This window comes from Thunnus thynnus, chromosome 24 (genome assembly GCF_963924715.1).
Source record: "Thunnus thynnus chromosome 24, fThuThy2.1, whole genome shotgun sequence".
Lineage (NCBI taxonomy): Eukaryota > Metazoa > Chordata > Actinopteri > Scombriformes > Scombridae > Thunnus > Thunnus thynnus.
In genome coordinates, this window is record NC_089540.1 from 1,458,494 (window position 1) to 1,530,582 (window position 72,089).

Here is a 72,089-nt window from a genome sequence, read left to right on the forward strand (position 1 = left end):
CAACATGTCTGGAGGGCATCTTAAAGGGATTGAAGGAGGGATGAAATTGAAATAGAGGGATGAAAAAGGTTACACATCGAGCAAACCACATCTTCTTACCATATCAGAGTTTGACCCCACAGACTGTTAATATCTGAATTGTGATGATAAACCCAAATAATGTTTATATATGGATCCCAGAGTAATAACTAGGCAGCAAAAACACAAGCTTTGCATATTCCATCCCCAGTTTAATTGTAGCAGCGTCTCCGCAGCAGTTACACTCCAGAGGGAGATGTGAAAACTAACTAACTGTGTTTCTGGCTGTGATTTTTCCACTCCACTATTTATATACAGACACACTGTTTCAGTCAGACAGCAAAGTGTCGCTCCGGGCTAGCTTCATAGCAATCTCCCGCTACGTCTTTCACACTGTCATCTTTTTGTTGTTGCAATGATTTGTGGGATTGGGAGGCATCATCAGGCTTCCTGTTCTGTCTCCTCTGCACTCCAGATCCTGCAGGAACAAAATAAAAATACTCAACTTCATCGTCTCACAACAGTGCCTTGTCAGAGATGTTATATTTACATGAAACATAAAAATACAAATGTTTCATCAGGAAAATGTGCTTCAAGAAAAACACAGGGTTCTTGCTCCTACTTAGTGTTCCGACAGTCAGACAGTCAGTCAGAGAGCAATTCCCTAAACTACGCAATTTGGCACAAGCACACTCAACGGGATTCAAAGCCTCCGATTCACTCTCACCATCCCCCAATTAGAACTGAAATCCATAGACTCATTAGATTGTCCAGGTTACAAGGTTCGCTCATTCCCCTGACATCTCTTTCACACTAACAAGACAAACTCCGTTAACATGGAGCTTCCAATTATTCAGAGAAATGTGGCGGTGCTGGAAACAATGCAGTGAACAGCCTTTTGTCAGTAATTTGCAGCAACCCATCTGTGTGACACACTCTGGACAATGGAGATGTGAGACACTATATTTTTACGTAATAAAAACAGCAGCATATATATAGTATGTTCTGAGAACATCTTTGGCTTAAATGAGTGAGGGCGTTCAGAAGTTGTGGATATACAGTTCAATGGGCCCCCCACTGATTTCATGCATAAAGATCTGCTTACTTGTCATGGTTAGTACTGCTCAAACTGTGAAAACAGATGTATAATGTTTTGCTCTGGAGGAGCTTTGTCAAGTCTGAGGCAATAACCTTGATGATGTCATAGTGATTTCATCAGAGTTATATCACTTTTGGCCTCACACTACAAATTTATAACAGAAAGGCAGTGTGTTACACACTGGTGGTGTGGTTTGAAAGATGTCAGGAGTTTTGGAGCTTGACTTATACTTGGGGCTAACATTACACACACGCACACACACACACACACATACACACATACACACACACACACACACACACACACACACACACACACACACACACACACATATATCTTATCCAGGGGCATTGCAATCACATGGTCAGAGCCCCAAACACACAGGATCTTTTTTTTTTTTTTACAGTCATTTATTTCTTGTGAAGCCCCCTAACTTTTGAGATGTAATTCTAAGTCACTGGAGCACATCATAGTGAAAAAAGAAATAACATACAATGCTGGATATGTGCTGTAAAAATATTTAAGTAAAAAGTCAAGTGATCACTGAGGAAAACACACATAAAATGCTAAAAAATACATGATTGCTTATACAAACATTTGATACACACACACACACACACACACACACACACACACACACACACACACACACATATATATATATATATATGTTAAACAGGGCTGTTGCAAAGTTGTTTCAATTTGATTGAAGGGCAGTGTTATTATCCAAATTATCCATATTATCCAACTTACTAACTACTGGGAGAGCGTTGGCGTTGGTGTTTCTTTTTCCTTTTTAAGAAGTTTTTATAATATATAATATATATTCTTCATTATTTTGTTAGAGTGTTTTGCATTAGGCATTTAATAAACTTTTCAACCCTTTTTTAAAAATATAAATGGCAAAGGACGTCGGTGTGGACTTCATTTCCCAGTAGCCTTTGCTTCTGAGGACGATTATAAAGTATCCCTGAACAGACTGAAGCTCCGTTTCAGTTAAAATATTGGATTCACGGTTAATTTTATTGTAACAGTTTTGTAAAGCGTGTGTAAAAAGTTCGATTGAACATTACCAGAGAGTTAGACGATTATCTTTAAGCCAGGACTTTATGCCAGTGTTACTTTTTATTTGTTCCGCTTCCGGTTTATTCGACGCGGAACTAAACTCATGAGTCAAACATGCCTGTGTCAAGCAGCTCCTACAAACCTGTGAGCCATGTCATCTTCGACATGGATGGATTATTATTAGGTCTTGAACCGTACTTTGTGTTTATATGTAGTCGTTTTATTATACACATGTGCACCTACGCTAAAGCTATGTCAATAGAGAAACTCATTCACTTCGAGTCAGTGCTCGTGCACGGTGAAGGGTTGCATGCCAAACTCCGTAGAAAAAAGATGAAGTTTGATTTCTTTACATATGGATGAAATGACTTAGCATATCCAACATGATTTAACACTGTCTATTAAACATTATAATCTACGGATAGATTCGGCGTGTATCTGATAAATCAGTCTGTGCTACAAACATTAAAAACTATGTATTGCTTACCTTGATGGACGTTGATCTGAAGTTAACTTACTCTATTAATGTTTAATGTTGAGACTGGTTACGGCAGTGACCCACTGCTAAAAGTTGCGATTTTACTCACAGTTTGAAATTCCTTAGTGATTATGTATACATGCCGAATTGCCGATATGTTTCCACTGAGCATTTTAAAAGTTGATTAAGCCAGGTTTAACGGTTTTGTGTCTACTGCTAATCCCGGTTTCTAAAAATTACCTTATTTCTTTATGATGTTTGGCCTGATGCCACCTCGTTTTACAAGAGAAAGTGGCACTTCAGGGATATAACTAAATGAACGTTTAACCTTAATAGTTTAATTTCCAAACGTCAGTTTAGTTGAGGTGTTAAAGAATCATGACTAATTGAATGAAGCACTTGTAATATTTACTGCTACTTTTTAAGTTGACAGCCAACTATTTGAGTCTCCTCTGTTCATTTGCAGGCTACAATGACTTAATTAATTGAAAGCTATTCATTTTCTGTCTGTATTTCCTCATTTCAGACACAGAGCGACTGTACACTGTGTCCTTCCAGGAAATATGTGACCGGTTTGGAAAGCAGTACACATGGGATGTGAAGTCAACAGTGATGGGTAAAAAGGCTTTGGATGCTGCCCAAATTATCCGGGACACTCTGGAGCTTCCCATGACAGCAGAGGAACTCCTCGCTGAAAGCAGACAAATACAAGAAAGGATATTTCCCTCTGCTAAACTCATGCCAGGTATGCTTCATTTACCACGTTCACCAGTGCCATATTTAAGGACTAACACAAAAGAATACAGAAATATGAAACAGTAAAATTGAACTGATTTGTTGTCAGCTATGAGTGGCCCATCAATAGCTTTTGTGTGGGCCGCTGTCCTCTTTATTCTACATGTAGGAGTGTGCTGTTTCTGCCATTTTTTGTGTGTGCACAGGACATTTGTGTACGCCATCTGCAACATTTTTATTCTGATATCTGCAGCTAACAATTATTCTCTGATTAATGAATAGATTATTCTGTAATAGGTCCAAAATGATGAGCAATAAACGTGTCTCTACTGTGACGGATAGATATTGATAACTAAAGTTTTAGTTTTATGCACATGTTCATTTCTGAGTGTTTTCTTTACATAACCTCATGGTCAGTCTACTGATCATACTGTCAGTGTCTGTCATGTCTGTAAGTTCTCATGTTTGAAATAGATTCAGAAAGGAAAACGCATCTTATAAATGTCCATTGGTGTTGTATAAGTATGGTGATTCAGCAGGCGCAGCAGTCATTTATTTCATACATTGATGCCCATGATGTCATGTCATCATTGAATTATAATGGAGAGCATCTGAGCAAAGACAAGAAAACCTTGACAACCTTGTCAGGGTTGACTTAGCAGAACCATTACGTTGATGTTCATTATTTTGTCGGCTCCTTCCTAATAGTGCGTAGAAGCAGTTGTTCGGTCGGTGTGTGCTGTTGTACATTAACAGTGCACATTTGTCAGGCAAACAGAAAAACTTGAGTATTTAGGCTGCCTGGATCTTGTTCAAACCTTCCTGGCTGCACACTATAGGACAATGTACAACATGTCATAGGAAACCATCTGGAAAGCTTTTCATAATGAAATTAATTCATTAAATTAAATTAATAATGAAAAAACAATATTGCAGTTTGACTGGTACAAAGAAAGATGAAAAAGAAAAAATCTTACAATAATACAAGTATGCTCTTCGTCAGCCACATGTTGAGGCGGGGTGCTCAGTCACAGTCCTGGATGTTTTGGTGCCACAGACAATCTCTACTTTAATCTGTCAGTTGTTTTCTTGATTAATCGATTAGTTGTTTGGTCCATAAAATGGTGTAAATTGTCAATCACTGGTGACATCCTCAAATGTCTTGTTTAGTCCACAACTTACTGTCATAAAGGACTAAAGAAACCAGAAAATATTCACATTTGAGAAGCTAGAATCAGAGAATTTGGACGTTGTCTTCTTAAAAAATGACTCAAAATTATGTATCGATTGATTCAAATCGATTCATTTAACAGATGGCAACTAATCGATTAATTGACCAATCGTTGCAGCTTTTAGTTTTAATGGACTATATACAGTTGAATGGACTTCTTTAAAATTAGTAGTTACATTTTCCTCTAAGACTCCGTTAAGCTCAGCTATGCATGAAAAAATGTTGAGGTTGCCACTGAAAAAAGAATTGTCCAGCAAAAAAAGTTTAACCAGACTCTGCAAGCATACATTTATGGTGGATTACTTTGTAGCAGAAAATTGCTTATCGGAGGCAGTAAGCACCTGAATGCTGGCACAGTTCATCTTAATGATTAGTGTATTTAGTTAGTAGATGATGCTTGAAACAATACTCATTAAATATATTACATTTCCTGTGTGAAATATTGCATCTGCTCTTTTTTCCCTGAAGGATAATAAATAATTGAAGGACAATTTCATAAAGGTGTAATGGGTTTTTATGATGTTAGCAGAGGTGGTCTTTGACTCAGGCTTGCTTTCAGAGTTGAATACCAGTGGTACATTCTAACTAAACATGGCAATACTCAGAGTCGTGAGCTGTGGTTTGTTCAGAGTCTGCTTTTCACCTTACTCCTTAATTCTGTCATACTGCCTCCACTATTCATGGGTGTAAAAGCATTTAGTGGATGTGTAGCGTTCATTCCTGAGGACAGAGGATTGCAGGATGCATGGGTTAGCAGTCTTACAGTGGCTCTGCAAAGTTGCAGTTTTTGGTTGCATTTAGAGGAACCTGGAATGGAACAGCCTTAATTGCCCTTTGTGACATATTTCATGTAGAAATGTGGACTTTGCAGGATTGAGCCATTGTATCTAGATGCAGTAATAATGTTTAGTAAAGTGGTAGCATGGTCAGCACTGCCAACAGTTTGCAGAGGACAGAGAGATGGTTTCAGTGTCCATGTTCATCACCTAACAGACAAGTTAAAGGACTGTCCTCCCTGAGGGAGTTTTTATTACAGGTTTTATGGACGGTTTGTGGATGGTTATTCTTGAAACTGTAGATTAAAATCCTCCCACAACTATCAAAATAAAAAAAATACAAATAAAAACATATGAACAAGTTGTGGACTGGGAAGGAGCTCCATATAACAGGGATTTTATTGAAAGCAGTCAGGATTAGTCTCGTAAAGTGACATATTTTTCTAACATCAGATGTTGTTGTGTACCAAAGGTGTGGAGAAACTGATAAACCACCTGCAGAAACACAGTATCCCCATCGCGGTGGCGACCAGTTCAGCTGGTGTGACCTTCAGTTTGAAGACGAGCCAACACAAAGCCTTCTTCGCTGTGTTTGACCACATTGTCCTGGGAGATGATCCTGAGGTGAAGAACGGCAAACCCCAACCTGACTCCTTCCTGGTCTGCGCCAGCAGATTCAAGCCTCCAGCCTCCCCAGAGACTGTAAGTACGACTGACTACAGATGTAAGACATTTAAGGTCAGGTTACTCCACTTCCCCAGTGTTCTTTGAAGTGTAGTGGTATTTAAATCAGTGTATCTGCAGGTTTTGAAAAGTCTTTAAAAGCACTGAATTCAGTTTCCTCAAGAACAGGTAGTAGAAAGTGTTAAAAGTCTTAAATCTAATTTACAAAAGTCTTCGAGGTTTCTCTTGCCTTCTGTAGGCTGTAATGTTAAGTTGTTTTTGTAGCTCATTGTGAGCTGTCGGGAGACATTCTACACCGGTAAGGAGGGATTGTTTCGACAGTGGAGTGTGTTCAGAGGAAGCTGTTCAAACCTCTTTGAAGAGTTTCAGTCAGCATCATCAGACCTGTAGTAAACACTGTCTCTGCTGCAAGCTACAGTAGCCAGGAAGCTCTTCCACTTGCAATGGACAAGTGTCCATTTAAGCAAATACTTAAATGAATTAATCATTTTTTATCGCTTAAACTATCCATCCATTTTCTTATTCGCATTGATTTAATGAATTATATCATTAGGAATTCTTGTTAATATGCAACTGGAAAAATGTGATAATAAATAACTGTTTTTGCATCATGCTTTCACGCTATGGGCAGTATGATGGTGAAACAGGTATTGAATTGCATTCTACATGGTTTTAAAATGGTCTTAAAATGTCTTAAATTTAAAGGGGACATATTATGCTTTTTGTGATCTGTTATTTATATACTGTTATGATGTTGGATGTAAAATATGGTGAAAGTTTCAAAACCTGCTCTGAATGCTTCGTTTGCCACAGTTTTTCCTACCTTGCTGATGTCGGCTCATCACGCATGCTCATAAACAGCCGTCCTTTCCGTAGCCTTGGTTGCTAAGGTTGTTGCTAAGGTTTTTCCATGTGTTGTTTGTCTTCTTCAGTCTCATATTTTGGATCAGATTCCATCTCGAACATGTATGGATGGATTTGAGAAGCTGACATTTCAAGTAAAGAATGAGAAAAAGTAGTGAATACCTGCTACTTTAGTTTGTTTCATGATCTGTTGTCATAGCCTCCTGAGCGACCAGAAGGGCAGCTTCCTCAAGCTGCCCAATCATAACAGAGTGGCTCATCGGGAGGGGGGCCTCAATGCCACATTTCCCATAAACCCCTTCACTTCCTGTTTTGCCAGTTTCTTGGGGGTTTGTTTTGATGATGAGAGGAGAGGTTAAAGAGCCTTGCTAACTGTAAATGAGGAGTTATTTTTGTTTGTCCGACTCGGTCGCACTCAGTATTCACTCAAAATAGAGGATATCAATGGACGCGTTGCAGTTGTCTTTCATTCTCATTGCAAAGTATGGATATTAAATTTACAATGATAAATTGTTGTGGCTAAAATTTGGTTGGCTAAAATTTCTGATGTTGTTGCCTAATAAAAAACAGACAGTTGTCAGGGGCCAAAAAGTTTTGCTGGAGAGCCGAATTTGGTCCATGAGCTGCTATTTACCTACTGGAGTAGGGAATGGATGGATGTGATGAATGTAGCTCCAAAGCAGATCACTTTGTTGCACCTGGTGAACAGTTTTGTCCTAAAAACAGACAAATGACATTAGAAGCAAAATATGACATAAAGATTTTACAGATTTTATTTCCAGTACCAGCCACTCAGAATTGCTGCCCCCAGCTGGCTGCCAGCTGCTGCCAGCCGGATATATCCATTCATTCCATTCAGGTAAGCAGGTTTGGTCCCTGTCGTGGACCAGCCGGCAATTCTGGGCGACTGCATCTGTATAACACTCCAAAACTGAACATACAATTAAATACACAACAATACAATACAAATGATTTTACCAAAGAAATCTGTAAAAATTAATTGTTGTCGGTACATTTTAATAGATAAAGATTAGAAATGGTAGTAGTGTCTTCCCAGTTCTCAAGGTGTGGGGTTTTGATTGACAAGGTTATTTCTCTCACCACCAGATACCACAGTTTTTATACTGTATCTGCTCATTATATAAGTGACTCTTTTTTTCCCCAAAAGTAGCTTAAAAATATTGATGGATGTGCTTTTTATTTAATTATTTTGGATATTTTCTTTTTTAAACTTGCACCCGTTTGCTTTATGCAATGAAAAAAATACAGTTAGAAGATCTCTGATGAACAAGCTGTCAGTCATCTGCACCTGCTGCCCAGCTTCACCACCTAAATTACAGCTCACATACAACAGCGGTCTCATTATTACTCACTGACTAACTTTTTAAACTCTTGCTCCACTCTCTGTTTTCTGTATACTCATTACCGTGCTCTCTACCAACCATACAAGTCGGTAGAGAGTACCAACCCAATCCATGGAAAACATCTGGAAAACCTGAAAAAGGTTTCCCAAAGGCTGAGACATAGCACTACAAGTCAGCAATATGTCCTATATCTAGTTGTATTTAGCTGCCTGTATGTCAGCCAATGGCTTTTTATTTGCAGCTAATGTGTTCCATTTGCAGTAATGCAGGCAGAACCTGATGTCAGCCACTCTGCACTGACAGACGCGCACTTCTACTGTGGCACTTTAATCAAAAGTGGTGAGCTTTCAGGGTTCATAGGCTGTTTAAGATATATTTTCACTGTGGAAGCCTTGCGCAGTGTTGAGTCAGTCTAAAATAGCTGCCAAATATCTCACTAAAAGAACCAAATAACAGTGTGAGTCCTGACCTACTTCCATGAAAACACTCACACTGTAGACCACATGAAACAAATGTTAGCGCTATGCTAATTTGAACAAATCTGCTGTTGATCATTCTTTGGTGCACAACTTCTTAATTGAATATGTAATTTAATGACATGCTTGTTTTTGTTAATACAATTTCATTCAGTTTCTTATTCATGTAAAATTCATGTGTTTTTAGGAATATACTGCATATGATACACATCGTCACCTATAACTCATTCATTAATTATTTGGTGAGTTATTTTTCCACTAAGACCACTAAGCTGTAGTTGGCAGAGGTAATGTTTTTGCCCCACTGATCACATGTGTATATCTAGACCATGGCTGGGTGGGAGGTGAGATTTGTATGCAGCCTGAAGGAAAGTGTTGCCTGAGAAATCAGGAGCAAAAAACACTTTTTTACCATGAAGCTTTTCATGTGAGTGTATGGTCACAATTAAAAGTGAAACCAGGCTGAAAAATGTTGACAATGCTGTGAGTATAAGCTAAATAATAAATAAAGCAAGCTTAATGTTTTGTTTGGACCCTCACATTTATTTTGCAAAGTACCATATTGACCCAAATATAAGACAAATCCCCCCCCTTTTTTTCAAGACTCATTTATGGAAAAAGATTTACAACTTGAAGCGTAGTTGTCGTCAACTGGAGTACTTTACCTGGATCACAGTCTCTCCTCTGCTCCGCTGAGTTCCATGTGTGTGTGGAGGGTGACACAGAGGAGGGGAGAGAAACACAGAGCGATCATAAATGACAGCAAAACACAGTAGAAACTACGTTTATTTATGTTTTTTTACCTAATTTATGTGCACTCGTTTCATTTCAGCTCAGTGTGAGGCTCTCCACTGCATTTTGCTGTCATTTGTGGTTACGCTGAGTTTCTCTCCTCTCTGTTTCACCGCAGGTGGGGCTGAGCGCTCCACTCACACATGGAGCTCAGCGGAGCAGAGGAAAGACAGTGAAGTAGTCGAGATGATGGCAACACTTGTTATTATACTGTTACTCAGTTGTTGGTTAACTTGGCCTACTTTTCACTTTGTTCAAGACGATCACTGTGTCTCTCCATCTTTTAGGCCCCACTGTGCTGTAGGCTAGTTTTGTGAGGGACGGTGGCTCGCCTCAGTCAGGAAGGGAGCACTCGTTTTTTGGCACCATCTGTTGTTGTGAATGTATATTGACATTTAAAAGTCTTGACATTTATAAGAATATAAGACAACCCCACTTTTTTTCATGTATTTCCAGGGAAAAAACCTCGTCTTATATTCGGAACCAATTGTAATTAAGTAGTCAAAACTAGGGCTGCACCAAACGATTATTTCTATTATCTATTAATCAGTTGATTATTTTCTTAATTAATCGATTAGTTGTTTGGTCTATAAAATATCAGAAAATGGTAAAAAATGTTGATCACTGTTTCCCAAACTCAACGTCCTCAAATGTCTTTTTCTTCCCAACCACAACCCAAAGATACTAATTTTAGGGCTAAATAAAACAGAAAATATTCACATCCTGTGTGAATGCTGACAGCTGAAATAAATCACAAAGCCAAAAATGCAGAAATCTGCAGCAATTTTTTTTTAAATCTTGTAGCGCCACCTACAGGTGGAACTGTATCAAATGCTGCAGACTTGTTGAGCATCCCCATCTGTACAACTTTGCTAAATTTGGTTAGCATTGGATATTTCATTTAAGAGATAAGGTAGTTAATAAGTAGTATAGTTGTGTGTCACTAATGGTCACAAGGTGGGGCTGTTGGTGTCATGCTTCATTGTGTTGTGCTCATTCTCATGGAGGACTTCTGTACCAAGAGTCATTTTATTGAAGACAAGAGAAATGTAGAAATATACTATAATATTACAGTAGCGCTCTCGATGGGTAGAATTGTATCAAATGTTACACATTAGTGCAGTGTGGCTGTATGTATGTGTATGTGTGGCATCATTCCTAAATCTGGTCAAATTTAGCATTGAAGAGTTATGGCCCTTGTGTTAAGTGCATCAGGCCATGCCTTCAAAATTTTGGACAAATGGTAAGTAATACCCAAAAACGAACTCATAGGTTTTAACAAGGGTCATCTAAATATGGTATGTACCAAGTTTGGTGAAGATTAGTTTAAATATTTGCCAACGGAAGCAAAAAATATGTTTACTAAAAAATTCAAAATGGCAGAAAATGTTTCTAGGCGCAAATAGGCATGGCCTATATCAGTTGAGTCGGCATCGTCCAAGGAACACACTGTGCAAATGTTGTGTTGCTATGCCTCATGGTTCATGAGTTATGTGGACAAAGCCTCACTTGAGCCTTCTGAATCTGCCTCCTCTATGGAGGACATGTCAGTCGGTTCTAGAAAGGTATAATAAATTGGCAATTGAAATTGTAGTCTGTAACGTATACTGATTTCCAAATTTACACCAGGAAGCCTAATCAGAGGGCCAGAGAAAATCAAACAGGTACAGAGTCAGTTAGTTATTCACGTGAAGGTTGCATGTTTAAAGATGCTGTATAGCTTAAAATGACAATCTCCAAGATCTCTGTTTTGTTCTCTTTGGCGGCACCGTATGGTGATAAGCGGTAATTGCAAGTGTGTTGTTCTTTTGTGCGGATAACATTAATAAATTACTCATTGGCTTTTTACTTGTGAAGCTTTTATTGCACTTACAGTAATGTAAGGGGTGTAGTTATTGTCAACTCGAGTACTTCACCTGGTTCACTGTCCTCCGCTCCGCTGTGTGTGCAGCACACACACACAAGGAGCCCTCGCTGAAATACAAGGGCGCAGTGGAGATGAGAGGATATAGCATGACTGTTTATTTATGATATTTTCCAAATTTACGTGCGCTTGTTTCATTTGAGCTCAGGGTAAGAGTCTCTTTGTCTCGTCTCCTCTGCTCTCCTCTGAGGAGCACCAAGGGGCAGGGCTCAGCACACACAGCGCAGCGCAGGAGAGACAGTTATTGTACGTGCAATAAAAGCTTTGCAATTAAAAAGCCAATAAGAATAAGCTTTGAAAAGATAAGCCGCTTCACACACAAGCGAATGAAGAATGAGTCTGTTGCGTTAGCTCTGCTGATTCGAACGCATGGCAGGAAAGTTGCCACCGACACCTGGTTTGTAATAATCAAAAGGTACAAAAAAAAAGAGAATTACCGTAATTACATTTTTTTTCCATGTTTTCATGTAAGGGTGTGGGTGTGTTTATTTGTAACCGCTGTGAGCCAATCAGAAAGTAACATTTTATTCCGGTTTTCTCACTACCACTGCTCGCTCTCTCTCTCAGCTGGCTCGGGCACGCTCTCTCTCTTTCTCTCGTCTTTTTCAAAATGAGTTGAGAAGCTGTCAGTAGCGAAACTGCAGCGAGACGCAGCAGCGAGGCAAAGGTCTGAAACAGCTGCACTGTGTTTGGAAACAGTCGATAAAATTCAGTAAATAGTGAAGCTGCCAGCTTCATTACTTCATATTCATGTAATAAACATACAAATGTCAATGGTAATCTGAATGAGAAATAAAGAAAAAGTAAAAAAATCAGTTATAATAATCATCCGCTTATAGTGATCAATTTGATCTGGACGGATGTGATCACTATAAACAGTTTCCACTGTGGTAAGGCTAGGGCTAGGTAACATTTTTGTCCACTTTTTATCTACAAACTCTTTTTTAATTTTTAATTGAATGAAGTGAGCCAAAATTCTCAAATGCATCAGTGTATAATGTTGTATTAATACAGATAGCTGTCCATGGAAAACATCCATAAAGTGTTAAATGAATGAGATGATTACTTCTATCAGGTAATATGTGATCAAAGCATGAGTATTTATTATTAGATAGGTCTCATTGCTGTAGACACAGTTCAGTCAGGACTCCAGGGCTGAGGATCAGTCTCCTGTCTTTAAGTAATACCAGTTTTATTGGAAATGGCAGCTGCAAACAGTTTCTTTCCCAACATCTATATAGTAACATCAAATGTTCATCATTCAGCAGTCATTTGCTATCACTGATTGTATAAACCTCAACCTTAGTAAAAATGATTATATATCAGCTTTTAACTGTAAAACCATGCGTATGTAAATGGATAATGTAAAAAACACGGTGCAGTCAAAAAGAAATCATTCAGAAAGTGAGCAATGATGATATTTTCCTCATACTGCATTTGGACATTTACGGCCTAATTTAACAGGGAAATTTGAGGCATCCAATAGATATATTCTTGCTAACTCCTCTCCTCTCTTCTCACTTTAAAGGCTTTTTGCTGCAAATAGGTCTGCCTGTGGCATGGCGCACCTGATTTTTTAATCTGGAGCCAGCCGCGGTTACGGCTGGCATTTTTCTTGATGAGATATGAAACTGCAGCTCAGAGGGGGAATCGACAGAGTGTTCAGTGGAATAACGAATGATGATGCGTCACTCCCTGGCTCCCACTCCGTGACAGAGGAGAGGAGCAGGAGGGGTGAGCGGCAGAGACATGAGACAGAGGGAGAGAGAGGGAGAGCGGGCAGAGGCAAAGCTAGAGGGAGGAGGGTGGAGAGGAGGAGGTAAACAGAATGAGCAGGCCTATGGTAATAACACATCCAATTGTCAGCTCTTCCTGCCCTAATCTTAACTCTGAGGGAAAAAAAAAAAACACTAGCTTGTTTTAGTCACTAAGAGGTGCAAGGAAAAGGCAGAAAGACAGATGCATGTAACACATTTTGAGTTTGCACAGACAGAACGACACTTAGTAATAAAAGGATTTTCAAGTGCTATACTCTAAAATGTACGATGCATTACAATGTCAAGAGGTCGTGATATGTAGCACAATAGGCAAGCGAAGCTCTGTAAATGGAACTGTATTCCCGAGCGTGTGCTGTTTTACACGGAACTACTCTTTGGAGACTCAAAACATGACTGCTGTTATTAGTCTTTGGAGCTGTTTCTAAATATAATACCGTGCCTAAACTCTTTGTGGTAATGGGACATGTCATCCAGAGCAGCTGTGTCACTCCTTCATGTGTTTTTACTAGTTTTTGGTCTACAGTACAGAGGAATGTGATATGTCAGGCTTTGGATACACACACAGTACTTGTAAGTAGGATTGGTTTATTGTTGGTTTGGCTCTCCACATGAGCTTTGTTGATGATGCCTAAAATATAGAAAATCGTCAGTGATATCCTTTAAGTGCAATACACACTGGCAGTGTAAGTCATTTGATGTGTATCATGATACACATCATCATACAAATAGAAGACCTCGAGGTACTGTTGGATGGATGTGTCAAACCGGGAGTATGTAAGAATTTTGATAAAATTACTTGCTTTCTGGAGATTCGATGTGCACTGATGCTGGGGAGTCAGCCCAATTTCCTGAGGAATTATGTCCATATTGGACATACTCTTCATAATTTATGTCCAATGTCAACATTCAGTACCAGTGCTGGAAGTAATGTGCCTTTAATGTATGTAATATGCAAAGTTTCAATGCAAGGTTTTACTGAAATCTGAAAAAATATGAACTTCAGGGGTTAAAAAAGTTAAAGACAACTGGTTTTCTCAAAAAAAAGTATGTATTTTATTTTGTATGGTAATACTGCATAGCATATATTCCTTATTCAATCATTGTTGACAGACAGATATCAAGGGTTATTAAAACAAAATGCAAGGCGCAAATTACATGTACGTGACTGTTGACATGATGCGTCATAGAAAGCCAGAAAACTGTAATGTTTCCTGTTTAGGAGGATTTTATGAAAATTTCCCCTGCAGCAAAGCAAATATATTACAAGATATGATTTAATGTGATACGCAAAATGCCAGGGGCAGAGCAGAGAAAGCCCCACGTCCCTCACTGTGAACAGTGAAGTTGAGTGGCCTCACAGGGGAATAATGTGGTGTCAGGCCCCCTGTCTGAGCTGACCAAAAGTGAAAGAAAAAGCACTGCTCTCTTTTCCATGGAGAGCAGAGACATTTTTCACAACTCCAGAGTAACACTGTTGAGACAGGAGATTTTACCAAAGGTGTGCTCGGCAGCCTGAATAAGATTAATGAAACATGAAAGCGAGCTAGTTCATGCTCACACCGATATGGAGGGAGAGAGAGGCAGAGAGAACTAGTTCTTCCACTGTCATTAATCATACAAGGCATTACACCTGGGGAAGGCTTCATAATCCAGATATTCAAATCAGGTACAATTAAGACATGAACTTTTCTATCTGAACATTAAATTGGCCCATTACTGCTATGACAAAGCTCACTATATTCACCCCCAACCTTCATCAAATACACACCAGCCCATAGGTTTCAAATGCAAATCAGCAAATTAAGGTTTTCATGTGAAAATATAAGATGTACTGTAGGTAAGTGGTTGAGGTCACTTTTTATATGCTTAAGTGCTCATTGATCATCCCTACATTGCACTTGCACATGCTCATGCATCCCTACATGTCTGTGTATATTCATTGGGTTGTTTAGTCTACTCAGCCATGATGATCACCAAAGGCTATGGTTTTTTGGTAGTGCTGGTCTGGATCCTAGTGGATTTCAGTCTCAGTTGTCCTTGCTTTACTAACTGAGGCCTTGGCATTCCTTATCTGCTATGATCCCCACAGGAGGATGAGATAGAAAAAGAGCTGGCAAAGTGTCCTCTACATTTGCTCCTCCATGGTGGTAGTTTTTTGGTGGTACTGGTGTAGATACGAGTACCGCTCAGTATCTGTGGTCCTCATTGGTTGCACTTGAGCCTTGGGGTCGCTCCTACCCGCCTCTCAGCATCTGTGGTCCTGCCGGACACAGATCATGGCAGAGACCCTGCAGGAGTATGAGGAAACGAGCCAAAAGATCCACCAAAGTGTTCTCTACATTCTCCACTTCAAGGTGGTGGTTCTTGATGGCACTGATCTAGATATGAGTGCCTCTTGGCATCTATGGTCCTTGCTGGACACATTGGAATCTTGGCAGTGGTCCTACTCACCTCTCTGTCATGATCCCCTCTGGAGTACAAGTGGGTATCTGAATCAGTAGTGGCTTGGAACTTCATCACTCTTGTTCAATAAGTCTGCCTTGGATGCCAACCAATATCTCCCTCTCCTGGAAGTTTCCAGGATTCTAGGCTTCACATCTAACCCATCTGATATGGCAGTCACTTTCGTTTCGAAGCCCCATTGAAGGAAAGCTCTGGTTGTGCACACTGCGTTGTTCATTGTCTGGGACTTCATCATGTTCGATAAGTCTGGCTTTCATAAGAAGCCAGACTCAACCCAACCGGTCAAAGCAGATGGCCGCCCACCAAGAGCCGGGGTCTGCTTGAGGTTTCTACCCGTTAAAGGGGTGTTTTTCCTTACCGCTGTCGCCAAGTGCTTGCTCATGGGGGAATTGTTGGGTCTCTGTAAATTAAAGAGTACGGTCTTGACCTGCTCTATGTGAAAAGTGCCTTGAGATGACTTCTGTTGTGATATGGCGCTATATAAATAAAGATTGATTGATTGAAAGAATGAAATCAGCACTTCTAAAGCCCTCAATATGCTTCAAATGAAGTGCATGTCAGATCATCTAACATTGTCTGAAACCCCTTTTCTGATGGCAGAATCAGGGGTGTGAAATCAAATCAAAACAACTTTATTGTCCACCTGTGTTGCACAAAAGTAGAAATTTGTCTTCAGCTTGCGAGATAATTAGTCAATATCACATCATTCACATTATATATTACAAAAGCATTAAGTAAAAAAAAACATTTTACCATGTACTTCTTTTTATTAGATCTTGTCTAATTAAACTGGACTGTGTACCTGATGTTTCCCATTGAACACAGATACAAAACTAGCCAGTGCAGTTCTGTCAAAATAGTGTTGAATTTGTTTCAGGTGATTATAAGGCAGTAGATTCTAAACATTAATCAGTGAACCTCAAAGAGCCACCACTAAAGGGTAATGAAAACATATATTATTACACGCTCATTTGACTATAATGTAATGAATTTAACATGCAATTATAATAACACTGTTATTCCTTCAAACAATGGGAAATGAGAGAGAGTAAGAAGAGGTTCCCACACAGACTGGATAGAGTCGGTGAATTCCCTTTCGGCCACGGGAGCTTTGGATGTGCAGATAATGATGCTGCAACAATACGGCAACTATGATTCAGAACCTGCCCCACCTCCATACTTTTATTGGCTTTCATCCCTCAGAAACCATCAGGGGTTTACAAGGATTCACATAATAAAGAATCAGCATTCTGATCCAAAGTAGGGGAAAAACACTCACTATTTCCAAGCTGCAGTGTGTGGACTTCACACTATTCATTTATCACTTTAACCATATTATTGTTCTCCAGTTCGATGCTTGATTGTGCCACATGGCCAGGGTCAGTGATAGAACAGATGCATCTGTTATGATGGAGAAGCTGTGAGTGTTATAAAGGATGCCTTGAAAGGTTTCCATAAAATAATCAAAAACAATCCCAAGAGTTTTCAAACGGTGCTCAGGCTGAGAGGCTCACTTAGTGTTTTTTTTCTACTCTAAAATATTCAAGATGGTAAGCTTTTGGAATAAACTCTAACAAAATATTATGGTTGGATGAATGGTTTAAAGTGCAGTGATGGCCGAGTTGATTTAAAACCACTTAGCCCACACTCTGCAACTCTCCTCTTATCTAGTGTTGCGTATGACTTGCTCAACTTGCATCTGGATACACTGCTCCATCCTTCCTCCCTGTTTGTATTTTCCTAGCTGGATACTTTATCACCACAGACTTCAAATGTGTGGGTTAAGCTTGCTGCAGGGTCCTCCTCAGATCACAAGCAAAGCAAAGGGAGGCAGGGCGGCTATAAGATTTGCAGACACTCATTTTGGCTCAATGGTGATTTTTTTTGATTAAGTCCATGGGCTGTCCACAGGATTTTCTTTGGGTGAGTTGCAATCTCTTTACACTGAGCATAACGGTAAGTTATCTCCTAATGAAAACGTGCTCAGTAATAGCCGCTTCTGTTGTGAATGCACTGTGTCACTCAGTAAACACGTCAGCCTGTGTTTCTTTCTCACCGGTTTCACAGAGAACTTAGTCATACAAGTCTACTCTAGACTACAAAAAACATTTAACTCTACATAATTCCAAGAGTAATTTTTATTAGAGCAAAGTCATAAACAAAAGTAATGAACTATAATAATAATGATCATTTCCACAATCCTGCACTAATATATGTCCTGATTCCATTCAAGAATACATACAAACCACCTTCAAATACGTATAATACTATTGTCTTCCACAATGTGAAAGCACAGAGGAGTATACATGGCTGTTCAATTCAAAAGAAACTCCTTATTTAACTCAGACCCTCTGCTTCTTACTACTTTAACCTGAATAACAAACCGGGGCTTGGTGCTCTGGTTGGATTCACGTGGAGAGCCGAAGCTAACGTTAGCTGAGAGGCTAGCGGAGCGTCAGCTGCAGCATGGCCGAAGGGAAGCACAGCCAACTAGCCTCTGCTAGCCTCCCAGCTAACGTTAGCCCCGCTTCTGCATGTGGATACAACCAGAGCACTGAGCTCCGGTTTGTCCAGTTAAAGTGGGAAGAAGCAGAGGGTCTGACGGGCAGCTTGAGTGAAGTGGAGCCTGTGGAGGAAGCACCGGGACCGTCAGGGTGAAACTGTGGAGGGGAGTACAGTCAGGCAGCGGAGGAGAAGGCCACAAATCGGCCTCTCATAAGCGGTAGAAATTGCCGATGCCGATATTTCATTTTAGAGCTTTTATCGGCTGATACCGATGACGTGCTGATAATATCATGCATCCCTAATTTTTTTTTAAAAAAAGGCTTTGTATAATCAGTTTTTTGCCTCAGAGGTTTATCACAATATGCTTCCACTGAAAGTTTACAGTATAAAACTCATATAATATTAAATTATTGCTCAGCCATACTGAATATAAATGTACTTTGGAATAATTGTGGTTAATTTGGATATTTCATATTATATGTACTTTTCATTCAAGGTTACAGTAGGTTCAATCATGGAAATTGGTTTAAAGTCATGGAAATGTATCGCTCAAAATGTGTATGAACTATGAATAAGGACTTTAAACATCTAATTTGTGTCTGTTTGGAAAAGCAGTTTCAATGTCGCTTAGTGCACCATGGAAGGAATACTCCAAAAAAAAAAAAAGAAAAAAAGAATTAAAGCAAGAGTTAAACATTTTGTGAAATCTGTTTATTCGCTTTCTTTCAGAGACTTAGATGAGAAAATCAATACCTCTCACTGGAACTATTTCTTGGCAAACAACTCCTGAGTGCAGTGACTCCCTGGAGCCTAGTGAGGAATAATTCTTTCTGTACAGACAGCTATACTAGAACCTGTGCTCACCCATCATATCTGGCGCTGATCTGCACTGTAGTCAAGGACAGAAGTGCTGATTGGATGGATAAACTGTTTGAAATAGTTCCAGCACACAATGTCCTCTAAAACTACAATTTTGTTTTATTTTTTCCATTTCTGTTTGTGCACAGATTAAACAGACAAGACATGTGTTCATTAGTGAGCTTCAGAGGTACTTGTAGGTGTATTTATGATCTTTGGACAGAGCAAGCCTAGCCTTTTCCCCATGCTTACACTCTTTATGCTAAGTTAAGCTAACGAAGTCCCAACCCTTTCTCATTCCCAGGGCATCAAATACCGACGCATTAATACACTACTGTGAAATATATTTTTAATCAAATTTGAGTTAAATATTTAAAGTGCACTTTTAAGATAACTGCTGTCACATACTATTCTAGTATATTTCCAGTAAGTGTAAACCACTATTAGCATGATAGTATAGTTAAAGTACACTTTCACAGACTGAAAGTATATTAATATGATGTTATTATGAAATACTAAATAGTAGGGATGTCACGAGAACAAATGCTTCAGTACCAAGTCGATGCCAAAATTCTGCTGCAATTCTTCTGGACCTGATGGAGGCAGCATATATGCCTAAAAGTGTTCCAGTCTGCCGTTGAACACCTACCTACACGGAACAACAACAGGTGGAAGATGGCGACAAGTACAGCAGCAGCGATAGCTCTGTCTCGACTTGTCGAAAAGAAAAACAGTAAGAGTCATGTATGGAAGTACTTTGCGTTCAAGGTGGATCATCAGGGATTAATAATAAATTCACAAAAAGCAGTATGCAAACAGTGGCATCGAACTTTTCAGACAAAAGGAGGAAATGCTTCCAACTTAGCAAAGTACTTCAAAGACAGATATCCAGATAGATTCAATGAATTGAAGGTGAGTGAATTTCAATTCAAAAGTGTTATCCAAAGTGTTATCCTTGTTATCCTGAAATTACCATTACTTTTGTTTGAGACAGCTGGCACTACTGTGTAGTCAATTATATTTACATACAACGTTTGCAATGGCTAAACCCTAAAGGCTACCGTGTTTATGCTAACGTAATATAACCATAGCTCCTAGAAGTAGGCTACATCATCTGTCATCTAAATATATTATATTAGCGTTTTAAGTAAATATTTCCGGACTAATGGTCTGTCACCATGACAGTAAATTCAAACTACTGCTTGCATTCTGAATATATACAAGTGTGTGTATGTGTGTGTTAGTACATATGTGTGTGCATCCTCTGCTGTTTTCTTACAGTCACTGAGCTGATAACTGAAATCTCATAGTTTTCCTTTCATAGTATCAGAGAGGAGGGTGTCCACCAGGAGAGACAAGAGCAAAGTCAGCAAACACATTCTCAGCCAACCATATCTGAAGCTTTTTTTGTAATGTTAATAGTTGTTTCTTTTTATCATTATATATAGGCCTATTTATTATTTCCATATTTTTTCATGTCTTGTCTCAATATTGTTTCTTTTAAATACTTGAAGGCTACATGCCACTGTTGTTTTTTGTAATGTTTACATGTTTTTAATAAAAGGAGTGTATGTTGAAGTACATGGGATTTATTGCTGTGTTTTTAACCGTGGTATCGAATTGGGTATCGAGAATCGTGTAATTATACTGGTATTGGTATCTACTACTAAATTTCTGGTATCATGACATCCCTACTAAATAGTATATTTTTACCACACTTGATTTAAAATTAAAGTTTAATGTACTTCTAATAAGTACTATATTAGTACTAGTACTATATTACTGCTCTAGTATATTTTCAGTAAGTGTATTAAAAACTATTAGCATAATAGTGTAGCTAGAATAAAATGTTTCAGTATTTCCAAACTGTACACTTCAACACCACTGAAACAGAGAATACTCTAGTGAAAAAAGGATTAGCTACAGCTACAGCACACTAAAGTGTACTAGACCAAACTATTGATCTATTAATAATAATTGTCATCTATTAGTAGTACAATTCATGTACATTATACGTGTGATGTAGTGGACTATATTTAAGCACATCTGCTTTCAGTTTTTGACCTTTTCTCTAATCTTTGATTTTTGGTGAAATATTGGATCATTTGAACATTTATTGAAATGAAAGCATGTGAGAAGTTTAGAGGGAAAAAATCACTATTTGGTGGAGCTGTTAACAACTCATAGACATGTGAAATGTGACCCCGACTACACACTGCTTTTTGTAAGATGTCAAAAGCCAAAAAGGTTGGAAACCACTGGTTTCATCTTTAACAATGTGTTGTATTTTAAAAGCTTGTTATAACGTATGTGTTGTTTATCCAGCCAGTCATTACAGCTTGGCCTTGAGGAGGCAAAGGCTTCAGAATCGACCTTGAACCATTTGTTTGACCTTTGAGATATGTTGCTCACACACACATATACATATACACTTCCTGTTCTTGTCCTCCATTATAAGAGTCCGTCTATCATCAACACTGGCTTTATTTCTGCTCTCCACAACAGAGATGATGAAATGTTACACATCCCTCGCTCGAGCTGCCCCGGGCTGCAGGATCATTTAGAAGATGTGGTGGGCAATCTGTCACTGTCGCTTATTCACTTGCCACTGCTCACAGGACACGAACGCACACATAATGCACATACTATTTTCCTTAGTCCTGTAGTGTGTTCATATATGTGTGTTTGACACATGCGTGGGCGCGTCGCCTTGTTAAAATTTTATAGTATGAATCAACCATGCATCTCAGCTGTAATAACAGTCATACTTTATTGCTACTGTTTCATTATATGTCTTCATTTCATACCTCTGTTGGGAACAAAAGCAGCAATGTCCTTGGGTTTCACTGAGGCCTGTAATATGTTATTGTATATTGTAAAAACACATAGACATTCTATACTTGAGTAAAGATGTTTTATTAGCAAAATGTGAACACATCATAAATGGATTCTTTCAACACATTCAACAGTAAATTAGGATTTGTAGAATGATGTACGTATATGCAGAGTTTGACATTAGAAGGCTGTTTTAACAGCCATCTGCTGAAAGTGGAAAGTTTCTCTGTGTTCACTGAAGATTTTAAGGGGCAGGGCCTATGAGCATGATTTGTGGTATCACAACTAGTTTGAAGCCAATCCTGGTCCAATATTCAGCTTACACAAGTGTGATGTGGAAACCTGAAGCCTCCAGAGCACATAAAGTGAGAATGGACTTTACAGTGCATTAGGAGACATCTTGTATCCAGCAGTTAAACTTCTGAGATGAAATATATTTACATATTTATGGATTCTGGAATTTTTAATGAGGGAAAAGGAGTCGATGCCATATTATGGATTTTAATGTGATAATTATACTTTTTTGTGGGAAAAACCATATCAGACACACATTATTGTTCCAAGCAGAGTATTTTTTATACATTTTAATACATGTTTGGAGGGGATCTTTAAGCAATTTCATTAATTGATAGTCTGCCACATTAACAATCAATAGTCAATTAATCGTTGCCAGTTCAACTGTGTATGTTTTTCCATTACAGAACCGTTTTTTAACCACTGATGTGGCCTGTGTTCACAGCAAAATCAGAGAACATTACAAATGTAAAGAACAGATTCAGTCTGACTGGTTTCATATAAAATAATATGCATACCTTCTTTACATGATTGGAGTGATGTGCATTGTTCACTGTAGCTAGTGCTAGTCCAGCTGCAGGAAACAGCTGCTCATCTGGAACAAATGGAAGCATGTGTATTTGAAGTCCTGCTTGTCCCGACTGTTAGCATCAGAGCTACAGTGGAGCTCTCTGCCGTCTGATACTCAGCTCTCAGTCTGTGTTAACTGAGCAGCTGCTCGCCGCTTTGGTTGAAGATGCTAGTTTAGCATAAGCATGAGCCTCATTTAGCTAAACTGGACAGCCGCCAGACAACAACTCCATTGTGCTGCGCACTTTTTTCTTCCTTGGACAGCAGGGAGGAGCGTTTTTTTTTACAATTTGTGTGGCCCTTACGGATGTTCAGCAAACACACCTGTAACTCTGCCTAAAGTAATGTCACAACCAGTGTTTCAGCAAATTTACAGTACATTTTCTGACAGTTAAACTGCACATCCTCTTCTTATGCATAATAGGCTAATATATTTATAATCAAGTAAACTATTAATAGCAATTAATCGATTCATCTTCCATGCTGTTGAACCTTAACCCTGGTCACACAGTGGTTCTCACACAAGCAGTCGATGTTAAAAGACATGGATTGGGATGGTGGGGCTGTATTCAGAACATCCCTAATTCATCCTCATCTCACATCACATGATCATCCTGAACAGATCTTCACAGACTCATCCTGATATTGATCTGATGAAACACCTGTCTGCTCTTTGTGTGCTCATTTGCAGTTCATTGGGTTACTCCTTGATGAACTCTGTGGTTCCAGTGTTTTAAGGTTGTGCGATGGAGCGTGTTTGACGGTTGAAGTCACACAGCAAAACAAACAGGATTGGAGATGGATAAGGGAGGTGTTGTGATCGCCGTGTGTGATGACCACGGCTCAATCATGATCATCGAATCATTGAATTGGCTTGAATAAAGCTGCTTTAGCCAGACAATTGAGCCCAACGTTGTCATTTTTGTGTTTGAAAGGTATAACAAATCTTGAACTTGACGTCAGATGTTAAATATACTGGGCATCCTAACATGTCCCAGCAGTGAGCTGGGATCAGATTTAGGTAGTTGGGGTCACTGTGGTGCACTATAATGTATACATTGTTAAATCATTTTATTCAGAACCGAAATGTTCCATATTTTCCTCAAATGTTACCTGCCAGCTGCAATTCCAATCCAATGTCATCTCCACTGGGTGTTTATGTGCTGATGTCAAAAAGATGAAAACATGGCAGCTGCATCAAACAATCCACCGCTTCTTGAACTGAATCCCAGTCCACCTTAACTGGTTAACAGACTTGACGCCAAGAGCTAAATATGGAACTACTAAATTGGCTTGCAGAGCTTACAAAGAAAAAATGATCTCAACCACAGCCAAAAGGCAAAAGTTACAACAAAGGTATCCAACTCATGTTGATAGTTGCTTGAAGGGCTCCCTTCTTTTCATTTCACAATTAGTATTAGTTTCATTGTTATTCATACACATTCATTTCCAGATAATACAACATCATTGGAGGTTACCGTACAGAGATTACTTATTAATGTTTTTTCTAGTGTGCATCTTCGCCGGGACAGATTCATTCCACAGCCAGGTTAAGTTATCAGGCTGACAGACATGAAGTTGACACATTGGCTTCACCTCAGTGTCACATGCTGACAAAGTTGCTAAGTTGAACAACAAGTAGCAATTCGGCCAGACCAGATCTTTTAGTTTCATAGGAAAAGCTTTTGTTCTAGAAGTTGTTTTTGTCAGTGCTGCAATGCTGATCCACCAGACCAGTCTCAATAGAACATTACACCATTAGTGTCTATCTGCAGCATGATTTTTAAAAATTATCAATATGAATAAATATACATTCATTTGTCATCATATTTTGAACAGCATATAAAAATCTCAATGTGGCACTTTCTCTTTCTCCATGCCTTTTATCTCTTGTTACATACACCCAAATTATACATGTATAACAAAGATTGTCAACAACATTGACATAAACAAAAATAAATAAAAGTAAAACTAATTAAATAACAGAAGCTATATTTCACCCCTTGTGAGATTAAGATATATCTTATCAGGGATATCATTACATTTCCATTTAACATGACCCAGTACTGGAAATAACGAAAGATGATGAGTAGGTGAAGATTAATTCAAAGTCCACTCTTGCTGTGTCACCTTTACATTTACATTTAAACAGGAGCAGGACTTTATACATATGGATGTGGTTCAGGAAACAATTACAATAAAACTCTATGTCCAGTAAGTCAATATTCAGCATAGTCAATTACTCGGTATCATTATAAACCACCATTAAGCCAACATAAATTATTTTCAATAAGGCCATTAACAGAGCTGTCAATTGTACTGCTGCTGAACTCAAAATTGCAAATTCAGTAAATTATTACAACTGCTCTTATATTATATTTATTCTTATTCTTATAGTCTTATATTGCTCTAATAAATGTGTGTTGATAAATGGATTAAGAAATAATGTCTAGCATACCTACTAACAATATGCAAGCAGGTCATTTCTACTCCAAATTTACACAACAGATCATAAAAAGTATTAGCAGCAGGTTAACTGGTCTCTAGTGTATGAATATAGGCCTCAGTTAGCTTAGATGAACATAACAGTCAGTAATTCACTGGTAGAAAAACTAGGAACATCAAATATTTAAAGTTTAGAGTCCATTTTGCACAGGGATGCCAGATTCATTTTAGAATTGTGGTGGCCAAAAAGGGTGTGTGTGTGTGTGTGTGTTTTAAGCAAGAGCACAGGTCCCTGGCTTGAGCTCACCCATCTGTAGCACTAAGTAGCATGTGGTGACCACCCCAAGCTTTCTCACACTTCATTCAAGAGAAGAACCCCCACCGAACAGTAGAGAGGAAACAAAGAGAAACTCTGGCAGCTTCCAGCCGAGCTGGTTGGCGAGTTCGCTGTTAGCTCACCAGCTACGAGTCACCCTGTGAGTAGTTACTTGACCTTCCTGTTGTGTAGATGAGCAAATGTCGCTTTGTGGAGTGACTGCCACTTTACAGTGCTGAAAAATGATGTGAGTTTACACAGGGACTGCTTACATAGGTTGAGCTTTCATCACTATAAAACTGTGATTGTCTGCTTTTCATTAGGAAGTTGATTCATCTCTGTACATAAAACAGCAACATCACAGCGCCATGTGACCCCTCAGTGTAAAACACCATGTCTGCTTTTTTTTTTATAAGGAGATGATCTTTCCGATTGTGACCCAGCTGAAATGTAGCAGGACACCGCTCAGTCAGGTTCCTCTCATGGGTAGCCGTTCATTGTAGAGGCATCCTTATTGAACTGCTGTCCACAGCCAGCAGCGCTGTCTGCAGCCAAACAAGGCTTGGATCCTCTCCAAATCACAGCACACAGGCATCGGCTCCTGTCATCTCGCCACAACACACTCCTCTAAAGGGTTTGACTGTGTTTGTGTGTGTGTGTGTGTGTGTGTGTGTGTGTGTGTGTGTGTGTTAGTGGGCCAATTATGTTTGAGACAATAGCAAAGGTGCGTGTGAGTATCAGTGCACACCATACACACACAGAGTTTTCAGCACTGGCTTCACCCCACCTTCCCTTTGTCTTGTTTCATTCAGCAGTGCTGACTCGGGCACACAGTGAATCCAGATTCAGTTGGCTCTGATGAATCTTGCATGTTTTTAGGTGTAAGCCTGAGGACAGGTTGTAAATCTTCCATGGCATGTTTTGAAGAGAGTGGCCAGCGACCTCCTCATAGTTCCACCCAGAGGGGAGTGAATTCAGGAGACCAGCTGGCACCCCTGGAAAGAAACTTTGATTAGTCACATTTACATACTGTACACCTTCCTACAGTTACAACTGTGTATGAGTCTACAACAATCTGTATATCTCTTCCTCCTTCATTTGAAAGAACGCTATTTATTCCATCAATTCCAGCAATGTAGTACTATATTGAAAAGTGGTATTTTTTCCGCAGTATACTGATCTACTCTGTAAGTCTCATGTTATGTGTTCTCCTTTGGGAAAAAAATTAGTATTCAAAAGGGATAATTTTATAGTTGACAATTTTTGGTTTCAACACTCTCAGTCATATCCCATGTAGAATGCAGTTGTTTCTTAATCTACATGAAAGAGAAATTATTTCCATTGATCAAATCAAACAATCTAATTGTTGAACATTGAGTCCATAGTCAGTTCCTTTAAAATGCCATTCTTGTCTTCAGATTAGCTCTTCATGTGTATGGTGTTTGACTTTTGCTATGATTGGCCATGGACTGTAACCGTGGTTGTTCATGAGTGATGTGAGTGATGCGATGAGGTTATGCCATTGGTCAGCCAGCTGTGTTGGAGTTTCCCCATTGGCCGTTGCTCTTTCAAAATGAATCAGCGTGAGATGATGGAAGCAGAGCAACTGTATTTCCTGCTCTGAGCTCTCAGCTCCGGTATCACATGCAGTTAGGTCAGCTTAACTCCTGTTTAAACAGACACATAACAGCATCTCTACCATCTCCGACTCTATCGTCAAGGGTGATCGACTCTCCAACTGACAGTGCTGTCAGCAGCTGGTAGGAGAGATGCTCCATGGTGCGTTTGGATTTTATAACTGAGCCAGTACCAGGACGCTCAATTTTACTCCAACTGTGGTAGCCAGGAGGCAGAATAAAGGTGCATAGAGGCATGAGGGAGACAGTTAAAGCACCCCAAATAACCATCACAGAACACTCAATGCAGAGTGAAAAAGGAGAGACATCTGCAGAATGAAACAGATGAAAGAGCAAGACATGAGAGGAAGTATTGTTCTTGCAACTGCATTTATAACCTTTTTTTTTTACTCAAATGTTGCTTAACCATGTCATGTGATATGCTACTTCAGTACATGTTAATTGCATGTTATTGCATGTATAGAGTTGGTTTTCACCTTTATTTTTGTTGTTTTTATTCATTGCGCAAAGCCTGAGGACAGACTTGACAATGTATTTTTTCAAGTCACTTAATTGTGTAGTCTGATCTTAAAAGTGGTTGTTTTTTGGTCTAAGTTAAGAGGCGTACCACATAACCGCAACATCCGCTGTTTGTTTTCCGACGCAGACCTCTGTTGTATACATTACCCCTTAGTCTACCCCCGTTTCCTGTCTCTGCACATTCTACTGTCAAATAAAGGGAAGAAACCTCTTTAAAAATGTACATTATTTACAGCTTCATAGTTTCCTGTTGAATTTTGTTTCAGAATTTGAGGCATATGCACATTTAAAGATAAATTAAAGTGAAGGCATACCATTGCATTATAAGACAATACATGTAGAGGATTTGAGGTTTCTTGGTGATGAAACCCCTAACCTTGTGTACAACTGGGTGAACATTTTCCACAGAAGTTACCATATTTTTTTCAGTAGTCTGGAATCTTGAAATGTTGACTGGTTCAACATTAGATTAAGTTTGGGTTTCATTTAAATGGCTCTTCAACTCATTTTCAACCTAACTTGGTTGGGCAGTTTTTGTCAGTATCCATTAATCTGCCAACTGTTTTTCCATTAATATATTTATATATAATTGATTCCTCCATAAAATATAAAAAATACCCATATTAGTTTCCCAGTTTACATCTTCAAGTGTCCTGTTTGTGTCCAAATCTAGTTGTTCTTGGAAATGTTTCCTTGTGAACATTTTGTTTTATCATTGTCAAGGAAAAAGTAAGAAATGTGCAGTGTTAGATGAAGGAAAGGCAATAGTGGGCGGTATAAGGGTGTAATAAATAGTAAAAATTCTAAGCTCTCAGTACTGCTAATGTTCGACCGTCAGTCAGTAATTTTTCCCTCTTTTTTCCCCTTTACATCAGTTAGTGTACATGCTCTGAACTGGGTTTCTGAGGATTTATGTTGGCTTGAAAGGGTAGTTAAACTCTTTTCTCCCTCTAAAATGTTGGGAGAAGTGAATTTCAGTGGATTTATCTTGTTATATTTTTATGAGGCTTTGTTGCTCTGTGGCTGTGTTTAACAAGCAGAACACCTTCTCTTTGTGTGACAGCTTTGGTTGGGAAATGCTTTTGGGCTATAGTCAGCAGTACACAGTTACTGATACTGTTGTGGTTTCCTACTGTGGCCATTCAAAATGAAGTGTGTACACATTACAGTACATAGTGACACTAACAGTTGCACATTTATCTACCTAATAGTCCAGTATGCTCTATACATGCTAGCCTAATTGATGCTTGTCATGTCTCATATCCAGATAAAAACTATATGTGATGAAATACATTTTGGTTTATGCTGTGTTCAGAAGTATTCAGGCAGACGGTAGACGGCAGATGGACAAACCTCCTGGACGGCACAGGAAAAACAAACAAACAAATGACAGGAATGGCAGGACAGCAAAACGAAACACGCATGGTGATATGTTGCTATGGTGATGTCGTATTCGTTACAAAGAATGGAATAAAATATATTAATTAAAATTATTTTGTGTCTATTATTTTATGTAATTATTCCAGTAATGAATGTAGCAATAAAATACAGCTTTCTTTTAATATTATATTAAAACTTAAAATTAATGTTAAATTCCCATAAGGTCAATCATTCATTTCCAACATGGATAGTGAAAGGCGAACTGCACTTGGTCTATCCCTTTTTTATGTTAGTTTGAAAAAGAGACCACGACAACAGAAAACAAAAGAGCATATGGGTGCATCCTATTCTGCAAGAGTGCAGAATACATGGGGAATTTCATCCAGGAGCTGAAGATGGATGAAGACAGGTTTCGGGCATACTTTCGGCTGAACCTTGCTCAGTTTAGCCACTTGCTCCATCTGATAGCTCCCTATCTCCAAAGATGGACATCAATTTCAGGACACCCATCAGTCCAGAAGAGAGGGAACCTATTCATGTAATAAAATAATCTTGCCTCTGACTGGTATTATGAAGGCTAAACCCCTACCAGGGGTGCAAAACATCTATTACCTACAAACTGACCGGACATGTTTATATAGATGTCATACTTATTTAGATAGGTCTACTTATCTGTAGTGATTATATAGTTCAGCATTGTTTTATGGAGGTTATAGGTGATCCATTGTGGGAAATAGAACTGATATAACAATGAATGTAATTTACATTTAGTTGTTTGTTTTTTTTGCTACAGACATCTAGCAACATATCCGTAGCCAACAGTTTTCGAGTTGGAGTCTACACAGTGTGTGAGCTTGTCCCAGAAGTGGCCAAGGTCATTTGCAAGGTTTTTTTGCCCACCTAAGCAAGCTTGGAAGAAGATTGCTGTGGAATTCTGGCAGAAATGTAACTTCCCCAATTGCTTGGGAGCAATGGATGGCAAGGACATGATGAGCCAAGCCGCCAAGTCCTCCTGATCGGCCTACTACAATTATAAGGGCTTCCACTCCATTGCCTTTTTGGCTGTAGTTAATGCCAAATACCTTTTTCGGATTGTGGTTGTAGGTGCATTTGGCAGGACATGTGACCGTGGAGTCCTAGCCAATTCAACATTTGGAAAGACTCTGCACAGGAGCACAGCTGACCTGCCTGAAAATGCCACTTTCCCAAGGGCAGAAGACAGTGGTGTGGTGCCAAACACCTTTGTAGGAGATGCAGTGTTTCCTCTCAGGAGGTAGCCTACATAATGCATCCTTACCTAGGCAAAGTACTCCCAAGAGAAAGGAGGATCTTCAACTACAGGCTGTTCCGTGCAAGCAGGGTAGTTGAGAATGCATTCCGCCACTTGTCACGTCAATAAAGAATGTACAGACATGTCATGAGACAGCAGCCTGTAATTGTGGAAGCACTGGTACAAACAACATGCATGCTACACAGCTACATGCACTGCGACACTGCACCATTTTCACCTCCCCGGATTGACAACTCACACAGCACAGCTTCAGACAACATGGGCTGAGTGGACAGCAATAGTAGCATGAGGGAGGCAATGAAGACCAGGGAGACCCTCACTCACTGCTGGAGAAGTATCATTCCAAGATGTTGCCCTGTAATCACCCTTCAACAGTAAACTTCATCTGTTATTAAAAAATCTATTACATTCTATGATTATTAAAACCAATTTTAAAACACTAAATTCTTGTCAATGCCTTGTCATTTAGTATATTTATGAACTTCATGCAATGGTTCTTAATACTTTAAAAAGGTCACCACTTAAGAAATCACACAGTATGTGCATATTTATTTATTTTTTTAAGTGCATAAATGCGTACATTTTTTAACTCAGCTCACAGTCTTAAGAAGTAACTGTAATTAATATCTAATATCTATAAAAGTGCATTACGCTGAACAACTGGTAAAAATGCCTCACACAATAGAGACCTTGCATGGAATTTCGAAACAAGCCACAGTGGAACAGTAATGTACTTTTCCAGTGTTTTACCCACTCTATCACTGCACAGAAAGTAGGCATTTTCTTTTGAAAGTGGTTACCAACAGTTACAGGCAGCCATACAAACATTCCGTGCTCCCAAGGCCTTTATCGGGAGCACTGCTTGCTTTGGTAACAATACCTCGTGGGTGGAGTGAGAGATGATCTACCCCCTCACTCATATGCGCACGCACACATGCACACACACAAGTAAGAGCATAAAAATGTTCCTTGTCACAACCGGGAACTGGAAAACAACAATAACTGCCAAATGTATGAACTGTAATGAAATTATGAAAAACAAATCCAATGAAGTAACTGAGCTACACAAATCTGAAAAAGGCCCTTGATGTTTGAGAGGTTGAGAGGATGTTCCTGGTCTTCATCCATTGTCACATCTTCCACAGGGGATTTCAAAGTCGTATAATTCTGATTCCAAAATTATTAGCTTCTTGTTGTCCAGATTGTCCATGTTTCTTTCTTGTATGAGGTAACTACGTAACATAGGATTGTAAATTCTGTCGCAGAGGACAATATCTTAATATTTTTGATGGCAATGTCATCTACTGTCACCATTGCCGGTATTCTCTGATGTCTTCAACTAATTTTACCGTCCTGCTCCGGTCCACTAAAATGACATCCAGTTTGCCACCTGCCGTCTGAATGAATGAATAGTATTCAGTGTAGACTTTACACCATTCCATTCTAGTGGTGGTAATCCACCTCGAGCTGTTGCCAAAAGGACAATTACTTATTACTTATTACTTATGCCAAAACACTTTAGCCATGGATTACTTGCATGGATGGACTTGGAGCAAGACATAAGGCCCAGTGTGCATCAAACTAAGTGCTTGTCAGATAGTCTAACATCAGTTTTCAGTCCTCACAACTACTTCCATCACTTTTTGTGCAACGCCATGAATACTTTCAAGAAGAGACTGTCTGAACATATACATACATTGTCCCCATTTGTGCACCTCAGCCTGTAAGGATTTTATAGACATGCAGAAGGTCTTGGAGAGAGGTTGGATCCTGGAGGAGGTTGATGGCAAGCTTTACACCTTGCTGTCCATTGTGGCCATTCAGAACAATTAGAAACTCTTTTCCTCCCGGCTTGGTTGGATGACATGTTTTACGAACTAGTTTGTTTGAAGCATAGTGAGACCAATGTTTTGCCGGCCATAAGAACACTCGGGGGTGGGAATCTCACAATTTGTTTGATTAGATTCCATTCCAATTCTTGGTGTTGCGATTTGTTTTTGCAAATCGGAACCGTTGTGTCAAACCATTCATTCATGTTCTTGGTCCACTGAACTGAAACATGAAACATAACTGACAGTTAAGCTAACTGGTCTTGAAGAAAGTAACAAGAAAAAGTGAACTGCATTAACAGCAGCCTGTATCATAGACTTTTGCAGTCAGTGTCACTTCAGATGCCACGATCATCGGGGACCCATTAATAGCACTTTTCCAGTGCAGGAACTTGAATTGAGGGCATTTTGTAATGCTGGATGTTGTTTTGGGCTACCGAACAGCTTGTGCTGGCCCCTGCAGTGCCCTGGATTCTCTATTCTCATGTTCTTAACCACTTAACTGTTCACCTACCAGCATATAAAAATTATGAGCTCGGTCCTGCTGTAGCCTAGTATGTGAAACAAGAACACTGTACCAAAGCTTCACAAGATTCTTAGGAGTTGAGGCTCGAGGGTAACGGTTGTGAAGTCCTTGTAGAACTAATGCAAATTACACACTTTCAACATCTGGCTAGAATGTGTCTCATCCAATGGATTACAGTGACTCATGAATTCTTCTTGGATGCATTTATACATTGCTTTAAAGATCCGCTCAAGTGTGCATGTGGTTTTGTAGTTTATATACATAATGTCCATGACTTACCTCAGTTTATGCACATATGAGCTCATACACTACATGGTGTCCATTCAGCCACAGATATTTTTTCTCATTGCTGTAACTTCCATCTGTAATTCACCCAAGCTATCAATCCACTGTGAGCTGCAATGCATCTGTGTCTATTTTCATCCATTTCATTACAGCGCATTGGAAGCAGATTAAAGGGTCATTTTGCTAGCTCATTGGTAATTACCAGTTTTAATTGCTCCCAATCAAGGGAATTAATGTGCGGCCCTCCGTTGTGTGCTCTCAGTGTTTCCGACGCCATTGTTCCACTTCCTCCAGTTTCAGGCTTAGTGACATCACAGACGTCAATTAGGCTTTAACGAGACTTGAGGAGACCTCTTTGTTCTACCTGAGTATTAGAGTTGAGATGAACAAAGGTCCTTGAGGCTTTCTCTGAGACTTGCTTCTGGTGGCTTGTGTAGAGTTTTAGACTCATTGTAGGGTTATTTCCTGTATTCACACTGAAGTGTTGTTTCCAAGACAAACTTAAAGCTGTATTTTACCCCAATAATTAATTCACCATCCACCACTGTGTATAAAAAATTGAAGAAATGAGGCATTTCAAATTCAGGTTAAAGGGCAATGTGTGGCATACATTAATGCTAATTAGAATTAAAGGCAGAATATTTAATTACATAGATTTAGTATTGGCATCTCAAGATGAATAAAAAGTACTTCTATCCACAGCCTTTTCTGATTTATTGTTCCTTTTGCATGCCATTATGCTGTGGAGTTACAGGAAGTGTGTGGATATTTGTTATCATTGGATTTTGTTGTTTCTGATTTTGTTAGCCTCTTAGTATTATTCATCAGCATGGTGGGTTTTTCTCAAAAAGGTTTTATGCAAATCAAACTTTTCACAATCTAGAGTTAAGGCGTCAGTATGTTTCAAACAAACCTCTTTGTATAATGTGGTGTTCAACCACTTCTAAAGGCAACACTGTTTGTACCTGTTCTGAATGACCACGTTCAAAGGTGAAATGAAAAGCTGGCTGTCATAGCCTCCTCCTGGCTGCATCACTCTGCCTTTCCAATCTCTCTCACAGAACTGTGTGTCTTTTGCATTACAGTGTAGTTTGATGCAATGAATCATACAAGTGCATAGTTTCAGACAGTCTCCCTTTGAAGGTATTCATGGTGTTGCACTCAGTTGTGCAAATGAAAAGTGACAGTAATTGCATGAAGAAGAGCTTGAGAGAAGTTCCAACCCTGTCTTCTTTCCCACCCTTACACCTCCCGGCCAATCACTGCATGAAGGGGGCGTGATTGTGGGATTGTTTATCTTGGAAAATTACAAACATTTTCATCCCCGATTTAGGAAGAAAGACAAAAACTCAGATTGTTTTTTTTGATTTTGGATTTTGGGCTCTGATAGAAAAAAGTTGACAGTCGTGATAAAAATGTGATGAAATCTTGTGATGAAATCCAAAACGGTGATCCTAGATTTCAATGTGAGACATGGCCACTGATAGTTGTGGACCAATGTCAGAAATGGAGGACCAGATTCTTACAATGTGACTGCCTCTACAAACCAACCAGCAGCATGAAATGCCATTGCTATGACCAAAGCTTGTTTTTTGCTGCATTTTCAATACATGCAAGGTGCAGACGGATGATGTGAGTTGATGACATGTCTCTGCTTGCATTTTTTTTTTCAACTTACATTGTCATACTATGATTCCAGACATTCATCAGACAATCTGACATCCCTCAAAACTGACATCATACAGTCTGCTCCAGACTGAGACCAAGATTCTGTTAGACTCATCTCACACAGTGTGACATGATAAGAACTTGTAAGATCACCGTTACTGCACAGTGTGTAGAGGTCTGAACAGACTTGGACGTAGACTATGAGTCAGACTTTATCGCCCAACATCAATCACATATGTGTGTAATACCATAAATTCTCATATAAAAGGAAGTATTCAAATGATGGCAGAGTCTGCAATAACAGCCAGAGCCGTGGCCAGCATAATCAAATAAAGTCCAGGGTAAAAAAACAAAAAAAAAACATTGAGGAGGGTGGAATAACCTGCAGCCTACTATAAAAGCTCACATGGTAAATTTAGGATAATCTACATTTCCACAGCACTAGTTCCATCACCACAACAACAGAGTCATGTTAAAGGACGGGTTCACAATTTTTTCAAGTCTGCCCTAAAACAGTAGTCAGCGGCCCAAATCAGCATTGAAACAGGTTCTTGCTGTTCATACTGACCATTAGAAGTAGGGGTGAATACAGCATTCAGAAAAGCACAAATAGCGAGTTTTTACAAACATTTATTTTGTACAAATATTTTGAAAAATTACTTGTTTTCAGGAAGAAAATAAAACGTCAAATAACAGTGCGCAGGTCAGGATTCATAGCCAAGCGAGATTACATTGCTGTCTCCATCTCTCTGCTGTGCTCCACTCTGTCTGTCTCTGAGTTATGATGTATAAATAGCTGCAGATCTGTGTGTCCAGCGGAGCTGAGCTTTGGCTCACTGGTCAGCACAGTCGTCTGTAGTCGGGGTTCAAGACCTGGTGTGCAAACCCTACTTTGCAAAACAGTTTATTTAAGAACCCTTATTTTAACACCATAATATCCTAAAATTAGAAGTGTAAGAAAAACAAAAACAGGATTTTTACGCTTATTTCCACTTTTATTCAAATACAAATCATTTTGCTGCCTCAACAAATACATATATATATATATATATATATATATACATATATATATATATATATATATATACATATATATATATATATATATATATATATATATATATACATATACTTGATATGACTAACTCAGACTGCTGAAGACTCATATAAGCTTCACATCAACTTTTAAACGCATTTTTGCACAAAACAAGGGCTGTGGATTTTGTTCCTCATCACTTACATTGTAAACGCATTAGAGCTGCAGCGATTAGTTGATTAATTAATTAGTTTCCAACTATGAAATTAATTGCCAGCTATTTTGATAATTGATTAATCATTTTGAGTCATTTTTTAAGAAAAAAAGTCAAAATTCTCTGATTCCAACTTCTGTATGAGCCAAGGACACTTCATTTAACTGCCTACCAACAAAACAGTGTTTATGTATATACTTGTTGAATAGATAGTAGGATATTTAGCTTTGACAAAAGGTCAAAATACAAGATTCTTAAATCCACATTTCTAAGACTTGTGCATTAAAGTTGTGCTTGTGCAACTTATCCTGGATCAATGTACATCCTTGGTCAAAAGGTACGGGTCTTAAATCAGGATCAGTGTGTACTAAGCACTTATATTAGATGTTTAATTGTTGAATGATTTCATGCTGTGTCATGTGGTTAACTGGTGAGACATCAGGAATGTGCGTTGGTAAAACTCTGATAAATGTGGAAAAAGTCAGCAGTTAGAAATACAAGACTGATGACAGAGAGATATCAAAGATCCTAAAGATCGGTATCAGGGCCAATCCAGGCATATTTTAATGGATCGTAATTGACTAACATAAAGCCAATGGAATCCCATTGTTTCATCCAGCTCAGCCTGCTAGTGTTACAGTGCTTCTGTCCTTTATGACAACCTATGGTGCATCAGTTCTACTGCATGTGAGTGTGAGTGAGTACTGTGCAAATGTTTTAGTCACTAAAAGTAAAGTGAGGATGCTTTCAAAAATAATGCCATGAATAGTTTTTATTTATCTTCAAACACAGTTTCTTTAAGTGTTTTCTGATCTTTCATATTGACAACATTGACTGATGGTGAGAAACCGGATAAAGTGTCAAAGTCCCACACATACTCTACATAAATAGTAGATTGGCAAGTTGTACTGTCGACCTTTGACTTGCAACTCCTACCATGTCCATGTTTTAAACATGTAACATTCTGGAATGGATGCTTCTGTGTTTTATATATTGATTTTAGACTTTCAACTTCACAAGTGCAGTGCCCGTTCAAAACTTGCCCGTTCAGAATGGGGCAATTGCTTATTATTTCTGGAGAACCTTAATAAACTTAGCACAAAAAGTAAGGAAATTTGTGTTTGGTAGATTATTTCTTTTTTCTAACAGTGCTTCTTGGCAATAAATCTTATACCGTTGGAAAGCCTGGTGGTGGTGCCACATTTGTAAGGACCATGCATTTGTAGGATGAGAAGCAGAGCTGAGTATTTGGGTTGCGCCCATGAAAAATATGCCAAATCTTCTCTGCCAATGCCAAACAGCTTATTCTGCCATTTACTCTTGTTTGGTGTTTGGTGGATTGGATTATTGAAGTTTGAAGAAACAAGACATATTAGCAATTTAACAATTTATTCATTTAATAAACAGGAGCCTCAGTAGTGTGTGGAAGAACCATACACAGCCACAACAGCCTGGCACCTCCTCCTCATGCTGGTCACCAGCCTGGTCACACACTGCTGTGGGATGGCATCCCATTCTTCAACCAGCATTTGTCGCAAGTCAGCCAACGTGGTTGTGTTGGTCACTCTGGCACGAACAGCCCTCCCAAGCTGATTTATTGCCAAGAAGCATTGTTTCTACAAAGAAATAATCTACCAAACACAAATTTCCTTACTTTTTGTGCTAAGTTTATATGTATCAATTGCCAAACGTTTCAATTAAAATGATAAGGATTTCATAAATCAAATGGTTTAAATCCAGACAGAAACTTCACCAGTGAGACTAAACTGAAGTTGAAGCAGTTTACGGCCTTCCATTGGTTGATTCTGCTGCCAGTGAAACGTGTCTGCGCTCTTATTGGCTACTTTTACTGCCACCGCCTCTTTTTTTTCTTCTGTGTACGCTGGTTCTTTTCTCTCCGACAGTTTAACTGAGCTGGCCATGTGCCTTTGTCCCACTCACCCAGTCAGAGCCCAGAAGCCCCACCCCGCTGTGATTTGTCAGTGTTTATATCAAACAGCCACATGCTGCACTTAGACATGGAGCTAAATGGCTCACTGTTCACTTGTTTATTCAAAGTTAGTTAAACGTGTCGCATGTCCAAAGAACTTCACACTTGACACTGCACTTCCTTGGGTCCTCAGTAGTACACCCGCCAAGTATGAAGTTGATTGGATGAACAGTCCTCGAAATATTCGAAGGACACACATACATACATACATTCAGACAGACAGACAGAGATTCCCTGCTTTGTAGTTAGATGCTGCAGTGCGCATTCAAAACGTGTCTGAGACATCCTGCAGTAAGTCTTGAACATACATGCCAAGTTTCGTTAACAGTACACAGTTCAATAGTAGAGCTTAAGTCTCTTAAACTTTTTAAAGTGATTAATATTACAGATCTAACCCCACCTCCGACCACAATGTGGTTTGCAATGGCAGAGTGGCGCTGTCTATATTTCCGCTCGTTGACGCCACAGGCTGAAGAAGAAGCAAATCAACGTTGCTTATGAGGTATTTTAATATATTTCTTGTGAACCGCTCATCCAAACAACTTCACACTCAAGACTGCACTTCCTTGAGTCCCCAGCAATACATCCGCAAGGTATGAAGAAGATTGAATGAACAGTTCTCAAGATATGTGAAGGGAAAACATACATATGCATACATACATACATACATACAGCACAATATGGGGATAAGAGATAAGTGGAAGTACAATATGGAGCTCAATAATGTTACTGCAGCAAATCTTCACATGTGGATTCAGGTTATTTGAGATAGATTATTACACGTGCAGTTACCTTAGTAGCTGCATGAGTAAATATCAAAATATGCAGCTCGTTGAATAGTTGGTAACTGTTCCTCTTAACCCTCAGCAGTCTCTCCCTCTCCCTGTCTGCACACTCCTGAATGTGATTATTGGATACTGAAAAATGATTAACCTCCTGGTGAAGGTTCAGTCGTATTAATTTACTGCAACTGTTGGAATGTCCTCGTCGAACATGTGCACAGATCAGGATTTCAAATGCCAATTAGCCCCCGTGTTTTTCATATTTTCATTTGGCTCGGGTATGTCGCAGTGAGAGTTTTGCCTCACAAAAGACATTTATTTCCATAGACGGAAAGCACGGCAGCAGCAGCTTGTTTAAAAAGAAACTTCACACAGAAAGATATTTTATACTTTGACTTCTAAGAAGATGCATGTTACTTCCCTGTGGTGAAATTCCCAACTTCTGGTCATAATCTCCAGTTTTGTTTTTTTTCTGGGGTTTTTTTTTTTGGTATTCCCTTGTTGATTAAAAGAGTCATGCTATTGCTAGGACTCATACTGTATATGCTGCAAGCGGTTACATGCTAACAACCCAGATATACATCAGACTTGATGATCACTCAAGTGTCCATTTTACTCAACCAGAGTCTGTGGAATAATCTCCCCTCTGCACCTTCTTCTTCCTCTCTTTCAGCAGTGTATCATAGTTGGATAAACATTCTCATTCGTGGGTAAAAGCATCTTGTAAAGCGTCTGTCTGAATAGGGTTAGGACATAGGCTATATTTTCTCCTCTAACACTCTTGAAAATGTGAAGTAATGAACAGTTGTGACTATCTACCACTGAGCTGAACTGCAAAGACTTCTGTCTGTTGTCTGATTATTTTTACTGTTTTCCACTCATCTGTAATCAGATATTAGCTGTTTTAAATAATATGTTTGTATTTTATTCAAAATGTATGTATGGAAACATGAAACACTAGAAAATCTGGATTATTTTGTTAAATTTAGAAGAATACATTTCTACCCAGGAAAATAAAATTTTCTTGCCTTAACTTAAACTCAAAAATCATCCAAGTGTTCAGCTTCAGTAAACATGTCTTTAAGTGGTGGAACAATCTGTCTGCTGTTTAGTTTATTTGACATTATGCCGCTAAGATATTTAATCATGCACAACTAAATGTCAAAGATGATGCAATATTATGTTTATTTCTATTGTGGTCCTTAATATAGAGACATACTCAAATACATTTTGATGTGAGCTTGCATGAAGGCCCAGTTTGACAAAAAAAGTTGAGAAGTGGATTTGACCTTCTGACAGACAATTCTAAAATACTGTGTGTAAAGCACAGCCTTGCAGAGATGGACTGGCTATCAGAGTCCACATGTGGAACTTCCTGTCATGGTGCTGTGGCTGTTAGATTGTGTGGCTGAACATTTTCAGGTGTGTTTATTTTCAGATTAAAATCTGTAGGAACTCACTGCAGACTGCAATTTCCCTGAATCAACATCGCTAATGAAAATGTACCTAATTGACATTTTACCTCAAATGTAATTGCCTCTGGGTGGAAACAAAAAACATACACAGTCAGTATTTAGTTACAACTTAATGATGATTAACAAATTGTTTTACATCTATAAATCACACCCTTCAAGATTCACTTTTTCTTATAACAAAAAACAAATTCTTTACTGTGGTCAGATGAATCCACATGTTGCACATCAGTGTTCTCTGTTTCAGGAATTGAATGAGAATGTAACAAAACTAAATGGAGGAAGATCACTGCACCAGAATAAAGAAAATAGCAGGTTTTTCTATCTAGCTAAATATATCCTACTTGAGTTTGCCACCGTTATGTATGTTAATGAGGTGGACAAAATATTAGGAACACAGTATCATTTTTTGAGTTTCTGATAACTAACACTATCTTCTGATGATTATGTTATTATATGGTGCCTAAATGAACACTGAAATACGTTTTTCTTGCTGTGATCATTCCTCCTGTTCATACTGACCATTAGAAGATCCATTCATAATGCATTTACAATGGAAGTAATGGAGGACAAAATCCACAGTCCTCTCTCTGTGGAAAAATGTATGTTAAAGTTTATCTGAAGCTAATATGAAGCTTCAGCGTCCAAATGAGTCAAATCAAGTAGATATTTTTCAACGTTACAGTCTTTTTAGTGCCACAGTTCCTCTTTTTGTTACTATACTTCCACAGCTCAACAGGGAAACACTGTCTGAGGAAACACAAAGAGGGAATTAGATGCTAAAAAGACTGTAAATGTGTCAGATATCCACTTGATATGACTAACTCAGACTGCTGAAGCCTCATATAAGCTTCACATCAACTTTTCAATGCATTTTTACATAGAATGACTGTGTGGACACACTGTGGATTTTGGCCTCTATCACTTACATTGAAAGCACATTTTAAGGGGATATTTTAATAGTCAGTATGAACAGGAGGAATGATTAGAGCAAGGAAAACCTCTTTCACTGTTCATATGGGACTGTTTTTTTAAGACACACTTGAAAAATTGTGAACCAGTCCATTAAAGAATTTTGACCCACATATGTTCTGTAAGGGACATTTTACAGTGTAAAACAACTGATATATCTGTTATAAGTTAGTATTGCCAATATATTGACCCAGCCTCTAGAGAATAGATAATAAAGGACTGATACACATTTCAATAATAAATAGATAAAACCAATACATGAGCCCTACCCTGCCATAAACGTCAGTAGGCATATACTACACACAGAAAACTCATTGGGATTGCACCCCCCATCCCTATGTCCATGGCCTCTGATTTGAGTCATCTTCTCTCAGATACGATGTACTCTCTCAGATACAAAAGGCATGACTTTTGCTGACAAGGCCTCAGATCAGTTTGAGAGTGAAAAAACGTCTTCAATGCGGCGAATGAAAATATAGACAAAGGCAATGAAGTGAGGCTACAGGGGGCACCGTTCTTCAAATTGCAGATTTAATGGATAGTCCACCTGCCAGAGGTAAACAGCACTCCTCTGAGGAATGTCAAGTGCATCATGTTGAAAATGGAAATGGTGCTTCTGTTTCCCATTTTCCTGTGTTTGTTTTTGCTCTGAGCTCTGTGGTGTCTGGAGGGGTGAAATCCTGTAGACCTAATAGGCTTATAGGATAATATCACTTTGTTTTCCTCGCTTCTGTCCTTGCTCAGTGCCTGGTGTTTGAAGACGCTCCCAACGGCGTGAGGGCGGCGCTGGCTGCGGGGATGCAGGTGGTGATGATTCCTGATGACAACCTAGACCCCAGCCTTACCCAGGAGGCCACTCTGCGGCTGAGGAGCATGGAGGAGTTTGAGCCGCAGCTCTTCGGCCTGCCGGCGTACGACTAAGCCCAGAAACCAAACCTGGAACCACACCATGTAAATCAGTCTCTTGGGGAAATGATGATGAGTGAGAAGCTGATTGTTTTCCTGCATGCCTCATCATGTTGTGGATGAATATTGATGTTCTTTTGTTGGCTCCAGTTAATGACATTTGATAGTTTTGTTTTGGATGAGACTTCACAGTATTGGTCAGACCCTTAAAGCTGTTTATTAGCATTACAGTCAATATCGTCACTCCTGTTTGAAAGCTTTCTCAATGTGTCACACATATTTTATCACTAGATATTAGCCTCCACCCCCCTACAATGGAGGCAAAAGGAATTAATGTCTGTTTCTCAGAACATAAACACTTAGAATTGGAGGTCAATGTCAAGGTTAGAATTTTTTTCAGCCCCAAAACAACTAGCTAGTGGACCTTGAGTTAAAATATTTTTGTCAAACTACTTTTTCAGAGGTAAAGAATGAACTTTCATGCCGAATTAAAAACTTGCATTCGATAAACTCAGCAGTAATGTGTTGACACAGACCTCACTGTGGACACTTCATTTTTCAGCAGAAAGTAGTTTGGCTGAAAACTGTTGACAGTGAGGTCTGAGGATTATCCAGAGTAATGGGGACACTGTTTCTGGACAGATAAGATGCAGCTGATGCTGTGAGCACCACAAACAAAGAAAATCCAAGCAGTCATCTCCCTTGTGTTGGGGTGAAGGCAGACATCTCATGGGGCGCATAAAACCTAAACTATCTGCACGACTACATACCATTAGAGGAAGTGGAAAAATATGTCTATGTTTGTGTGAACTGACCATTTAATGTAGATTATTCACTTTCAAAGTGCCACAATGTCAAACCTCAAGTCTGACACATACACACGGTCCTGTACTCTATCTGCTCCATGCCTCAGAAAGCCTCAGGGTTAGTCATCCAGGTTCAAATTGAGCCAGACTTCATTAAAAAAAATGAAGGTTTTTTAAATAATCATTTGTTCAACAACTCTATGTGTATGTAGGATCTGCTTCACATTGAAATAAAGTCAAGTAAACACTTTTAAAACAATGGATATATGTAATCATTTTGTTCTTTAAGGGTTTGATCTTGAGTCAGCTTCAAGTTAATGTTAATTAAGAAATTTCTGTCTTTCTTTGCCTGCTGCACCAATCATCTTGTATGTTTTAAGTAGTAGGTCTTTAGTAGTATTGAGTCTTAAAGCCATGGATACGGGCTGAATTTGCCATTACAGAACTCTAAAGGTGTATTCACATTTCAGCTGAAAAACAAGGGTTTTGCATCAGCACAGTAATTTACAGCTCCAGAACTCCTGGCAGTGTGGTACTAAACACTAGACACCACCTATATATCTCTTCTGATTAGCTGATTTGACTTGTGAAAACCTACAAGCTACAAAGCTAACGTTGCTACCAGTAGATCGCTATGTTTCAGGCACTCTGTTTTTGTAACAAACCTGGTAGCTACATCTGCATGAGGATGTTTTGCCCAGCAAATATTTCTGTCTGGTCTCGATATGAGGCTTATTTTTATTATACAGTTCTGGAAATTCAGAAACACAAGTCATTTGATTTTCATTCATCTCTCAGTTCAAGCAGTGGTCAACAGCAATTAGCTGCACCCACAAAGGTCAGCACAGCTCGGTCAAGGTTCAATAAATTTGAACTTTCATCAAACACCCCCACTTCGCGCACCGCAATGCGTACATCTGCACAGAGCTGTCATAACACACCACATACACAATAATGGAGGAGGTGCGAGCAAAAGCTGTTTTTTTTTTCATGGTAATGTGAATATGCTTCAATCTAAATGTCTAAAAATGTTCACTTATTGACCAGATTTAGCCCAGTTTTAAACCAGGTGTCTTTTGACCTGCAAATCACCGAATCAGTGCTTACTGGACAATAAGCTAAGCTTCTCAAATGTTTGTCTTTGAAATAATGAAATATTGTTCTCAATGTCATAATGTCAGACATCATCTGGTTAAAATATGAAACTCTTGAACAAAGTCAGTGAAGCAGTCAAATGTTTGTCTCTGCAGCATTGTCCTTGTTCTACAATGTGTTTAAGCGGTCTTATTGAAATGCCAAAGACACTACTATCTCCTCAGTGTAATCCAGGAAAGAGGCTGCGAGTTGTCCTCACCCTTTCATCTCTGCTCATGTCTGCCTCTGCACTTACTACAATTCACATGTCCTTTCGTCGAGCAGGCTTTAACGGAGGGCCCGGCGCAGGAGCCTGGTTCCACGGTTCCCTCAGGCTGCTGAAATAGGATTTCACTGCACTTCCATCCACTTCCCCCCTCCATGCCTTCCTGGCCTTTCATCCTCAAGGAGGGGGTAATCTCCTCAGCTGCTTTTTTTTCTCCTTTTCCTGCTCACATACTCATCACTCTGTAGTTTTACATGTGATTTACCCTCTCCTGTGTGTGTGTGTGAGCAATTGCCTTACAGTGTGTCCACACAGTGATTGCAGTGTTAAAAGGGATCTCTGTATTTTGATTTAGATTCAAATGAAGGCTGCTTGAAAATAACACCGGATCAGACCACCAAAATGACTTCATCCAGTCTGTGTAACAACATTTTCTCTGCTGTGCAAATGTGTTAACTTTTCATTATCAAATAAAGAAATCCGTAACACAAACCCAGAGCGTGGTAATTATGCAATTTCCATTTTTTTTATTTTTAATTCATTTTCTTCTTGACTTTGATTTCAGATTTAATTAGGTTATGGGTTATTTTCAGACATATTACATCTTTTTTTTCAGAACCTTCAGATGTTGGGAGAATGTAACTCATGCATGTATAGTGGATGTGCCGCCTCATTTTTAATTTATTCAAGCATTTAAATTAACTTGTATAGCTTTAGTAATCTTGTCACATACAGTTCACTGACTGTATAGTTGGATGAGAAACAATTTTATATATATACTGTACAGTCAATGCAGGGTTTAAACTTGTGCTTATGGAGAAACATATCACATGTAAGACATGGCTAGAGCCACATTTTACAGAAAAAGGTGAGATAAAAGAACTATTAGCTAAAATTACCGTTTTGTCACCTTAAGACTGTGTGACAACGATGATTGTGTAAGTTAATTACATGTCACACTGTAAGAGATGGCTCTAATAAAATCTCGGTTCCTGTGTCAGACTGAAAAGTTTGAAGCTGTCAGATTGTGTGATGTGATGAATGCGTGGTGAGTAATAGTGCTATGATGTCAATAGAAAAAACATATGAAGATGCAGTTCAGGTTATGGCAACAAGGTAACAGGTTCCAGAGTTTAGTCAAAATGACGCGTATTGACTGCTGCAAATGTCATCACATGTTCTTTTAATAAAGATGACTCAATAATGTCATCCAACACAATAATATTAAACACATGACCCAACGTTATCATCAACATTACATGAAAAGCACACGTTGTCTGCAGCTCTTCCAGTACATGCATGTGTAGAGTTGATCGGTGGGAGGGGCCGCTGGTCCCCTATTCTGGTTCCCATTTCAAATATTTAATTAATCTCCTCAATGTTACTGAACATTGAAACTCAAGATAATGTAACGATCCTATAGGTTTATATTCTGACTACCAGTTTCAATTATTTATATACAGCAAAGAATACAATAATGCCCATGAGCCTCAGCGGCCGCTGCTATGGAGAAGAAGCCATGGGCACGAATCGGAGCGTAATGAATTCAAAACACTTTGTCGCTGAAGTTGTAAACAATAGTGACCCAGAAACTGAAAGTAAACTGATTCACTCTGTAGGTTGTCAAATTGTTTTTCTTAACACTGTAATCATAAGCTTCAGCTCGCTGTTAGCGACACACATAACCAAATTTTAAGCTTGGTGATTGGATGTTTTTTGATGAAATGCACCTTCGGGAGTCGTAATCTACTTCTTCCCTAAAGTTTTCATGTACCTTCGACTTATTACTTAAGAATCACATATTGTTGTTCATCTTTTGTACTGTTGATTTAAGCGGGAGAGTTTCAAGCAGATCCAAGCTGTGGAAGTGCTCAAACTGTGAGTCACATAATGTTGTCTATGGGAAAAATGAATGGGATTTTTACTTCTGAAACAAGGGGTGCCTGAAATAGCTCCTCCTACTTCGCAACTCTGTAGTTTCCTGAGAAAATCTTTAAGGAAAACTCGTTTATTACAACTCTGTAGTTCTGATCATCAGTTCTATCAATGATGATGATGCTGTGCTCACTGAGTAAATAGCTGAGATCTGGGAAGACACAGCATCATCACTAATAATGGATCTGACAGGTCAAGAAATGCTAATTAACCCTCATTGAACAAGCAAACTGTGTACACACTACTACAGTAACTGTTGAAGTAAGAGGTAGGTCTGTATGGGTAATCATTGCACTGTTCTCCCAACAAGTTTAACCTGTCTGATCATCTGACGTGATCTGATGTGTTTGTGACAATGGTGGCAATGTTATCATGAAAAAGGTTGTGCACTTACATGGAAATAACATGGTGCAGAAGAGCTGTAAGAGCCACTTATCCACATACTGGTAATTGGTTAATTGTGTCTGCTGTAATCACATAGTATACTGTATGTATTCAAACATTTATGAGCAGTTTCTGTATAGTGTGTGCAAGTTTCAAGTATATCTTGAAGAGGATTATAGGTGAACTTTGCTAAGGTTATGTATATACTTGATATTTTTCTATTCTTGGGTGCAACAGTAGATTGTGCCATAAGGTAGTTTTAATGCACATGTGCTAAAATGTAGAGGAATCTGCAAGTAAGTCTAGATTGAGACAGTTTTTTGGTCATGTATTACATGTTTAATGTGTGCATTGAGATAACGGATAATAACGTGTGTTACACTTTGGAATACAACATCATATCGGTAATGGACCACAATTTATGTAACTTGAAATACATTTTAATTCAGTGTTTTCCCTTTCTCCTGTGGACTTGTGAGTACACTGGGTTTAACAAGAACGGTGGATTTAATTGAGTGGAACACGAGTCAAGATAGTGGCCAAGGAACTAGGGATGTGCAGAAAGCCCAGTATTTGTATTTGTATCTGTATTTGTTGAGGCAGCAAAATTATTTGTATCTGTATTTGTATTCAAAGTAAAGTGGAAAGAGGCTTAAAAATCCTGTTTTTGTTTTAAGAAAAAGTGTTAGAATAAGTGTTCATGAATAAACTACCTTACGAAGGAGGTCCCCACATTGGGTCTTGAACTGGAGTCTCCCAGATCATAGACGACTGATTACTGAGCTAAAACTTTACTCATCGCCTCATTGCAGACAGACCTCTACCTATTTATACACCCATAACACAGAGACAGCACAGCGTGTAATGTGTAGGGAGGAACTTGAAAGGCAATCATTGCTATGCACTTTTCATTTATTGCCTATTTTTTACAACCTAACTTTGTGGAAAGGAGAAGGGGAACAACAGGTTATGGAGAGTTCGTTGGGAGCACTTTGCTTGTGTCAGTAGCTCAACTTTATCTCTGGGGAACACCCCCAACAAATAATTTTTAAAATATTTGTATGAAACAAATATTCGTATAAAACCCACTATTTGTGCTTTGCCAAATAATGTATTTGTATTTGGGAACACGCCTGCTAGGAACTTGACATATGGTAAAATGGCCACTGTACTGCCTGTGTTTGGCCCTTTAGTCATATTACTAATAACCAATTAATTTGACTAACGGTGTCTTCAAACTGAGTGTGAAGCAAATTTTACACGTTTTACTACATTGTACTGACTGTAAGCTTTACTGTTTTTTATTTTACCAGAGATGAAGTGTCGGCGAAGCTTGATGAAAACCTCTGAAGCAAAACACAATGCTGTCATTATAGCAGAGGAATGCATCTTTAATGTTGTGTTGCTATACGTTAATAATTCAAGGTTAAGTCTTCACTCTCTGTAAAAGACTTGAAATGTTCTTAGCATTGTAGTCTCAGTTGTGCTGCCATTGAACATCATTACCAGGCTTTTTGTCTGTGTTTCCATTGATTGAGAGCATTTGAAAGTACATGCAGGCTACCACACTGTCACTACTGTCTTGCTGCATGTAGTCCTCTTTGAAATTGAAATCTAGCTTGTGAGAAGTGTTGTGGAGCTTGGCGTCTTTCCTCTCATTTGTGCATTCTCTGACCCATTTCAAGATAATGGTTTCCAGCTGAAGGCTGAAATCATTTTCAGCCTGGGTTTTTGTCATACTTGAGACAGCTATTTTTAATAGTTTTGGCTAGGTGAGTGTATAGCAGTTCAGCCATCCTAATGCCCCCACATCACAGCGTGTCTCCGAACATACCTGTTACACCGATTACGCAAGAGCACTGAAGGCTACACCTTAAAACCTGTCCTTTATCCAAAATAAATTAGCATTCTTTCCCATCTCTGCCAATCACCCTCCCTTTTATCCTCCCAGCAAACCTTTTCAACTTTAATTCTGCCTGTGAGTGGAGAGGGCAGGAGAGAGACGGGGAGCGGCAGCAGAGATAGCTCCCTGACATGTTTCCCAGGCCCCTGTCCTCGTCTGTGCTCAGGACTGATAGGCAAGAGTGGCTGTGGGACACATTCATCTTCAACGTCAGGTTTTATATCCGGATTTTATCAGTGCTCAGACAAGCAGCTCCTCTACAGGCAAAGTCGAAAAACACTGGACGCTTGGGAGAGACGTTGTATGGATGACCTAATTTTAAACATTAAAGCTTTTTTTTTTTTCGTCTTAAGGGGCTGCCAAACAGTCCCTCTGAAAGAGCAGGATGGGGAAGCTCATCAGATAATGCAGGCAGGCCTCTTTTTGTACATTTCCTTCAATCTTGTCTCAGACGTGCAGTATCAAAAGATACTGACTGAATGTCATATCTTTGAGGAGGCAGGGAAGCAGTTTTTGTATTTTTCTTCGGGAGGATTAAGAAGCTGAGGGAAAAGTCATCACCTTACGGAAGGAAATGGGGGATTAAATATACAGCAGCTTTTGTATTATAGTCAGGAAATCCACTGAAGCAACAGTGATTTAAGTCATTTAATTGATTTGTCTAAGGGAAATGATCAAAATCCAAAAGTTTGCATCTAAATACTCCACAATAGTTCTGTGTATGCCAACAGTCTTGTGGAAATCCTCTTTTTCTTTTAAAGACTCGGGCAAAACAAATGACTCTACTAAGTGCAAGGTAGCAGAACTTTAGATAGATTTCTCTATTCTCAACACCATGCGGAAGAATATCTCGAGTCTGCATATCTCCAAAGCACAGGCCATGGCTGAATTGCCAAGAAGGGTAAAGCACAGAAGAATGCCAAGATCTGATGGAAGTAGTTCTGCTGGATGCCATTTTGTATTCTGATGCCAAAGTGTGCAACCTCCACTTGAACCAAAAGGGATTTTATGGAGATGAAGATATCTAAGGCCTCTGACCGTGAGAAGCACTTTGTCTGTTATGAGATAGGATGCAGACACTGTGCTTTCTGCACTTGCTACTGTATGCTTCCTTAGTGATGCAAGTATACCTCATGTTTAATTCAGTATCCAGCGATGAGAGAATACATTTGATTACAGAAACAGGTGATACTGAGGATGATGTTAGGAAGCTGATTTGTGCATGCAAAGAGGAGTTTAATGCATAATTAAAGCCGGACAATATGAGATTATCATGCTTTGCAATAACGCTTCATGGAATTTAACAGTAACTTCCTTGTTGGTCGTTTGACATCATGTAATAATTAAATTTGCTTGTTCTATATTTAGATTTTAGTTGACTAGAAATGGGAAAGAAAAGAGAGCAACAAATAAACAGAACTTGAACCAGGAGCATTGTCAAATTTGTACTTAACTATCTGTCACTGGAGTGTTTTTTACTACTACAGCACAGTCTGCATGCATTTGCATGAAGGTGGTGTAGAAAATGATGCGTCTCCTGTGAAATGCATGGAGTGGACAGTCAATTCTTTTCATCAGGGTGCAGCTTCACTGGGAGGGTGTATCCATGGATGCAGTGGTGCTGACAGTCCAGCACCCGCTGCAATATAGACGTTATAAAAATCAGCTTATAATAGAAATCTTTGAATTTATATATTGTTTTCCCCTATTTTATTGAGTTATTTATGTGCAGTACACCGGTGTTTGTGGCAAGACAGGTTTTATCTTTGTATTTATACTTGCTCTCTATCTCACTCTTTTCTCTTTCACAAGCACATGTGCACACACATAAACAAATAACGAGCCTGACTCTGCAAAATGTTTACTTTACTCGATATGCATTTAATGACTCGTCTGTAACAGGACTTGTATCATGATTTTTTCTCTGATTTTTACATTTTATTTTATTAATAGACTATTTAACTGCAAATCTGAGACCAAAATTAATATTTAAAGATAACATATCACACTGTCACAATAAATGTGCAGAAACCTGTAGGCAATGTGCTGCTCTGGAACAAGCTGCTGGAAGGTTTTCAAACCTCACCTGAGATTCTGTCCTTTCAGTTTGTGGATTTGGGCGACACAACTCAAGAGTTTCATGACAGAGTCACAGTGATGCTCACACCTCTCTTTAAATCATCTCAAAAACGTATGAGATGAATTTATGTCTCGATCTTTTACTATGACATCAGAGACCTGAGAGGCTTCAACTCACCTGTCTGTGTGTCTCTGTGCTACTCAGGCTGCTGCTGACAGGATTTTCATAATAAAATGATGCCTGACAGTCAGAAAACAGATCAGTTGGACAAGCTGTGGCTAATTTAGCTTATAAATAATGCTCATGTCTTAATGACACATGTGCAATAATAACTTTACTCTTGATCCACTCATGGAAAAAGAGAGAGATGGCTTTAAATAGTAAATATTTCTCCCACTAATTTCAAAGATTAATGTTTGGATTGATTACAGAACATTCTTATTAACTAAGCTCAACTGCTACTGTCACTTTGGTTCTTCTTTTAAAAGGACCAGATGTCTTAATTTGCTTTTGGGGGGAATTTTCACCAACAGTAATAAAGTTGTTTAATTAGACAGCATGTCTGAGCAGCAATCACAAATTAGACAACAACACCTAATGCCTGAAATTATATATACTATCAAATGAACTTAGTTTTGTCCAGTGAAGCTGTTTTCAGTTCTATGACATTAGGAACATTTAAACTATAAATACTAACCGCTTCTGATTCTCCCATTATGTGGAATCAAAGCGGCTGGATTGTTTGAGATCAGTAAAAATATTGGTAGGGGTTCATACCCAGATCTACACCCATGACTGTGAGTACATACAACAATCAAAAGAATATTTCAGTAAAAGATGACTAATAGAGTAATAGCAATGAAAGAACAAAGAGCAAATTGGAGCAAGGAAGCATCAATAGAATGCTTTTGAGAAAAAGTTGGTCTCATAAGCGGATTGACTGCAGGGGCAGAGGGGGTGACCACCCCAGGGCCCACACTCAGGAAGGGCCCTGCTGGGGACGTAGCACATGACCCAACTGGGCAGTGCAGCAGGAATAGTAGAGCTTAACTCTTAACCTTTTCTATTCATTCTCTATATAGTTCTCATCACAAGAAGTGTAATCCCCACTTCCACCACTATGTGGGTTGCTACATTGTGGTCGAATAACAGAGTGGCGCCAATAACGGAGTGGCGCTGTCTGTATCTCTGCTTGTTGACTCCATGGGATGTGAAGACTGCAGAAGCAGTGATTCAAAGTTTATGACCAACTTTGCTGAAAACTTTAGCCAAAATATGAGATATTTGTGTCTTTTTATGTTTGTGATCAATGAAACTCGCAAGACAAAGTTTCCACCGTCTGTGTCTCATTAAGAGCTATTTGGGTTTGTTCTATCCAGCCTCACTTTGCTGAGTGTTGAGCAAGAGATAAACACTGACAGACAAAAGTGGTTGGCAGGTTTGCCACCATGAAAGAGAGTAGTATGAAGTTTAAAAAAGGGATTGTGATATGTGGAGGATGGAGGATGGTGGAACACACAAATAGACTACACTACACTATAGGCTGAGCAGGGACAACAATTGGTGAGTGAAAGATCCATACTTAGTCTTTATTAAAGGTTCTGTGTGTAGGAATCCTGCTGCGCTGTTGCTGCTGGCCACTGAGACCCAATCTGCACTGCCCAACTTGCACAAATATGCATTAATCAACTTTCTTACCAACCGTGTTTATGAAACACCGGTGGGCTCAGTGAGCTGTGGCTGGGGAACAACGCACTATGGTCGTGGTGCAACATGGTGTGGCCAGGCAGTAACGAGCTCTGTGCTGAGAGTCTAGCTCCGCCCCTGGTTGGTCTTGAAAACACTCCTTGACCCGTAGAGGAAGACTGTTCTGTAACCTGGGGGTCAGGACAGAAAAAGCTCAGTCACCACACGTCTTGAAGCAGGAACCCCTGTTCTGATTACCTGAGAGACCTATTGGATTTTGACATCAATAATTCACTGATATATGGTGGACCCAAGTTGTGTAAGGCTTTAAAAGTAAATAAAAAAGATTTTGAATTCAATCCTAGGGTCAACAGGGAGCCAGTAGCGGGGTGTTATGAGAACACCGTGGAGATGTGCAGTTGAATTTTGAACTAAGTGTAAACGTGCTACAGTGTCCTGGCTTAAACAGGAAGACAGTAGATTACATTAGTCAATGTGAGAGGATACTAAACAATGGATGATTTGTTCCAGCTGTTGGAAAGATAAAAAGAGCACAGTTTTTGCTGATTTGCCAACTTAACGTTAAACTCTCAAAGTTTATTTCAGAATCAAAAATGACCCCTGGGGTTCTGGAAGCCAACTTTTAGTTAGCAACCAGGAGACCTAAGTGCTGGTGTGAAATGCTCTGATTGGGCATGAAGACGAGAACTTAAGTTTTGTTGCAATTTAACTGTAAGAAACTATAAGCCGTCTGAGCGCTGACATCACCAATACAAAGTGTAAAGCAGACAGATTTTACATTCCCCAGGTTTTACAAATACAGGAATAAATGTACTTGGAGTGTGTAAAACAGCCAACTGCTTTTAACCTTGCTGAACTAGCTACCATATTGAGGTTTAGGACTAGGCTTAACGGTTACAGTAGTATTAGGGCAGGCAGAATCAACAACTGATACTGATTGGTTGATATTTAAAGGTAAGTATGCTGTAAGTATGAGGGCATAGGATAGCTGATTGGTGTAGATCATAGACTCTCTATAAAGTTGGACACAGTGAGGTGTGACGTCACCTGTTGGTTTCACTGGAGCTTGTTTGAAGCCCAGAGTTGCAGCTTATGTTTGGTGCTATCTTTTCCATTTGGAGCCAGGACCTTCCAAATGAGGAGTACAGGGTTTTTGCCTTTCTGGAAAAACACCCTGCTACCTTGGACCCAAGCTAACGCTAGCTACTTTAGCTAAATTGTGCTAACAGAGCAGGTATCATACTCAAGTAATATTAAACTTAATGACATATTGCGACAATAGTCCAACTCAGTGCGAGTGCCTGAGCCGGGGAGAGCAACAGGTGAGCCAACTGTCAATCACAGGTGTCAATCAACGCCCACACAGCAGAGATCACAGCTACCATAAGTCTTCAAATCTTATTAACAGAGCAATAATTTCCAAAGTGACTCAAAATGACTGACTTAGTATTTCTAGAGAGAACTTTTCACACGCTCACTGGTAACATCCTGGCACGAAAAGAGGACACTGCCAGTGCATGGACAGTTAAAACAGAGCAGCACAGTGCAACAGCAAGAAATATACAGAAATCTATTATATTGTAATTTATTCCCATGCATGCTGCTCAGAGTAATCTCAGGCAGCGGCTCTTCTGGCAGCAGCACAGTGTCTCCCTCTCTTGCACCATGTGCACACAGGGAGTGAGTTACTATGGTTACGGGGATGCTCTGTGTCTCTGTCACTGAAATGTTTTTGTGATTCCCAATAAAAGATTTTTGCCCCCACCAATATGTATCTTTTCAAGTTTGCTCCCCCATTTTAAAACATAACCAGGTGCCCATATTTAGGAGCAAAGATATTTTTTATCCCATGTTTTAAAGAAAAGTATGTGTAATATCTTGGAATGTATATCAAAAATGCTACCCAATAAACACAAATTTACAAAAAGAAAAAGTCTTATGAAAAAGGTGTTGGTTCATAAGGCCAAAGAGAGGTTGAGTGGGTCAGTTGACCATTAATTATGCTCATTTTATTATGAACACAACTAAGTACGACTGAAGAACCCTTCCAAATCTCACTCCAAGCTGATGTCAAAACTTGGCAGCCCTGTGAATGGCAGTCAGTTGGAGCATCTACTGGCCATTGTGGCACTTTAAGGTACTTCCACACTGGCTCCAGCCTCAAGCTGTGGTAGTTACCGCTTGTCCTTGACATCTTTCGCAGGCCCCTCCTGCCCAATCAACATTGACCTGTGAGAGAAAGGCAACATGCTATGATCGTCAGGGCTCATTGTGTATTCTGACATGTCTCTTGTCCAAGTTATGGCTGTATTTTAAGGCATCTACCTAATTAATCAGCATAAGAACTGATCCCAGCATCACAGTCATATTTGATAGAGCCTCTGGCCAAGTCACAAGCACTGCTGCCAGGGTTTGACTGCAGATGTGTTTTTTTTGTCTGTGCCAGCAAGATGCTCAATTTTATTTCTTTCTTTAACTAAAATTACCCCATCAAACATTAATAATATTGTATGCTTTTAATTTGAGCGTGCACAGGTCTGTTGAATTATTTATGGTAGGCATTGATTCCTGACTTAATTTTTAATCACCTCCCTATCTATTCCACCTTGCTTTCCACTTGTATGACACAGCCAGTGTGAAACTGGCAGGGGAATAGTCATTTTGGTATGCCTCAGCAGACGTTCTGCCTCAGCTGGGATATCACACTTTGGCACATCATCGCTGCTCTCTCACAAATTCTTTGCTGTGGAGGGCTCGACAAGAGTCAATAGTGATCTAATACAGAAGAGAAAAATGTAAAGTAAAAGGGAGGCCATGAATACTTTACACAGGCTTTTCTGCAAAAGAGAACAGAGACAAACGAGCTAACAGAGCTTCAGCATCTCATTTCCACGGTCCTCACACTCTCTCAGAGCCTTCTCTCTGTTTCTATTTATCTCTCATTGTTAATCTTCTCCTCTTTTGAGGCGTACACTAAGTGGCTTAAAGCTTCCATTGTAGCCAATAGAATGTGTGCAAACAAATGTTCCACAAAACGCCTATTCGATCCCTGTATATCAGTGCTGTGAGGATGACTGGTATGGCCTTCAACTTTACAGACGCCTCCCAGTTAAAGCTGCAATAAGAGGAAATGAAATATAAATGTATACAGTTAAGAAAATACCACAGTTTAAAGGAAAGTGAATGATGCAGTACAGGGTCATCTGGGTTCAGTAAAAACTCCCTCAGGCATCATCATGAACATGTCGTGAGAGTTGGTCGCCCTTGATTTCCTGAATTATGTATGTGGCCATCAGTCTGAGGCGCTAGGAGCAACATTTCCATCCTACAGTAGGGTGTGCACAACACACTGAAATACACAAAATGTCTCAGTATACCTCAGCCAAGTTTCCATCTCTCTACTCATGATGCTATAGAGGTGTGACAGAAAGCTGTTAATTTCACATAATATCTGTAAGCCTTTCAGATTTACACCAGCAGCAGGTGAGGCATAGAAATAGTTGCCATTTAAAGGTACCCTGTGTACCCAGTTTTACTGACATCTACAGGTGGATACAATGCACGGACAGGAATTATGACTGCAAGCTGATAAACATGCAGGATTTTAAATACCTTTAAAAATGACTTTGCAAATGTTTCATGAGAAATAAAGTGAATTCAACAGGTTTTTAGACCTCATGGACACTCCCAATGTGTTTTTTCTGAGTAACACTTGTTTGTTTACACCTTTAAATTCTTCATATATGAAGTTAGCTGCTCACAAAAATAACATTTTTGTAATGTAGCTGATGTAACATGTACCTTAATTAGTCAATTAGTAAAGCATGATATGTATTTGATTGCCACCTCCAAAAAAAGGACATCTAAAACTAGAGTCTACATAGAAGCTGTGTGAGGGCTTTCAACAGTGAATTGCTCTTTGAGCCATATTTAAAAAAAAAAAAAAACTGGGTGCTGTGTGAATAATGGAAGGAAGCTCAAATGAATATGAAGTTGGTCTGAAGCGTCTATGATAAGAAGGCCTTTGCCTAAAATGTGCCATAATAGATCATTGGGATATATGGCATAACGGAAAAAAAAAACTTGGGAGGACATCAAGATAAATGGTGGCCATTTTGCATGCACGATTTTCAAAGCACCATGCTTCAATATGGGATCATGAGGTAAATCTTTATCCTGCACCCACATACCTGCTGATGAAAAGTTATTGAGGTTAAACCTTTCCAAATGTCTGAATATTGAACTATCCACTCTAACCTGCAGCCTAATTGTTTACATCTTGGCAAATGTGCACCATTGAATGTCATGCTGAATTAGTTACTAGTAGTTTCCGTTTGTTACCATGGAAACAGACAACAACCACTCATCTCATACAGAAGAAAACATTTAAATGTGATGATTATGAAGCAAGATCTGAATTTATCACTGCATACCTGATTACTTAATAAAAAAAAAACAGCATTGTACAAGGCAGAGGGAGGGAAACGCTTCCTGCTGAAAAAAGCACAGGGCAACCTTTCTTTCATCACATGTCAGATGTGATCATACACAAGCTAACATGACTATAACATTTATTATTTATTATTAGTATTATAGCAGCATTCATTCCAAATCATTTGACATGTAACTAATTCTCCCTCTACCTAACCAGAAAGAGACCCTGTGTTTACAAGCTCTTGTTGTAAAGCAGCTTTCAATGACCCACACTCCAGGCCCCCCTTGGGATCCTAATGGACAGTGAGGGATGCCCCTTGTCCTTCCATTTAAATGGCCCTTTCAGCTCTTTGCTGAGTGGCCAGGAAAGGCCCCTCGGAGCTCTGTCAGTCGGTCTCAGAGCCCGGCTCTGACCAGGCAGCGAGCAGCACGTCTGCACTCTGGGGGCTGGCCAGGTCGATGGAAGTGTTTCTCTTCAGGCCGTCACCTGCAAAGATGTCAATAGCACTCAAACCACAGCAAACACTGCATTAAATAACTCAAGCTGTTTGCTCCCTTTGTAGTGGTTTTAAAGCAATAGTGGCAGTTTGATTTTATCCATATTTCTTATAGACTTTCATTGGACAGCTGGGTAGAAGGAGAAAGGTGAGCAAAAGATGACATCGGTAGAATTAAAGAGGTGTGTCTTCAGTTGAAGTCAGCTCCTCAATTTGCAGTGGCCTCCAGCTGTCCACATGCAGTACGGCACATGAAGGAAGTGGTAAACTGCCGGGAGGCAGACCCGCTGTGAGGCTGCTTTGTATGAGAGATAGGTTGGGAAATAACTCCTAAAAAACTCTGGTTCTTTGAGTCTCTTTGAGTTTTCAAATAAAATATCACAATGCATTTTTTTCTAGACTTCAGAAGTTCTCATACCTGAGCAAAAACAAAGGATTGAATGAATTTGTTTTCTGCACTTGGAAAGAGTTGGACAAGTTGTCCTTCTTTGCTCCACCGTTTTTAAACACAAAGGCGCTTGTTATCTTGGAGGTATTCATACATTTCTAATTACAAGTTGCTGAACGCGATGTTTATATAGAGATTTAAATAGAATATGACCTTGTTTGAAGGCACTAAGCACTATGCCACTTTGTGAGCAAATAATCACAAAGTTCATCTACAAGCTTTTCAGAGGTTTCAGCAGCATCTCAAGGTCTTCATCGGTTTCAGGTTTTGGAATAGAATGGAACAGAACAGGTTCATTTGCTGATGATTCACATTATTTTGTCACTCATACTGATCCCAAGGTTCAATTATGACATTCCTGTTGCTTACAGAATACATTTATATAATACTTTTACTTCTACTTTCACACGTGTTTTGTTGGTGGGGGTGGATGGTTGTGTAGAATGCCACATGACTCTGATACACATAGACTAGGATTTATGTCCTGGGTCCCATATGTTAAACCAAATGCATTAGAGTTAAGGAAATGTCGTGGCTTGACTTGATGGCGGGCAGCTGGAATCAAATCCCAGATGTTGCACTTATGTGTTATGTGTCTTAACTAGTAGGATACCCGGGCACCACATAGTATGAACATTTTGCATTGGAAAAATAGGTATCACAATATTGATAGCATTATGTAAAATGTATGATTGTAATTTAAACTTAACCAGCATGCAGCACTTTCCTTAACATGTCAAACTTTCAGTTGTGCTTTGCATCTCTTTTTGTTTCCTTTTTTTTGAACTTTATTTATTTTATTATTTTTTGATTTTATTATGCAGGCTTATGTATGTTTTGTTTTACTACATATGTAGCCTATTTAAAGTAATTTTACTATTTATCTTGAACATAAAACATTACTTTGGGATGAAACGATGTTATTCTATTGTATCTTCTTTAATCATATCTGCTAATAGGACACAGAGATAAATCTGACCACTCTGGTGCCAAAGGAGTAAGAACTATAATTTGAATTAGCAGAGGTTCTTTAGAATGCACATATAAGTTACTAACCAAGCTAAATCAAAAGGTATGCAGCAGTTCAACTCACAGAATTAGCATATATAGTATCCATGTCCTGAAGTGGCACATTCATTTGTGGGACACTCTATTAATACCATGGATCATGGATCATTGAATATTTATGCCATACTTCAAGGAATACATCATTCCCCCGATCAACAGAGGGAGCTTCATATCTGGTGCAGCGGACAGAACAGCATCAACAGGCTTGTGTTAATGTGAAAAAATGACTTATTTCAGGATAGGGGGGTCAAGTATGAGCTGTAGGTTGCATGTGGAGGTGTGGTGGGGTAGGGATAGAGCCTCACTGGAGATGTGGGGAGAGCAGGGAGAGGTCCACCTGCTGCTAACCTGTGTGTGTTTACTGTATGTATGTCAGCAGGTTCAGAACAGAGTCACAGTGTGAGAGCCACAGACACCAGGCTGCTGGCAGCAAGAGGCTCTGGCCCAAAAACATAGGTGGCACTATTGAGAGGCAAGAAAAATTATCACTGAAAAAATGTAACCTTCAAAAATCATGATTTTCTGGGCAGTGACTACTGGCAAACAGGCTAAACCTGCTGGCTAATGTGCACCCTACACTCCATACTGGTAACGTTAAAATAATGAAAACAAGACAGTAACATCGCCCTGAAGTTTAGCAACAACCAGACCAGGCTCACTTTAGGTGGACTGACCTTTAAGGTGGATCAGCTATTCTCATTTTATGCCTAAAAACACTGTTCAGTTACAGACCATTGGATGATCCCCAGAAGAGGAGGAGGAGGAGGAGGAGGAGGAGGAAAGAGTTTTAACACTGATGGAACACACTTTTAGTTATACAAGGTTTGCTTTACTTTGTGACAAATAAAACAAAGACAGAAATGGAAGCATATCTCCAGGGTCTCTGCTACAATAAAAGCCTGAACAGTGTTTAAGACTTTATGTTGGATGGCCAAACTTTTAGTTAGCCATCTCCCAGCTGGCAGGAAAATACTGTATGGCAGAGAAAAATGAAAAGAATGAAAAAATCCTTTTTCTCTCATGCAGCAATCATTCTCCACTCTTCTAGTGAAGAGTTCTCAGATGGCCTACAGGGAAATAGATGATATGCAAATGAGAGGTATTTTCTATGTGTAGAATTTCAAAATGTTTGCTTTTGGCGCTGCGACAGAGATGGATAGCAGTGAACACCAATCCTTGTCAAAAATTCATGCAAGTCAAAAATTCATGTAATCAAAATAATGTGAGAGATGCTATAATTACATAACACATTAATACACAGTGGATTTCATTTTTAAACTGCACTGCACATTTGTTGTGTGCACTACCTGCCCAACACCAAACAGCAGAAAAAAGTTTGCAACTAGCTGGTGGAGAAAGTGGAATATTTGTTGATAATGCAAAAGAACAGTCAGACAGTGTGTTTACAGAAGTTATGGCCCGATTTGCCAAAAAAAAAAGATAAATTAATGCAGCTTTAAAGGGGACATATTCTGCAGATATCCAGGTCTATATTTTTTATCTGGGGCTCTTCTGGAATATCTTTGTGTGATTTACAGTTTAAAAAAACTCCTTATTTTTGCAGGCAGCATTTCTACATACGTTAAACTCAAGTTTTAGAACTTTGAGCATGTTTAACATAGATGTCCAACATCATAACAGTATATAAATAACAGAATATCACAAAAAGCGTAATATGTCCCCTCTAAAGATTTTGTCATAGCTCCCAATAGTATCATCAAATCTCATAATTACCTTACAGTTCACTGTTGATGTTTTTAATTTTTAAATTTAAAATGATTCAGATTAGATAGAGAGATAATTACATGGAGCAATACATCCTTGTATTAAAATAATTCCATCTTAAGTCAGATTAAAACTGAAACTAACACAAATAGCACCTTGAAGTCTACATAAGTCAGTTTCAGCAGCATAATCTCGCTGTGAGAGAGCTCCACTCTTTCTATCTGTCCTCTAACTGTGCTGTTAGTCTGCTCCAACACACTAGAGGTGTTCAGTACATAGGAATAAATGCAAGAATGAATCTTTCAAACAAAAGCCAATTAAAAGATTGCAAACTTCACAGAAACAATCCTAATGTGGTAACTGTTGCTAATAAGTGTCTGCTGAGCTATTAACCTTATAGAAAGTGTTTCTATAGGCTGGCGTTGTACTGCACTGAACTGAATGTAACAATTTGAACTGGCAACAGACTGAACGTACGACTGAACTAAAAACTGTAAGAATCAGTACTGAACAAAGCACAGCCGTATAAGATTTTTCTTCTTCTTGTAAATTTACAGTGTGGGACGCAAAATACCCTGATAGTCTGAGAAAATCAGAGTGTGTGCTTTGCAGAGGTAAACACTTTGTGCAGCTGCTTGATAAACAGGTGATGGGAATGTGTTCATGGGACACTAGACGAGTAAACAAACCAGAAGAGAGATGCTCCCTTCTGTACCTTTTAACATTTGAAAATATCTAAAAGCTGTTTTCTGACTGTTGACCCCATGTATTGTATTTTTTTTTGGAATGCTCACTTATCTGGAGTGTGTGTGTTTACTGGCGGTCAGAGGAGGCATGACTCAGCACACAATGTTCATGACAAACTCACTGAATACTGAGGAGAGAGAGAGGACAGTGTGTTGGTGTAGTGAGAGCTGTGTTTGCATCAGTGCAGCAGCACCACTTTAATTATGAATTACTGAGATGATGAATTACTCATGTCTCTTGGTGCTTTGGAGCTAATGCATTGATTATAGGCTGGGGAATGGAGGAGGAAAGTGAGACAAGAGATGCCAAATTAAACCACACATTTATAGATCTAACAATTGCTACTACTGATCTGTCGCACCTCCAGGTCCATCAACACCACACTCAAAACACAGCGTTTTTAGTCTTCACGTATTCTTCATTTTCTTATTTATTTCTCTCACTTATTTAAAGAGAATGTAATACATAGTCAAAGCAGAATTTTTTGTGAAACAGTAACAGCGCTTGAGTAACTGATGGCAAACTCAATTCCAATTCTTACTTTTTCACAAGGTTCAGCAGCCAAAGTTCAGCGCTGACAACACTTTTGTCAGCATTGGCCTGCCTTCGACAAGTTTTTGCAGAGTGAATCCAAGCTTGCGCCTGTCATGGTTGTGAGTTGTCCCAGACTCTATGACACTTGACACAACATTTTAGATTTTATCATAGCCAAAAAGAAGATGTGCTCTAGTCAGAGCACATTAGGAGACAAGTGTGAAATAAGATATGTGTCAAATTAGAGCACAAAAGGACACCAGGGGCTAGACTTATAAATGACGTGTACACAAAAAACCTGCATATACTATTTCCTACATGTAAACTGGTATTTATAAAAACATAATGTGTGGTGAAAATGTGCATACCTCATACATATTTCAGACCAGGCATACACATGTTTCTCCAGAACCAGCTGTGGGTTATATAATAAAGGGGAAATGGAATAATGAGATGAGAGACACTGCACTGATTATGGGATTTTTATAAATTTTCGCAGTGAAAATGCCAATCAAAGGTGCATTTATAAACTTAATATTGATTCATTACTTTAGTGTGATCAATTTGATCATTCTTTTGATTTACATTGGAGGTATCATTTCACTGTTAATAATCTTTTTCATCCTTAATTGGGACACAAATGACCCAAAAAGTCAGTTTCAATACGAGTGCTATAGAGAGCCACACAGCCGTGTGTAATGACTGTTCTGGCTGTTGGAGAACCTCGCCGGTGCAATACAATCAGTGAAACTGCACTTCTTTCCCTTTTGTTTCATTTAAAGGTCTACAGATTGGTGGAGCAGGCAGCATACTGATATGAAAACGACGGAGTGGAGGCTCGTGCACATGTGCCTAGCTCCACAACGAGTGAGAATTCTAAAATAAAACAATGTATACAGTTTTATAAATCTGATGAAAAGAATGTGTATGCATATTTCTGGCTTTGTGCCTACACACAGTTTTAGTCATGAATCTACACAGTTTTATGCATCTGGCCCCAGGGCAGGGAATGAGATACACACACACACAGACTTCTGACATGTTTTTGTTGAATGTTGCAATTATTCACTCCAGATTGCTCCAAATGTAATAATCTTGTAATCAGTACATCTCATCTGAGATCAGTTGTGTAGTTTGTGCACCTCCATATCATCATGTCAACACTAAGCAAGAGTGTATGATGATGTATAAAGGGTTAAGCTTTGACAATCACTGTGAAACTCATCAAAGAATCCATTTTTAACGTAGTGAGTGTAAAAGGTGTAAGCCCATTTCTATACTTTTCTACATTTTGAATCAGAAGAAAAGACATTTTAAAAAATGGTTGGATACAGCAGAAGGATGCCTAGGACTCCAAACAATAAGAGTGAAGTAAAAAAGGAAAGTAAAGCCAATCTCAACAGAACACAAGGGTAAAAAATGACTAAATAACACACACGCCATCCCTTAATTTATATCTTAAAGGGGCCCATAATTTTTCAGTTAGGGTGTAATTCAGGGATGGCTCTCTTGCTATTTGGTATCACAGTTAAGCAGTTTTTAACCTTTAAAATGCCCTAAACTGCACAGACAGTATATTAAAACCCCTTAAAGTATTACAAGCCATTAATCCATCCATTCATTAAGCCTTTTAAGGTACAAATTAAGGGTTACCTGAAAACCTTAATTTTATTTTGTAAGTTTAAAGGGTCTTTTAGACCTTAAAACCTAAATAGATTATCCCTAATCTGAAATGCAAAGAGGGTGGATACTGTGCTCATCCAACCACTGTAAGCTACAGGCTCAGAACAAGCAGCCTAAAAAAGAAAAGAAGTCTGCACATTTCTTTTGGAGCTTTTCAACCTTCAGACCTTGAAGGTCTTCTGACGTCAGGCGAGTCTGTGCATTCAGGGTTGTTTATTTCTGTGTATTTCTGCTTTTTCAAATTTCTCAGACTGTTAAGGGATCTATGGCTACCATGCAAAAACTTTTTCATCCCAAACTTGATAAAATCTTTATATTATTTATAGTAAAAATGACACATGCTAATGATTCAAACTTATACAACTTATACAAACACAATAACACAAATCTACCGGTTGATAGTTTTTACATCATTGTATTTGTAATAATAAACAACACATGTGTTCTTTTTACCTGCTCATTAGATGAGGTATTGCTATAAATTTAAATGAATGGGATATCTTTTTTTTTTTTCCCCCTGATCCTCACTAAGCCCCTCTCCATACAGAAAGCTGCTCCTCAGGCCAAGCTGAACAGAACCCTTCTGTAGGGGGTGGGGGCTGTTCTAAAGGGGATCTGAACTGCAACAGGCCAGCCACCTCCCACGGGCCTGGTGGCAGCCTAAAGCAGGCCAGAGAAAAGAAAGCAAGGAAGAGGAAAAGGGGGAAAGAGCTAAAAAAGAAAAATGAAAAAAAAGGATAATACAAGCAAACAAACAAAAATAATATTCTGCGATAAGAAAATCCAAGCTAAACATGCTTTTTTTTCTTTTTTCCTTGCCTGTTATATTGTTGTTATTATTGCTGCTTTTTTTTTCTTTGTCTGTTTGAGTCTAGTTCTTCCTCTTGTCTTGTCTTGTACTGTGTCATATGTATCACCATGCTCCTCACTTGTATTGCACTATAAACAAAACAAAACAAGACAAAAAATTAAAATGAAAAAAATGTACTCGTCATGACAGTCACAGCAGGTTATTGTCTCTCATGACATCGATGCGTTCAGGTACATTATCATTTCTTGCCTTGGTGACGGTAATTGAATTAAATACATTTGAATTTGAACTTGATTTACGGCAGGAATAGAACACAACCTAAGCCTGTTATGTTATCATGGAAGGATTTATTCAGAATTTTCATGGCTAAATATAGTGGATTGGGGTAGTAGAGGAATGACAGCCAATTACAAATCCCTTGTGTGTGCCCTGAGGATGTATGTGGCACCCTTACAAAGTGGTATTATTACAGGATCAAATTGTAGTCAAGGCACTACCAGGATAACATTTTTTAGAGGTTTTTGCTATTTGGTGGCTTCTGCAGGGGAGTCCACTGTCTCTGTTGGAACAGAATAGAAAGCTTATAATAGCGCTCTGCCTCCATCACAGCCCCCTGTGGACTGAGCAGGAGCAGCTATAGGTTAGGCCACTTCCAGACTGGATTTTAATGAGACGTCAGATGAATTAGGGCTGGTAAAAAATCCCTGTATCCCCTAATTTCCCCCTCATTAATTAGACAGAAAGCACGCTCATCAAAGGGATACTGCACTGGAGCCTCTTGATGGAGGAGTTGGCCAGAGAAGAGAGGAACTGGTTCCAGGGCGTTCAAGTCTATGGACATTATTGACCTACGAGTGAAATGGGTTGGCCCCAGTGCATATTCTGGGGCCAGAGGATTGACGCAATCAGTTTTAATGCTACCAAAGAAATACTGGTGATCTGAAAACCTGTTTATCTGATTTATCAGCAACATTAGGAAAACTTTTTACCTCCTTTTATGTCTTACAGAGAGACAGATACCATCAATCTTTCTTAAATCAATGAGATATAATGAGGATGGTGTTTGATATTTTTTATATCGCTATTTAATCAAATGACTATATGTAATGTGAAAATTTTGCATGCACTGACAAGCACTACAGAACTTTTTAGCCTCTTTTAACTCATTGTTTTGTGAAATGTTGTGTTGTGTGAAATGCTGTATTTTCTAAAATGTTTTACAAAATATTGCTGTGTTTCCTGAAATGTTCATTTTTTGCACCTCAGGGCCACCATAGCTTTCAGTGAAAAAGCCCAGATATTTTTTCTCAGGAGTTGGTGGAAACCAAACCAGAGCTAAAAGGAGAGTGAATAGTGGACTTAATCAGGTGAACACAAACATGACTCCAAATGAATTTTGTTCTGCATCTGCTGGATGTATAAATAAGCAAGTGTTTGCTAAGATGTCCACCATTTTAACACTAGAACACCTTCAAGCAGTATGTCAGGGCTGCCTGTCTGTCAGCTTGTTTTTTTTGCGCACAAGTAGCCAAAATCAATTAATTCAGCTTTAAAACAGCATTAAAGGGTTAGTTTACCCAAATCTATACCTAATCTAACCGTATATAGGTTAGATAACTTTCTATATAACCTTAATCTATTTGCATGGCTAGCTACAACTAAAGATAAGTGAGAAAATCAGTGTTTTTTGGTTATTCAGGGAAACCTACCCTTTAAGTAAATCTGAATGAAATTCTAAGGAATATCTGACTGAGATTTGTGATGCAGAAAAACATTTTTTTTTCTCTGTTTCAATGAGCAACAATCACAACAAGGCTTTCAAACAAAACAACAGAAGATATGAATGTTGCCTGATCTGACACAGCTGTCAAGGTAAGGGAAGTTTATTTGTACAGCACATTTCAACAAGGAAATTCAAAGTGCTTCACATAAAACATAAAAGACATCAAGACAGAATGTAAAAGCAACACAAGGTAATATAAAAAGACATTTAAATATAATTAAAAAGTCTTGCATTGAATTCAAAAGCCTCAGATTTGATTTTAAAAAAAGGCAGCAACAAAAGTCTTCAGCCTTGATTTAAAAGAAATGAGAGTCACAGCAGACATTCAGTTTTCTGGGAGTTTATTTCAGCAGCTTTCAGCAGGATAGGATTGTTAGTTGTATGTTACTTACTTACCTCTATGGCATTAAATTTGTGTCAAAATAGTTGAACAAAATCTCCTAAGAATGAAACAAGAAATGTTTTATTGAAAGTGAATAGGGATAAACTGAAACAAAAAAAGACATTAAAGGCCTAATTTACAATAAATTTATACATGTGTGCTACATTTGATTACAGTATTCCCACTTTTCTTTCACTGATTGGGATTTCTCTTTTTCTCTATTTTTCAGTTTCAGTTCTGACTAGGGATGTCAGTTTCGGTTAATTTTGCTTTGGACAGACCAACACCCATGAAAGGTTGTAATGTAGCTTTTGTTTGTGAGAGCTGTTCAGCAGTAGGTGGTCAGAGTTAATGTTAGCTTGACTTTTAACTCATCCTTCTTCTCCTCAAAGTATTTTTTAATGCGTTTAGTCACAGTAGCTCTCAATGGCAATTATACAGATATATATACAATATATAGATGGGTGAAAAATTAAAGGAAAAACTGGTACACATCTGAATGCTTGACCCCTACAATGAGAGGATCTGTTGGCTCCGTTATGCAGTGGGGGGCATTTCACTGGCATGGTTTGGGTCCACTTGTCCCATTAGAGGGAAGGGTCACTGCAAATCAATACAAAGTTGTTCTGAGTCATCACCTTTATCCTATGATGAAACATTTCTATCCTGATGGGACTGGTCTTTCTCAAGCTGACAATGCCTTGATTCATAGGGCACAAGAGGTCAAATGAGGGATTATCTTTTTGAAGAATGGCGCTCCCCAGCCTTGGCATTGATTCTACAAGTCTCTGGAACTCCTCTGGAGGGATGAACACCAATTTTCAAAAAGATATTCCCTCATTTGGTGTTTTGATGATGATGGTGGAGAGCACTGTCTAACACTTCAGTCCAAAATTTCCCATAGGTGTTCAATTGGGTTGAGATCTGGTGGCTGCAAAGACCATAGCATATGATTCACATCATTTCCATACTCATCAAACCATTCAGTGACCCCTTGTGCCCTGTGAATTGGGGCATTGTCATCCTGGAAGAGCCCACTCCCATCAGGATAGAAATGTTTCATCATAGGATTTGCAGTGACCCTTCCCTGTAAGAGGACAAGTGGACTCAAACCATGCCAGCAAATTGTTCCTCACAGCATAACAGAGCCACCAGATCCCCTCACTGTAGGTATCAAGCATTCAGACCTGTACCAGTTTTTCCTTTAATTTGTCACCTGTCTGTATATAATAATATGAATATAAGGCGATCCTGATTATAAGAGGATCCCCCTTTTCCAACAGCTATTTTTGGAAAAATAACACTACTTTTTGAATACTTACAACATAGTATAGTTACATAATGTTACTCACACTCTCCTGCCAGGCTCTTGAAAGCAGTAAAAAAATTATTTTCTTCAGCTGTTTGCATTCATAAGGCAACCTGTTTGTCTTTTTGAGCTCCTTATCATCTGTCACAGTGGTATTTGGCAGCTTGACATATTCAGTTTATGTGTTGGAGACGTCGGAAGATGCTTTGGACTCGTTTTCACTCGTCATGAATTTATTTCCTCCATGGCAGAAAAACACCAGTCTTCAGAAACTCCTGCAGGTTAAACTGGACTAACAAAACACTTTGAGGGCTGTCTGACTCTAACACACTATAAACAGACTTTAGTACAGTTGCTAGCTTAGCAACATTAATGTTACAAACAACCCATAATGCAACACTCTGTGTAAAAGTCAGTTTTACACCGGTACTTTCTCCATTCAAAAAGAATATCTGATGTTGTGAACACACAATTGTCAAGCCGTTAGCGGAGTGTGCATGAGAATTAACCTATAGACCGACATGCATAATCAGTCAAAAATAAACTGAACTGAACTGAAACTAAATATTTAGCAACAAAACTGAAAAAGAAATCAGTGAAAGAAAAGTGAGAGTACTGTAATCAAATGTAGCACTCTTGAGGTCATTTTTTGGGGTTCAGTTCATTTTATTCGCTTTCAATTCATTTATTTTTTATTTGATTCTTAGGAGATTCAATTATTATGACACAAATTGAATCCCATATACCCTGACCTCCTCCCTGAAGATGTGTTCAGACAGAATGCAAAGCAAACTTAAAGTGAAGCTTGAATGCATACACAATCAATGGAAAGACATAAGGAGGCACAAACAAATGTGAATCTGAGCAGATTCTGAGGCTTTATGTGTCAGCTTCAAGAATGTAGAGAGACAAAATATAACAAAATATATAAATATACTAAAAGTTCTGCATTAAGTGTTAGCAAAAAGTACTTAATAATTCAGATAGGAGGTATAGAAGCCACAGTAGACCACTACTCCACTAACTCTTCACAGTACAACATTTGAACAGGATGTTCCTATCGGTACACAGGCTTTTCCAAAGTTTTAATTCACATCTCCAGCACTGCTCATGTGTAACCATCTTATATCCAACCAGATTTTAGCAACAGAAAAATAGCATGTATTTGCTGAGGCAGCTGTCGTGATAATTGGCCTTTTAGAATCAGTTGACCCTTTAGTGGAGAGCTATCGATTTCATAATCACCGCTGTACTTCTCTCTCTGACCTCTACTGTACATGGCAAAGGCCGGACCGCCATGTTTCCAGGAGCATAATTAGAATGGATCCAATATCTTTTTTATATGTGTCCACAGCTCAGCTGTAGCAAGCTGCAGCCCCACCCCCTTCCCCTGCCAGACCTTTATTTACCCGAGTAGGCCTGCTGCATTTTGATAAGAGCCTCTGTCTGGAAGAATTAATGTAATGCCTACCCAAGGAGAGGAGTTTCAATTAGGTAGCAGGACAAGTTAGAATGGGATGAATTCAAGCAAAATGCACCGGCACCTCATCCCATACATGAGAAGAATATAGAATCCTCTTCACTTTTGAAGACTCTTGCTTATTTCTGCCTCACTGATTAGTTTTGTACACATCCACATTTCCATGCAGAGCATCCTTCCTCCTTTAGCTTGATGGACTGTCAGCCTGTACAGACTGCTGCTCATTTGTGCACATTACCCACTTATTCTTTCTGTAAGACTTTCAAAGTGTTGTTGAATGCAGAAAATTCGACACAGCCAAACAAACTTGTGATGCATCTGTAGGAGTTAGTTCTTTCATTTTTTTTTTTTTAGAAAAGTCAAACTTTGGGCTGGCAGCGAAGAGTCTTGTGCGGCTCCTGACGGATGTTGCCAGCCTTTAGTCATGAATTCTAAATCACCTTCAACTAATTAATGTGGAAAGGCCACGCTGCAGCCAGACATCCTCTGAAAGAGCGAGACAGCAGTTTAGAGAGGAGGCGGCTGTTTGCAGCTATCAACTCACAAAAAGGAAATACAAAAAAAAAAAAGAAACGTAGAGGTACATACATGAAGTGAAATGTCGCTTTATGTCTGCCAGGAGCTCTCCTCTTCTCTTCTCCTTTTCTTTGCTCCCCTCACCTCCCTTTCTCTTCATCTCTTTGGATCACCTCTCTCCTCCCCTCCTTTCCTCCTTTCTTGACTTTTTTCTTTTCTCCTCTCATGTGCTCATCTCTTTATGTCTCTTCCTTTTTTCCATATAAGACCTTCCTGGATCTTCTACTTCTCTTCTACTCCTGTCCTCTCCTCCTCACTTCTCTCCTTTACTCTTTTTCTCCCTAACTCCTGCACCCTCCCCTCCTTCTCCTCTCCTTTCTTTGTTCCTTCTCCTTCATCTCCTTTTATCCTTTCTCCTGTAATTTCTTGACCTCTTCTCTTCTGTCCTTATCTCATCTCCTCCCTTCTCCTCTCTCTTCGCTTTCTTCTCTCCTCTCCTCTCCTCTTCTCTTCTTTTCTCTTCTCTCCTCTTCTCTCCTCTTCTCTTCTTTTCTCCTTTCTTTGGTTCCTTCATCTCCCCTTTCCCTCTGCTCTCTCCACCTCCCTTTCCCTTTCCCTCATCTTGCCTTCCGTTGTCTTCTCCACCTCTCCTGTGCTCTCTTTTTTTTCTTCTCACCACTCATTCTCTACCTCTCTTTGCCTACCCTATCTTCTTCTTTCCTCCTCTTCTTTGCTCCACTCATATTCCATCCTCCTCTTCTCTGCTCTCTTTTCCCTTCCTCCCCTCTTCCTCACCTCTCATACTCCACTCTTACCTCTACCGCTCAACTCTCCTCGCCCCTCCCCCCCATCTCACCTTCTCTACTCTTCTCCTCTCGTCTTTCCTCCTCATTTTCTACCCTCCTCTTTTCCTGCTTACCCCTCTCCTCGCTTTCCCCATGGCTTCTCCTCTCTTCTCTCCTTCTTCTTTGCCTCTCCTCTTTTGCCTTCCTATTCTCCAATCTCATTTTCCTCAATTCCTTTTTTCATCTATCTTCTCTTCCTCCTTCCCTCTTCTCTCTTCTCCTTTCCTCCCCATCCCTTATCCCCCCTTAACCTTTTTTCCTTCTTTCCTACCCCCCTTCTATCCTTTCTTGTTTCCTCATCTTCTTTACTCCCCTCATCTCCCCTTATCATCTCTTCTCCTTGATTCAATTCTCAACCTCTTCTCTTATGCCATACTCTATCTCCTCCTCCTCCTCCTCTCATCTCTTCTTCTTTTCCCTTTTTTGTTCCCTTCTTCTGTCTTCTCTCTCCGCATCTCCTCACCTCCCTTGCTCCTCTCAAGTCTTCCCCTCCCCGTCTTCTCCTCCTCCTTCCCTCTTATCTCTCCTCTCTTCTCTCCTCCCCACCTCCTTTCAAGTGCTCTTGTGGCCTCCCCCCATCTCTTTTCTCTTTTCTTCTTCCCTTCCTTTACTGTATTCCCTCCCCTCTCTTCCTCCACTTCAAAATTGTAAGGACAAATCAGCCCTCCAAAGCTTGAAACCACAACACTGTAAGATACTGTATGATATCAGCATTAAGATCACCTTATAATCATCTAATAAATCATATTAAAATAATTGAGAACAGTATCCAGAGGATTACTGTAATACTCAAGACAACAGTGGAAATGTATGTGAACATCGGATGTGCCCCGAACATCAAAGCAACCAAAACAACCCTTTAAAACTGACTGTTTAAGCTTTTACACCATACTATCTTGTATAGTACATTGATCCATGTAAAACTCCAGGCACTGAGTTTTTCCTTCTCTTCAGTCCACATATATTGACTTATAGGATCAGCAAGGCCAAAGAACAAAGTGCCAGAAGTAGATTCTCATTTCTACACATGCAACATACAGAACAGCCTAAAGGCTGAAAGCTGAGTTTGAGTTACTATTGAGTTGCTATGCAATGCTAAGACATAGGCTACTGTACTTCAATGCTTTCAGCTGTAGAAAAACAAAGTGCAGTTCTGTATTTAAAGTCTTCCTCCGTTCAAAAATATGTTTTTTCTTCTTGTTCCTACAGTTGGATGTTTGAACTTCACTGTGCAGAATGATGTGCTGTAAAGTCCATTTTTAGTATTTGTGCACTGGAGGCTTCAAGTTTCCACATCACACTTGTGTAATTGAATATTGGACCAGGATTGGCTCCAAACTAGTTGCGATGTCACAAATCATGCTTGTAGGCCCGCCTCTTAAAATCAGATTTTCAGTGAGCACAGCAGATGAATGTAAAAACAAACTCTGCAAGTAGGAGGCATCTTGTGTCCAACAGTTCCACTGTTAAAATGAAAAGTATTTGCATATTCATAGATTCTGGAATTTATAATGAGGGTGAAGGGGTAGATGCCATTTTAAGGATTTTAACATGGTGATTATATATATTTATATA

General features: G+C 39.1%; 1 protein-coding gene across 1 annotated transcript; it reads left to right on the forward strand.

Moving 5' to 3' along the window:
• The first annotated feature begins 2,245 nt into the window (after nucleotides 1-2,245).
• On the forward strand, nucleotides 2,246-43,142 carry pudp (pseudouridine 5'-phosphatase). Its single transcript, XM_067583036.1, has 4 exons — nucleotides 2,246-2,366; nucleotides 3,187-3,405; nucleotides 5,875-6,104; nucleotides 41,916-43,142. The coding sequence occupies exons 1-4, from the start codon at nucleotides 2,297-2,299 to the stop codon at nucleotides 42,090-42,092; spliced, it is 696 nt and encodes a 231-aa protein (XP_067439137.1). The 5' UTR covers nucleotides 2,246-2,296; the 3' UTR covers nucleotides 42,093-43,142.
• The last annotated feature ends 28,947 nt before the right edge of the window (nucleotides 43,143-72,089 follow it).

Excerpts from the sequence above, each read along its gene's own strand:
- pudp (XM_067583036.1), top strand. The coding sequence starts at position 2,297 with ATGCCTGTGTCAAGCAGCTCCTACAAACCTGTGAGCCATGTCATCTTC. Across the intron at positions 2,367-3,186 it reads CATGGATGGATTATTATTAG|ACACAGAGCGACTGTACACT; the intron begins GTCTTGAACCGT and ends TCCTCATTTCAG. Across the intron at positions 6,105-41,915 it reads CTCCAGCCTCCCCAGAGACT|TGCCTGGTGTTTGAAGACGC; the intron begins GTAAGTACGACT and ends GTCCTTGCTCAG.